Source organism: Momordica charantia (assembly GCF_013281855.1).
Source record: "Momordica charantia cultivar OHB3-1 chromosome 6 unlocalized genomic scaffold, Mcharantia_2.0 BLBB01000006.1, whole genome shotgun sequence".
NCBI classification, from domain to species: domain Eukaryota; kingdom Viridiplantae; phylum Streptophyta; class Magnoliopsida; order Cucurbitales; family Cucurbitaceae; genus Momordica; species Momordica charantia.
This window is the reverse complement of record NW_028275164.1, coordinates 14,911,385-14,983,473: the sequence shown is the minus strand read 5'-3', so window position 1 is coordinate 14,983,473 and position 72,089 is coordinate 14,911,385. Positions and strand designations below refer to the sequence as shown.

The 72,089-nt window shown below is 33.7% G+C and overlaps 2 protein-coding genes, 1 long non-coding RNA gene and 1 pseudogene across 9 annotated transcripts; 2 read left to right on the top strand and 2 right to left on the bottom strand.

Annotated features, from left to right (window-relative positions):
* Positions 1–26,865: 26,865 nt before the first annotated feature.
* LOC111019602 (U11/U12 small nuclear ribonucleoprotein) lies at positions 26,866–37,527 on the top strand. Of its 2 annotated transcripts, none has more exons than XM_088125345.1 (5): positions 26,866–28,267; positions 33,866–33,980; positions 34,432–34,539; positions 35,228–36,015; positions 37,233–37,527. In XM_088125345.1, the coding sequence occupies exons 1-4, from the start codon at positions 26,913–26,915 to the stop codon at positions 35,933–35,935; spliced, it is 2,286 nt and encodes a 761-aa protein (XP_087981471.1). In that variant the 5' UTR covers positions 26,866–26,912; the 3' UTR covers positions 35,936–36,015; positions 37,233–37,527. The 2 variants fall into 2 exon arrangements, with proteins under 2 accessions (XP_087981471.1, XP_022151686.2); XM_022295994.2 differs by having other exon boundaries at positions 36,110–37,527.
* On the bottom strand, positions 28,850–30,835 carry LOC148210758 (uncharacterized; annotated as a pseudogene). Its single transcript, XR_015791924.1, has 3 exons — positions 29,624–30,835; positions 29,406–29,524; positions 28,850–29,320 (listed from the first exon to the last, which is right to left on the bottom strand). The product of XR_015791924.1 is annotated as an uncharacterized LOC148210758 (transcript).
* A 1,254-nt stretch (positions 37,528–38,781) lies between the features above and the next one.
* On the top strand, positions 38,782–42,836 carry LOC111019611 (putative serine/threonine-protein kinase PBL25). The gene is made up of 5 exons (XM_022296004.2): positions 38,782–39,334; positions 40,606–40,799; positions 40,997–41,186; positions 41,270–41,661; positions 41,762–42,836. Exons 1-5 carry the CDS (start codon positions 39,220–39,222, stop codon positions 42,491–42,493), a joined length of 1,623 nt encoding a protein of 540 aa, XP_022151696.1. The 5' UTR covers positions 38,782–39,219; the 3' UTR covers positions 42,494–42,836.
* LOC148210757 (uncharacterized) lies at positions 40,517–42,564 on the bottom strand. 5 transcript variants are annotated; one of them, XR_015791613.1, is made up of 5 exons: positions 42,424–42,564; positions 42,167–42,299; positions 41,734–42,071; positions 41,350–41,623; positions 40,517–41,029 (listed from the first exon to the last, which is right to left on the bottom strand). It is a non-coding gene; the product is annotated as an uncharacterized LOC148210757 (long non-coding RNA). The 5 variants fall into 5 exon arrangements; XR_015791616.1 differs by having other exon boundaries at positions 41,350–41,524; XR_015791615.1 differs by having other exon boundaries at positions 41,801–42,071.
* Positions 42,837–72,089: the final 29,253 nt, after the last annotated feature.

Here is a 72,089-nt window from a genome sequence, read left to right as displayed (position 1 = left end):
TTTGATATTGAAAATGATGTCAGCGGAGATTAGAAACATAAATTTTGAAAAAAATAGAGAAAAAAAGTGGATAAAAAATAATATTACATTTGTAGAAGTGCTATTCAAACTTAAAAACCCAAAAATAAAAACGTATTAACTTGGGAGTTGCTTTTTGTGAAGTCCTGACTTCGAGAGGCATTTGTCTTCTCTCTCTCCCAGACTTCAATCATGGTTTCCTCACACGAGAGAAGAATTGGAACACCAAATTGAAGGTTTCGAGAAGAAGATAACAAATCAAAGCCATCTGAAATGAAATTATAGGAAAAGCATTTTTGTTGCTTCTGTTGAATTTCTGCTCCTCTTTTGTAATCACGACACAGATTTTCTGGACCAGGATGATTCCATTTCAAAGTTGTAATTCTAATATTCAGATTTGGATCGAGGAGTTTGGTGATTAACAAGTGCTTTTTAAGAGATCAAACGAAGACATTGAAATTTTTTAAAAAAAAATATATATTTTTTCGTTTCGTTTCTTTATTTTTTATTTTTAGGTAAGAATCTATATTCTTTTTCTTTTCTGTGGGTGATTTTGTTTATTTAAAGCTTTTCCACTCAAAAAAATGGACAAATTCACAAGAAGAAACTGGTAAAATGAGAAATGATTTCTTTTTTTTCCCTCTCTCTCTTCTGTAACTTTTTCTCTCTCTAAGTTGGATTAGAAATGCTTTAAAAGAAAAGTTGGATTACAAGGAAGAAGACAAAGTTTCCGATTTCCGATTTTAAAATCCAAAAAGTGCATTGAAGTAAATGAGAACACAAATTAAATAAGAAATAGAGTAGAAAAGAATAGTTAGATGCGTTGATTAATGAAATAAATTGTTTACAAAAGAAACTTTGAAGAACTAAAGCTGAAACTGGAAAGCAATTCAAATTCAAGCGAATATATACTAAGGTTACAAAGCAATAAAGAATGCTGAAAATAAAACAACTACAGAGAGAGCAAGTAATAGAATGAAAAACTAAGCTAAAAGTCACTAGGTTGTATTTATAGAGCATTTGGAGATGGTGGGAAGATTGAGAACTTGGAGGGACTAGTCTATTTTGAACGAAATAACTCTTTGACTGCTGAGTTAACTGGTGGTTACAAAAGAAATTGATCCAAACGCACTCGGAGCTCCCGTTTCTTCATTAAAATTTCTCGGATATAGATAGGTGCGTCAGGTGCACGGTCATGCTCGTCCAGTGCATGTTGCCCATGGCCGCTTGTCCATGACAGCCTCTTCCCTCCTACTTTTATGTCATGTATTTACTTTTGCATGTTATTTACTTTTCATTGTACTTTTGGTGGCGAGTGACTCCTCGCCACTTTGCATGTTCACACCTGCTAGAGAGGCAAAATGCTTTATAATATACCTTACGGGGTACACCTAGTCTCCTCTCTACATCGAGTTGTATTCTTGTCTTGTCGCTAATCTATTCTCTTGCATTCAAGTATACAACAAGCTTTCCAAAAATGTCTTCAAATGTTTTTCAAACCTTTTTTCTCTAACCCCGTTTTTCAAAACCGTTTTCTCGAGAACGAGGGTGGAGGTTGCGATATATAGTCGTAGTGCTGCCGGCTATCCGATTCTTGTTGGCTAACTTGCTCGTGGGTAGGAGCAAGTGCCGCACAATCACTTTGGGAGTCCTTTAAAAGATGCGATTGTGACACCAGGTACACTGCCATCCATTCAACAAAAAACATGGAAAATTCTTAAGTATTTGAGCCAATTTCCCAAGATTTGCTGATACGTGTATTTAAAATAGGTTTTCATGAATATATATACACCATTTGGACTAAAAAAAAGCTCTTTAAAGGCATACATTTTTCCTTCTAAACAAGACTTAAACTAACATGAATTAACTTCATTTGACCCTGAAAACAAGGGTAATTAGGACAAAAATTTTGTTTTTGACAACAATATTGAAAGTTGAATTAAATGAGTTTTTTTTTCTTTCATCAGCTTGGTGGAAAGTTTTATTTCCCATTTCTTATGAAATTTATTGTATCTTTAAATTTTGCATGTTAGAGTCATTCAAGTGGCGTCGGTCATATCTCTTGTGGAGTGATTCGAATAACGAGTTTAAAGGTGAGTTTTCTTTATTTTTGATATTGTTTATCAGGATAATCTATTCTAAACTTTTCCTTGGATTGGTTCCATGATCGTTTTGAGGTTTTTGAATTTGTGGTATAAAGGTAGGTTTGTCATCAAGGTTATTAGGTTCAATTCTCAAGAGTTTCTTAATATTTTGGTATTAGAGTATTAGACTCTTTGACTGGATATATGATTCATTTTGCATTTCTGTTCAATATATCTTTGATTTTTTCTTGTTCTTTTCATTTCATCAATTTTTCGTATTCTATCAAAAAAACATAAAAATTCATATTTCCATACGTCGTTCCGTCTTCTACGTTTATGTAGATTTCATTATAATCTACAACTTTGTCTTCTTTGATAGCTTATGATTCGAATTTATTGTGAGAATTCTGCATTTTGATAATTTGTCTTGGAAGATCGAGAAAACCAGAGCATTAATTTATGTGAATTTCTTGTTTATTCCTTTCCTCATTCGTTTTCTTTAATTTTGTGACTTTTTCCTTGGTTTTTATTCGATTTACTACAATCATGCTATTGTATTGGGTTTTAATGTGCTGTCTAAACCACTTGAACTGCGCAAAGCTTTTTTGCTTTGCTACTCACATACCAATACCAATTTGTTTGAAGTGTGTTTTGGAGTGTACCAAGTCTTGAGGGAGAGATTGAAATGACGTGATATATTGTTTTGAGGTGAGTATTAAACACATGTGAACTTCATTAACGAGTGTAAATACGGGAGAGAGTGCTTGTGAGGTCCATTTTTTGTTACTTTTCATTATTTTGCAACATGTTTAAAAAAAAATGTTAGAAAAAAGGGGGATTTAGATGAAAAGATAGTTGTTATACTGTGGAAAAAATTCACTGCCTTGAGAGCAATTTCGGCATGACCACAGTGCTAAATCATTTTCGCGTCGATTGCTCCTAGGTTAATACAACTTCCTACTCAAGCGTGCACTTGCCGAAAATGAATGAAATCGAAAACGGAGCTCATGATATTTTAAGTGAAAAATCATGGAGTCAAACATTTTTTTTTTCCAATCCCTTGTCGAGTAACCCATTAGAGGTATAAAATAATGGAGAAAAGAAAAAAAACATTACAATAAATTAATTTATGAAATTAATGTATAATGTTAAAATTAATTAAGAACGTTATTAATAATAAAACGTTTTCTCACGTTAAACAAAAATTAATTTCATAAATTAATTTAAAATGTATCTGAATACTTTTCCCACTATAGTTACTTTGGTTTACTTCAAACAATAAATTGCTTGAAAAATATGTTTTTCTTCTCGACATTCCAAACAAAAATGACTTCACACAAATCCATGTTGTATCATGGACGTAGACATTGTGAGAACCACCATAGTAAAGATCTATTTTCGAAGGAATTGATCAGGATTCACAAATCTAAGAATTAGTTCTCTAAATTGTGTCAAGAGATGAAATTGAGAGACGAAGTCATGAAGAGGCGTGCTGCACACCCTGTTAAAGAAGAGGACGCTTGTCCTGAGACATATCAATTCAAAATGAGATAAAGAATCCAAAGCCCGAGGAAGACACGAATGTTGAGATTGTTAGGATGCTGAAGAGGAAGATTCGAATGGGGAGATTTTTATGCATGATGAATATACACAACCGAAAAATGAGGTACATGTTGAAAAAGTGGTTGAAATAACATATATGGTACCAATTGAGGAGAGTAAGGAAAGCAAGGTTTTTTTTCAACCTAAAGCAACTTACCCATTGTAGTTCTAGTGTTTTTAATGGTTCATTACAACAATTGAAAAAGGAAAGCCTAAGCAACATGGAGGAGCAACATTCACTCATTGTTTTTAAGTACCTGGAGAGTCAAATACAATGGACTCATGGTCGTACGGATTAGCCATTTAAATCTGGGAATTCGAGATGGAGACTGCAAAGTTTTCATTTATAAGCATTTACGAGCTTATCGTACAAATTGATAATCCTATGAATGAGCTCGAGAAGATGACTACATAGTTGCTTTACAATAAGATTTTTGGATTCGAGGACAGATCCTTTCAAAGAAGGGAAGAATGATATGAATCTCCAACAATGCAAATTCAAACCAATAATTATGCCACAAAGATCCAATCATAAGACGCTAGGAGCTCAGAGCTAAAGACTTCAAGAAGCATTGAATGATAAATTCTATGCTAAAGTGTTCACACTTGGTGAAGAGTTGCATCAACTCAAACTTTGATAATGCACATTTTCATCCAAAAAGCTTAATGAATCTAAAAATCCATATTCATTCTCATCTTTAATTAATTCAAATTTGACAAACACTTCGTCTTTAGTGCCATGTAAATAGACATGATAATATTTAGAACAATCATCTACAAAAGTTACAAAATACTTGATATGACCCATCCCAAAACACCTACTAGTCCTAGAACGAGTCGCACCGACCACAAACCCCGACTAGCTACGAAGTCCATGGTCAACTTTCTTCTTAACTTTGACCTGATCTTTGACTAAAAAATTCTGAATGGATGCACAATAAATCAATAATCTCAACAGAACAATCATTCTTACATCCATTCTAAATATTCTTTTCTATCAAAAGGTACAGTTAAAATGTCATCCAACCCAATGAAATTTACATACAAAATGATATGAAACTCTTGAACTTCTTTGGGTGGCAAAAGCTTAACTACTATCTCCTTGAAACTCAGAAACTCAGGTACAGCCTGGGAGGAAAAACAAAAGATAATTAGAGTGAGCTGGAAAGCTCAGTGAGTGGTAAGTTAATAAGAAAATAATCTCGTAAAATTTCTTTCATAAACCACGGAAATTTCATCTTTTAAAACAAACTTCATAAAACTGAAGCAATAAACATTCTCATTTAAGTTTCATAAAACTTAAGCAACTAAAAACTCAACAAACTTTCTCATAGTAAACTTGTAACAACAATTTCTTTCTAGGTAAATGAAAAGGCAACGCTCTCAAGTCCATGATTCGGACCAGGATTTGGAATCCAGATTTAGTCCTAATCGCCCCCTGTGTCCTCTGCGACCTGGCTGCGCCGCCATCTAGTTTTGAGCTACTTAGAAGAGCATAGAAGTCAAACACGCTTAACTTTGGAGTTCTTACGATTGAGTTATCGAAAAGAAAGGTGCATACACCGTAAAATACTGTTCAAAATAAAAATATGCATCACGAAAGGTAAAAAATGCATTTTTGGAGGGAAAAACGGAGATTTCCGGATATTTGACCTTTCGTGACGTTTTTTAACCGTCACAAAATGGTGGTAAAAAAGTTGGTTTTTCGTGACGTTTAAAAAACGTCACGAAAGGTTGAGGCGTGTTTTTGGAGGGAAATGACGGAGTATTCCGAACTTTTTACTTTTTGTGACGTTTTTCTAACCGTCACGAAATGGTCGTCAACAAGTTGTTTTTTTGTGACGTTTAAAAAATGTCACGAAAGGTTGAGGCGCGTTTTTAGCGGGAAATGACGGAGTGTTCCAAATTTTTTACTTTTTGTGACGTTTTTCTAATTGTCACGAAATGGTGGTCAAAAAGTTGTTTTTCGTGAGGTTAAAAAAACATAGAGAAAAAATAGATAAAAAAACCTAATTTGATGGAATATACTATTCTTTTTAGGGATTGTTAGAATTTAAGTTAACAAAACCTAAAATTTATGCATTATATTGAGTTCCAGTTCTTCAATCTTGGAGTCTTTTCCTTTGACCTTGGTTCTTCGTATTTGGTATAATGCTCAGCTATTAGCTCTTTTCCTTTGAGTCTTTTTTAGATCTGGATCCTTTGCTTTTTAAGTTGTGTTTCTTAGTTTCTATCATTTAGTTAGTAATATGCAAATGCCAGAATAATGTTGTTTCAATATCTTAAAGCATGTGACTATTGATTCAAAATTCCATAATAATATTGCCTTTTGTTGGTAGTTTTTCTTCTTAATGTTCATTCTTCTCCAATCTGACTGTATTGTTTCTCGTTGAGCTCGTTATTTGTTTTTTTTTTTTTGCCTTTTTCTTATTCTAACTATCATCTTGCATCAGTCTTTGAAGTTAAAACGTTTAACTTAATGACTCATAGTTTTATATAAAGCTTATTCCAATTATGTTCTTTCTATCAGTCTTGTTGGTCCTTACTGTCTTACCCATCTCCAGTATGAATAACTCTCTGAATACAAAGTTCATGATTTTACTAGTATTTCTGGTGCTCATAAATATTTGAATCAATTGCTTCCTAAATCTCGGACTCATCATCTCCTCCTCCAACGAAGGGATTATGGCCCTTTTCTGTAATGCATCCAAAAGGTAACATAATTCCTCATTCTGGGACGAGTCAAAGGTTCTTTGACTCATCACCTCCTCCACCAAAGAAAGGATTGTGGCCTTTTTCTATAATGCATCCAAAAGGTAATATAATTTCTCCTTCTGGGCCAAGTCAAAGATTCTCAGACTCATCACCTCCTGCACCAGCGAAAGAATTGTGGTCTTTTTCTGTAATTCATCCAAAAGGTAACATAATTCCACCTTCTGGGCCAAGTCAAAGGTTCTCGGACTCGTCGCCTCCTCCAACGAAGGGATTATGACCCTTTTTTATAATGCATCCAAAAGGTAACATAATTCCTCCTTCTGGGCCGAGTCAAAGGTTCTCTGACTCATCACCTCCTCCAAGGAAATGATTGTGGCCCTTTTCTGTAATGCATCCAAAAGGTTTTCTGTAATGCATCCAAAAGGTAATATAATTCCTCCTTCTGGGCCAAGTCCAAGATTCTCATACTCATCACCTCCTGCACCAATGAAATGATTGTGGTCTTTCTGTAATGCATCCAAAAGGTAACATAATTCCACCTTCTGGGCCGAGTCAAAGGTTCTCGGACTCGTCACCTCCTCCAACGAAGGGATTATGGCCCTTTTCTGTAATGCATCCAAAAGGTAACATAATTCCTCCTTCTAGGCCAAGTCAAAGATTCTCATATTCATCACCTCCTTCACCAGCGAAAGGATTGTGGCCTTTTTCTGTAATGCATCCAAAAGGTAACATAATTTCACCTTCTGGACCGAGTCAAAGGTTCTTAGACTCATCACCTCCTCCAACGACGAAGGAACTATGGTCTTATGTTGTAATGCATCCAAAAGGTAACCTAATTCCTCTTTCTAGACCAAGTCAAAAGTTCTCTGACTCATTACCTTCCCCACCACGTGCTTCATAAACGATTTAAGAGAAAGAAACGAAGTCCAACTTTTAAATGTATCCAAATGTCATAAGCTTTCCTCCATTATGGTGCAATTGATGGGATACCAAAATAACTACTTTATCAACCGTACTTTCTATCACAAGCCTCTTAATCAAGAATCTCATTGCTAATACAAGTGTTGATAATTGAGATGTCCCCCCTACCGTAGTCACTTGGAAGAATATATATATATACCCCAAGTTTGTAATTTCTTTTTTTAAATTATGTCAAAATATAGATATCGATTATTAAAAGTTCAATGCAGCACCTTATGTTTGGTTGGTCTATTAAAATAATTATGGCAAATAACTATAATTTTATATTTTATGAAGAAATTAATAATCCTAGGTGTAATTTTATTTTTATTTCCTTGGAATAAAAAAACTAAATATATATTTTTTAATTCTTTTGTTTTTATTTTAAAGTTTTTGTAATATTCCAGGTATCGTTTATCTTTACTAATAAAAGTTTGAAAGTGTGATAGATGAAGTTGGACTATTATGTACCCACTCTAATTCAACGACTTCAAATAAATAAATTAATAAAACAGAAAAAATAAATATGAATTCGTTTCACACAAAAAAAAATTAGGAAAAAATAAATAAAACATAAATCAATTGTAATAATATATATATATATATATATATACACATATATACATACATATATATATATATATATTAACGCTGTGGGACGGAGGACCATACTTTTGTTTTAGCTAATTTTCTTAAAGCACTTTCCCCTTTTGATTGGTTTTCAAGATCATGCCACTTTTTAAGTAATGATAACATCCAATTATGTACTATCTAAGGTTTAAAACATCGATGTAATTGTCAAAACATGCATAAATCAATGGTAATTAACATATACTTCCAATCAAGAGGTTGTGCGTTTGAATCCCTCCAACATGTATTGTACTAAAAAAAATGTCGATGTATATGGATATTTTTAGAAATATTATAAAACAATCGTAAAAAATATTTAAATTAACAAATAAGTATTTCACTCTATCTAAATAAGTTTAAAACGATCAATATAATATGTATATGTTTGTAATATTTTGTTGATATTTTTCATATTTAGTTTACAATTTATATAAACTTGGATACTTACCAATGTTTTACATGTCAATATCGTTGGAAATATTGAGGTCTCAATTTTATGGAAAATATGACGAAACGTAGATGTCAATGCATATTTATGGAAATGTTATAAAAACAAAAAATTAGTAAAAATTATATAGATTTACAAATAAACACTTCACCATTTCTAAATAAGTTTAAAATGATTAATATTAATGTTATGTCTATATTGGCGATATTTTGTTGATATTTTTCATATTTTGTCGATTTTTTTTTACAATACTATGAAAATATCGATTTATCCCCTTCATATTGATGTCAAACTCATGGATATATGAAAATGTCGACATATCCGCAAATATTTAATACTTCAGTACCATCTACTATGCAATTGGGAAGAAATTGAAAGATGAAAATAGACTTGCTAGGAAGAGAAAACCAAGTTGTAGGAAAAAAAAAAAAAAGAAGGGAAGAAAAGAGATCCTTATAGACATGTAGTGAAATCAAGAACTTCCAAGACTTTTGAATTCTCGTGCCTTTGAAATTCCACTACTAATCCCAATTACATGGGAGATCATAAATTTTTAGAATTAATGTATTCTAATTCTTTTTTCAAGATTATAGCTTTTTAATATACTAGAGTATTACCACTTGCATGTAAGATTTTTTAATTTAATATCATTCTAACATCATAAAAGATTAGAAAACCACTATTTATTTAAAAAATTGCCAAAAAAAATTTCTATAAATTATATTAATTTTAACTCAAGCTTAATGGCAAAATAATGGTGAGAGAAAACTTTTAATAACACTTTTTAAATTTATCCATTAAAGCTCTACAATTAATTATAATTAAAAATGAAATAGTTTAAAAATGAAATAGAAAAACTTTCCCATTCAATCTTTTTAAATTACATATGTTAATCAACTCAACTTAACGATACATTTAAATTTTCATTTATTCAAAGTTACTTTTTTAACCATTATATTTTACTTAATAAAATCTTTATTGAATTTGTAGTCCAATTGAATTTTGAACTAATCAAATGTTTTAGAAAATAAATACTCATAACATACATTTAAAAGTTAATTGTACTTATTTATTCATATTATATTTGTCACAACGTCATCGCGATGCGGAGCGACCGACGTCATCTCCTGAAGGGTCTCTTTCGAGATAAGGGTTTGGGGTCGCCACCAATTATCTACAAGGTGTGACTGGTCACCTATTTAAAAAAACTTGGTCTACGAAAACAAAATTTTTGGTTCGGGAGTCGACTGAGCGTAGGGAAGGTTTTAGCACCATACGACACTTGTTCGAAAACGGTACCATATTTTGTCAAAAATCATCCTATTATCTTATTTGGTCCAAAAAAATGTTTTTATTTTATTTTAAATGTCCCATATTATAATAAGTATGAATGACACGAAGGCCATTAGGAAAATTAAGCACCTCGAGAATACTGGAAGGTTCCAATTGATATTAAAAACCAAACATCTTACCACCATGCCAATATCCTAAGATGTAAACATAGTATTATTTTACAAAAACAAAGCTTTTAATAATTTATTTTTTAAAACTAAAAAAAACAAATTTTGTTAAATTAAAACAAAAAAAAAAAACTTTTTATTTATTTCAAATTTAAAGAGATTCTTTAAAAGAAATAATTTTATTTCAAAATTTAACAAAATAAATCAAATTTACTTAAAACAAATTTATTTGTTGCGATTCTTTCCAACAACTATAATTAACAAACTTAATTTAAAAGATTTTACCTTTATTTATTTTCCTAAAACTTGAATTTTATAGCTTTCTTAAAAATATTTTTTTCTTTTAAACTTAGTTTTTACTAATTCAAAGAAATTTATTTTAAATCTATTTACAAAATCTTTACTCTTTTTCAAAAAGAAATTTACTTTAATAAAATGTTATTTTAAAACAAATTCCTTTTTAGAAAAAAAGACCTTTTATTTATTTTGCATTAAAAAAATTGCTTAAAACAAAATATTTCCTTTTTAAAATTAACTTTTATTTACCAAAAAGAAAAAATTATTTTTATAAAAAAAAAAAAAGAAAATCATTTATCAAAATCATTTACTATTTTTCAAAAACGTATTTAAAAAGTATTACTTTAAACCTTTTTGTTTTTTAAGAAAACTTTAACAGTATTAGATTATACTGTCTACTAGCAACGATTTGTGAATCTTGTTTTCGTCGGGTTTTGCTTGGTTGTGGAGGTCATCGAGGCTTCGCGTGGGTTGGTCGTGTTTGCTCGCCGGTTCTGCGGGATGAGTTACTGGAGTTTATTGTAGAGATAGAAATAGGGAGTGGTGAGAGGTAGAAGATGAAGAAGAGGTAGCCCTTTTTTAAGAGAGGAATAAAACTAAATTTTTCTAAGGGTCTAGTACTTTCCTTTCTCTATTGTGTGTTCTCTGTGTCTCTATGTATCGTTTAAATACACAAAAAAATAACAATAACATGCGTGAGTCAAGTAAAGCCAGAGAGAGAAAAAAAAGAAGGGAAAACGTAGGGAATGACACCTGTAGAACCTTGACCAAGAAAAAATCAAGGAGAGAAAAAAAACTGTTAACATCAAACGTTTAAAATAAAATCTTTATTTTTAAATTTGTAATTTTATTAATAAAATCAAAATCTTTAAAAGAAAACCTTTTTGTTTTAATTTAAATTAAAACTTTAGCTTATAAACAATAATAAAGTAATCTTTTTTTAATGAAGATATTTAAAAATAATAATAATAATAAATAATAAATCATTAAAATTAGCCGGACCAATAACGGTGTCTATAGCTTGCCCCCCTTTGTGTATCCTTGTAGAATTAAAAGGGTAGACAAAGGGAAAAGACAAAGTATTAGGAAGGTGAAATTTTTGTTTAGAGAAGGTATGATATAGATGGACTCAACTTGACACTAGGTGGGATCTAGCATGAAGGACCTATACTTGACATAGGCTTCGACCTCGATCTTGGATCAGATTCAATATAACCGAAGATAAGATGCAACAGACCTGGCTTTAACACGGCTTCGACCTCGACATGGGTCGGGTTCGATTTAACCGAATGATAAAATGTAACGAACCTGGCTTTAACAACAGGCTTCGACCTCGGCTTGGATCGGGTTCAATTTAACCGAAGATAAAATGCAACGGACTTGACTATAACATAGGCTTCAACCTCGACTTGGATCAGGTTCGATTTAACCGAAGATAAAATGCAACGGACCTGGCTTTAACAACAGGCTTCGACCTCGACTTTGATCAGGTTCGATTTAACCGAAATATAATGCAATGAACCTGGCTTTAACAACAGGCTTCGACCTCGACTTGGATCAGGTTCGATTTAACCGAATGAGAAAATGCAACAGACCTGGCTATAACATAGGCTTCGACCTCGACTTTGATCGGGTTCGATTTAACCGAAGATAAAATGCAACGGACCCGGCTTTAACAACAGGCTTCGACTTCGACTTTGATCGGGTTCGATTTAACCAAATGAGAAAATGCAATAGACCTGGCTATACCACTGACTTCGACCTCGACTTTGATCGGGTTCGATTTAACCTAATGCAATGGACTTGGCTTTAACAACAAGCATCGACCTCGACTTGGATCGGGTTCGATTTAACCGAATGAGAAAATGCAATGGACCTGGCTATACATAGGCTTCGACCTCGACTTTGATTGGGTTCAATTTAACCGAAGATAAAATGCAACGAACCTGGCTTTAACAACAGGCTTCGACCTCGACTTTGATCGGGTTCGATTTAACCGAAATATAATGCAATGGACCTGGCTTTAACAATAGGCTTCGACCTCGACTTTGATCAGGTTCGATTTAACCGAATGAGAAAATGCAATGGACTTGGCTTTAACAACAGGCTTCGACCTCGACTTGGATCGGGTTCGATTTAACTGAATAAGATGCAACATACCTGGCTTTAGCACAGGCTTCGACCTCGACTCGAACCGCAACCGAAGATAAATGTTTGATTACAAAAATTCCCCAAGCTTCCGAGCTTGGCTCAGATGGAAGGATGACCTTGAGGATGAGCTGAAATGTGCTGAGTAGGAGACCTGCAAGAGAAAACACTCCGACGCCCAAGTTAGGAAGAATTCGAGTTGTATTCGAGAGAAAATACAATGTTCGCGTACCTGGGATAAAAGCAAATAGTTTCTATATAGAGGCAAAGTCTCTAACAAGATCCCTGACAAGGCCTTCAACGGCTCTTTAAGGTAAGTGTGGATTACGGCGTGCTGTCGCGAAGTTTGTTGAAATATATGGCTGACACATTTAGGTCGGTTCAAAAAAAAGAATGGGAACGAGAGAAAAGGATATGCCACCTAAGTGTAGGGTTTAGAGTTTCTTTTAAAACTTGTTAAGTGCATGAGATATGCACTTGATGCATGACGATAAGACTAACAAAAACCACGTGTTCATGCAAATTTGAACTTCCAATGGCAGTATGTAGTACTTATTGTAGCGGGAATCTGACATCTGAGCGAGAGGTCAGACCAATTCAATTCATTCTGGTAACCGACATATACTACGTAGGTACCTGTGCATGTGAGGCCTCGGTCGGTCCTAGAAACGGTCGTACGGCGTGAAGAGTTAACGATTGGAATTCCTAGAGATCATAAGGGATGAGATAAGAATGGAGGTGGTACAAAGTTGTGCTGATATTAAATTGCGTCCCTTATAAACGAAAGAGCTCTTACCAAAAATAGCTAATGAAGATTGGGTATCCTGTCGCTAACAATTGAGTGTGACCTATCAACTAGCTCTAACTCTAAAGGCCGAGGAAAAGCTAAAGAGATCCGTATGAGGCTCCATGGGAAGCTGATACGTGACCTCTGACGCAACTATCTTATGATGGATGGGTGCATCTACAAATGTGTATTGCCCCAATGTCATGAATGACAAATGATGCTCCATTTTACTTTGTATTTATTTTTATCACTTGAAAAATGTGTTACAGCATATAATATGTTTTTTATTTAGCTTAACAAATGAATTTGACCCTCAATGCATGATGCAATAATGTATATGCATTCTAAAAGCTAAATGGTTGCAACATGTATACATGATACTCATTTTTATTTTTGCTCAAATACTAGACTGTGACTATGAATGCCCAATGCATGATATTTAAATTTTCATAATCTAATCATGATATGAATTTTTTTTTTTTTGAAGAATATGTATGCAAGTGATTTGAATGCATGATTTGTGAAAATATGGTTGAGTGAACAAGACGTTTTTCCATATTTTACAAAGATATTATCTACTCTCATCCTTATTATTAGCAATTATTTAGCAAAGAATCAACTGAGAAAAGGTAATGTCGACATTGGAGGAAACTTTGTCAACATTTTTTTTTTTCATTTTCTTTTGCTTTCGTTTTTTTTAAATGAATTCCTTCACTTGATAAGAGATAGATACGATACATCAAGGTAATTTCTCAACCATATTAGGTTTGATGGGGGATTCTTTTGTAGAGATAACTCATGTGGCAGTTTAGATAACTATCAAAAGTAATTCATAACATTGTACATCTCCCTTGATTAAAATGCTTTATAAACTCAGCCTTGTAATTGACAAGAAGATCGCTTACAAGAAAATAGATTTAACATTAGGAGTAATGGAGGATAGAAATCATGATTTTGTAATAAAGCTTGACGATGAATAAAAGTCAGCAAGCTTCCTTTTTAAAGAAAAGGAAACCAAGAATTCATGGATATTTTGTCAAATCTCTGGAACAATAAGAGATTGATTTTTTTTTTTTAACCTTTGGGTAAGAGATTATAATCAAATGAACAGAAGAGTAGCAGTGATCCAATTTCTTTCGACAAATAACTTTGAGAATTGATTACGTAACTCCCCAAGAGTTCATCTCATCGACCTCGTCGTTTCTTTGAGTTTTCGATGAAATCATCTTTCTAGCCACGTTTTATTCTTCATGGAAATTTTGTTGTGGTCCATTTTGAATGTAAAGCTCATTTTTTAGCCCTAACTTCGACGTGCAGTTGATGCAATCCACTTTTAATGCAAAGGACCTCTCTTTTTCTCAAAGTGTAGCTCCTTATTATGTAGAATATACTTTGTGAATGTTGAAAACTTCTTAAAATTGAAAGATTTTGTGCAATGTAACAATCTCAGTCTAACGACGGCCTTTGTCTCAAAGCTTTGTACAATGCAGTTACCATTTTGCCCCAACATAGCATTTCTCGACTTTGCCCCAGTTTGAAAATTTTTAAAGAGGACCTTGAAGCCTGAACTATAGTTGTTGATCTATATTGATTGCCTGAGTCATTGAACTAAAAGATTGTCACGACCTTTTCTTCTTTTTTTTTTCTCTTTTTTCCTTTTTTTTTTGGTCGGACATAATCTTTTTTAGAAACAAAATATGGTGCAATCACATATAAAATGTTGATCAAGCATAAGTCGCATTTTGCCCTCTTGACCGTTGTTTCAAATTATTTATTTGCCAATGCTGGTTCAGTATCATGATGAAAATTATCCCAAAAAAAACTCATCAAAAGAGACTGATATCTTGAGACTATTTGTCAGGTCGCTAACTTCCCAATTCTCAAAATCACTATCCTCGGTCTTGGAATCACTTTTTTACTCAAAAGAAAACTAGACGAAGGATTAAGCTTGAAGAACAAAGTTGAGATAGATTTGGGAAGAAAATTTTAGATATAAATAAAATAAGTCAAAATAGGGAAATACTTGTGCAATCAAAAGTACTGATTCATGAAGCAGCAAATCATAAGAGTTCAATGTTATTTCATTACCTTCAAAGTTCTCAAGGTAACACTAGGTGGATTTTTGGACGTTTACCACGTAATTAGATGTGGCAGACTTAGTAAAAAGTTTTTATGGTAAGTAGGCAAATATTGATATTCATCACAAAAATTGTATGTGACGGGCTGAGCAATTGACTTTTTGCAGTAAATGGTCAACTCTCAATGTTGACTATATTTACCATATATCGGTAGGCTAGGCTCAAGGTAGATTAGGCTTAAAGCAGGTCAAGCTCAAGGTTTTACAGGGAGTGAGTAATTTTGGTTTCTTACCTTAATAGGCATGCTTGCCCCAGTATGAAATTTGATGGTTTCCTAGTTATCACATGAGAAGCAATAGGAAGACCAAGATAAAATTGGTTTGAGTTACGGATTTAGCCCGACAACAAAGTCCAGAAAAATGGTTGAGTTTTGAAAAAGATTATATCTCATTAAGGACCTTGAAGACATTCACATTTTCATTTTTTCCCATTTTTCATTTCTTTTTTCAGAACTTTTTTTTTTCACTTCTTTTTCGTTTCCTCCAAGTGACTTACAATGGTTGGTTTATGATTCTTGCTTAGGTCTCCACTAACAAGAATTATAAGAGTAGACCATATAAAAAATTATCATTGAAAATCTCAAATCATGTAATTTTTTATTGAGAGCATTTTCAAATAAAACTATTTTTTTTCACCAATGATATGATACGAGTGATGCATAAGTGAATGTATGACTTTGATTTTTTTTTAAGAAAAATAGCTCAATTTCCACACACTCACATTCTTTTTTACAAGTACTTAGCTAAATCATGGGTGACTAAAGCTTCATTGCCGTTTTAACACTAGCAAGCAATCTCAAAGATGATTTCAAAGAAGAAATAAACTTCATTGATAATGCAAAGTAATAGCTCAACATTGATTTTGATAATCTTGTACACTCATGATTCTAGTGCTTCATGTATTCACCATCTTCCTTTGAAAACTTTAGCCATCCTACCTTCATTAGAACTTGCAATTTATGCTTTAGTGAAGTACAGTTCTCAGTTGAATGACCTACAACTCCTGCGTGGTAATCACAGTGGACTTGCGGGTCGTACCACTTTTGATAAGGTGGTTGCAATAGCTCTACGCGTACGGGAACTAATAGATTACCTTGAAATAATTGGGATAACAACTCAGTGTAGGATATTGGGATCGGATGGAAGCTCTCTCGCTTTAGTTGCCTCCGACTACTATGATTATCGGGTAATGTTGGCAACCTTAGTCGTGGGTCATACTGTAGAGCCAATGAGTTTATAGGTACTGTATATGGATTATTGTATATCGTAGGTCTTTGCTGGTGCATCCACTTGCGCTTCGAGATTACTGCCTCGACTTTATTTTTCCTTTTAACAGAGCTTCTATTCGTTTTAGAATGTGGCTCTTTATTAATTAAAGGCACTGGCAGCTGTTCTGTTTCTTTTCCCTATCTTTGAGCATATTCTTTCCCTGTAGTTTCTTCAGCATTTCTGTTGGTAACATTTTCTTTTTCTTTACTTTTTAAATTGGCCTTTGATGTTTGACCATCTTGGAATGCAAACTCAACCTGACAAATTGTAGGAGCTTGTTGGTCTTTCTTAGAAAGCTGAGCGTCATATGACGAACTATGTTGGGGGAATCCATCTGTTGATTGACAAAGAGGTGGGTCTACCCTAGGTGATGAATTATTACGAAGTTCGACTAAATTGTTAGGTTGAGAAATGTCCCCAATTATAACAATATTATTTAAGACATTGAAAATTTCCGTGATTTGCTCCTGAATTTTATCGATGTCTTGTCTCATCTGCTTTAGCTCTAAATTCTGCACCTCCATGACCTGTTCTTGAATCTCGTATCTTATTTTCTTTAGCTCGGCATTAAATTCTTCCATGAATCGCTCGTGGATTTTGTCTCTAATATTCTTTAGCTCAGCATTAAATTCTTCCATGTTATGCTGTTTTATATACCTTGTATATAAAGAATAGTAAATATGTAGTTATTGAGCTATTTTTCTAACAGTTCGTGTTAATTATGATGTAATGGAGAATGCATAGATTTTGATTTTTTAAGATAGAAATTGATATGCATGAGACGATGGGATGCGAATGTTGGATCATCAATTAGGGGAATTATGCGAAACAATGCCTGCGAAAATATTGCTTTTTTTTAATATATATATTTAGACATATGAAATGATGCATTAGAACGATAAATTTTAATTTATGATATAGACATGTAAAATGATGATACAAAAGATAGAAATATATATTTTTTGAATTTATGATATGGACATGCAGAATGATGCATGAACAGGATAAGTTTTTTTTATTTTATTTTCTTTGGAGGAGAAAAAAAAATTATCTAAATATGCTACAAACTGCCCCAAGAATGTGATAAATACTTCATGCAATCATTAATACATTCCAAATGCATGCAAATGTAATGGTAGATTCTAATTCACCCTAAGAGAGATAAACATGAATATATGCATAAAATTAAACACTAGGGTTATAGAGCCGAACTCCTGAGTTTTTGATAGAAGTGAATAAGCTTGAAAGTTTTTGGCGTGCCTACATAGAATGTTTAGAATCCCTTTGAAAGACAACACTTCTAAATTCACTTAGAAGTAGACTAAATATGTGACTCAAAAAGTAAAATAAATGTGATGCACATGCATGTTGATAACAAATAAATCATGAACAAATAGGAATAAATAAAAGCTAAATGATTTTTTATTAAAAAAAATGGTTAATTTTAAAACCTTATGGTTAAAGCTCCAAATCAACCCTAAAAACAATATGTCATGAACAACATAACAACTCACATAAAATGCAATATGAATATGGTGTGAAGTTATGTACTAATGCATCTTAGAGGACAATGGCCCCCAAATCTTCCATATGCTTTGGCAGGAACCAAAATTCTACGAAGGTCACACTACTCAGTCTCCGATCTAATATTAAAGGTAAAGCCCGGGTAGGAGGCTCGTGGATTTGTGTGTAATGCATAATGATGCAAAAATAAAAGCCAATAATTAAAAGACAATATATGCAATAAAAAAATGGACCAAAATATTTTATAACGGGTAATAAATGACAAAATAATGGCTTGACTCTCAAGGTCCCTAGCGGAGTCGCCAAGTTGTCACAACTTCATCGCAACGCGGAGCGGCCGACGTCATCCCCTGAAATATCTCTTTAGAGATAAGGGTTTGGAGTCGCCACCAATCATCTACGAGGTGTGATTGGTCACCTATTTAAAAAAAAAACTTGGTCTACGAAAACAAAATTTCTGGTTCGGGAGTCGACTGAACGTAGGAAAGGTGTTAGCATCATACGACACCCATTCGAAAACGGTACCATATTTTGTCAAAAATCATCATATTATCTTATTTGGTCCAAAAAAAATGTTTTTATTTTATTTTAAATGTCTCATATTATATTAATTCACATTTTGTAATAAGATATGAATTAATAGGTATGAGTGGCACGAAGGCCATTAGGAAAATTAAGCACCTCGAGAATATTGGCGACATGAGTATTGATACTCAACATCTCACCAATGTGCCACCACGTTGAGATATTAGCTATGTTCCTTTTTAAAATACAAATTTTGAATTTTTGAATTTTGTTAAAAAAAACTCCAAACGAAATCTTTTATTTAAAATAACTATTTAGTAAAAACAATAATAAAATGAGGCATTCAAAGACTCAAACTTGGGCCGATATATTAAAAACCAAACACCTTACTACCATGCCAATATCCTAAAATGTAAACATAGTATTCTTTTACAAAAACAAAGCTTTTAATTTATTTTTTAAAACTAAAAAAAAGACGAATTTTGTTAAATTAAAACAAAAAATAAAAACAACTTTTTATTTATTTCAAATTTAAAGAGATTCTTTAAAAGAAATATTTTTATTTCAAAATTTAACAAAATAAATCAAATTTACTTAAAACAAATTTATTTGTTGAGATTCTTTCCAACAATTATAATTAACAAACTTATTTTAAAAGATTTTACCTTTACTTATTTTCCTAAAACTTGAATTTTATAGCTTTCTTAAAAATATTTTTTTTCTTTTAAACTTAGTTTTTACTAATTCAAAGAAATTTATTTTAAATCTATTTACAAAATTCTTTACACTTTTTCAAAAAGAAATTACTTTAATAAAATGTTATTTTAAAACAAATTCCTTTTTAGAAAAAAAAAACCTTTTATTTATTTTGCATTTAAAAAAATTGCTTAAAACAAAATATTTCCTTTTCAAAATTAACTTTTATTTACCAAAAAGAAAAAAACTATTTTTATAAAAAAAAGAAAATGATTTATCAAAATCATTTACTATTTTTCAAAAACGTATTTAAAAAGTATTACTTTAAACCTTTTTGTTTTTTAAGAAAACTTTAACAGCATCAGATTATACCGTCTACCAGCAATGATCTGTGAATCTTGTTTTCGTCGGGTTTTGCTTGGTTGTGGAGGTCATCAAGGCTTCGCGTGGGTTGGTCGTGTATGCTCGCCGGTCCTACAGGATGAGTTACTGGAGTTTATTGTAGAGAGAGAAATAGGGACTGGTGAGAGGTAGAAGATGAAGAAGAAGGTGACCCTTTTTCAAGAGAGGAATAAAACTAAATTTTTCTAAGGGTCTAGTACTTGTTCTCTGTGTCTCTATGTGTCCTTTAAATACACAAAAAAATAACAATAACATGCGTGAGTCAAGTAAAACCAGAGAGAAAAAAAAAAGAAGGGAAAACGTAGGGAATGACACCTGAACCTTGACCAAGAAAAAACCAAAGGGAGAAAAAAAAACTATTAATATCAAACGTTTAAAATAAAATCTTTATTTTTAAATTTGTAATTTTATTAATAAAATCAAAATCTTTAAAAGAAAACCTTTTTTTTAATTTAAATTAAAACTTTAACTTATAAACAATAATAAAGTAATCTTTTTTTAATGAAAATAGTTAAAAATAATAATAATAATAAATAATTAAAAATTAGTTGGACCAATAACGGTGTCTACAATATTTATTTGAGTATTCAATTAATAATCATGATACATTGCTATAATTAAAAAATTATTTTTAGTCTTAAATTTATTATATTAATTTTAATGAGTTATAATTAATTTATAATCAATGACATAAATATCTTTAGAAATTAAATTAAATATATTATTAACTAATTATTAATAATATCTTAAATTAGCTTAAAAGAATTTTTTTCTATTTTAAAGAAACCAATCACTCATTTAAGGGCCAAACCGTTACAACTAGCATTTGATTCTCACATTCAAACAGTAGTAAGCTCCACTAATGGACATCAATAGGATAAAGATGGAAAAAAAACTTTATTCATTGTGCCAAATAAAGATACGAGAAGAAAAAGAAGAAACTTTGTATTAACAAAGTTAATTATTTTAAAATTGTTATTTATATTATTTTAGGCTTTTATATTTTTAACCAATGATGTGGCATTGAATTTATTAATTTCAGTTTTTTTTAAATAAACTATGTCACTTTAATTGGGGGTAGTATAGTCTTTTAGCCTCCTTTGAGATTAGTAATTTAATCTTGTGAACAGAACAATTAAGTTACAGAATGAATTTGAGTGTTTTAGCGTGATGACTAAGGATTCATCAATTTTGCAATTCTTGATCTAGGTTGCAAACTCAAAATATTCAAGCTAGGTTTGACCAACTTTCTTGTGGAGTGTTCAACCTTGAGTAGGGAATCAGTTCTCCTTACCTCTTGGTCTTCGATCATCAAGGTAATCCTTCATCTAATATTTCCTTGGGATTGTGCTTTTTGATTTGGGGTTTTAGGAATTGACAGTTAGGGGTCCTCTTTAAGTGGGAGGGTTTTTATCTACAATTTCCTAGGGTTTCATATTAGACATTATTTGAATTAGATTTATTATTAGGAATTATATTATTTGATTTATATTTTCTATTACTATGATTATGAATTTTTCGTAAATAAATAGGTGGGTAGTTATGTATCCATATTGAGGAATTCAATTCAATGAAATCATATTTTGTTATTATGTCTATTTTTTCTCCTTCCTAAAATTTACCGTATGATGTATTCGCTATGACATTTTTATTTTGTTTGAAAGAATTTAAAATGTTGAAATCATGCATGTAGTAACGTCTCTAGTTAATCTAAGTTCAAAAAGTCGAGTCTTTACATAACTGCTCCCCTCCTCATCTCTATATATCCCCTTCTCTCCCTCCCCATCTCATAGAAGTTGGATGACATTACCATAAAAAAACAAGAGAGAAAATATCTGTAAAAGAAAAATAGAGAGTGAGTGTTCTCTAGAATAAATTTTACTCATCATTATTGTTGGATTTAAGATGTGAATTGTGGGAATTCTCTCTTTGTAAATATTCTCCAATCAGCACTTTTTTTTTCGTGGACTCCTCTGTGCTACAAAATGTTAGTACTTCATTCCACGAAAAATCCAACAATGCACACTTCAAGCAAGCAAAAAGAGAAATCGAATGTGGGGAAGCATCACGTGAGCCATGCGGAGTTCTTCAAAAATTCCTACATAGAGAGCACAAGTAGTAACCAGCAGAATTTGAATGGTTTGTTTTTTAGCCCTACAACCAAGGTTTAAACGTTGATGTCGATGAATATTTCTAGAAAAATTATAAATATAAAAAAATAATAACAAATATTTAAATTAACAAATAAACATTTCACTAAATATAAAATTTCATGAAATAATTAATATATGTTTATTATGAACATTATCCAAATTAGATGCCCAACCTTAGGTGTCAAAAAGAAACATGTAACCCTAACCCCATGTGTCAAATTCTCCCATTTGCTTAGTGTCTCCAAGTGACAAGTTAACCTATAGTCATGTGCTTAATTCTCAATATCTCATGTGTCTATTTCAACCTATGATTAGTGTCCAAATGTAACACCTCATGGTTGCACAAATTACCTATAAATGTGGCAATTCATGGTTAATTTGGGAGCGAGAATTTTAGTGGATTTTGGTGGAAAATCTTTGTTGAATTTCTAACATAAATTTATGTTTTATTTTCTAATTTCTAAATTTATATTTATATTTTATCAAATCTCGTATTTTCTCGTTGTTTGTGACTCGTGGTGCCTCATTTTGCTCCGTAATTTTACAAGACGTTATCAGCACGACTCTCTGTCAACTTTCCCTCTAAAGGTAGGTCCTAAAGTTATGTTTTTTTATTTTCCTTTAATTTTTCATGCTTAGTATATATCAAATTTCTAATATACATATATTTTCTTTGTGATAGTGTTACCATGACAAACCTCACCAAATTAGAGTTTACTGCCCTTGACATCAATGACAATAATTATTTGTCATGGGTATTTGATGCTGAGATTCATCTCAATACTATGAATCTGGGAGAAACCATCAAAGAAGCAAATACTACGACAGGTCAAGATAAGGGAAAAGTCATGATTTTCCTTCGTCACCATCTACACGAGTGATTGAAGATGGAATATCTGACAATAAAAGATCCTCGTGTATTATTACAAAATTTGAAAAAGAGATATGATCATCAGAAGATTGTTATTCTTCCTCAAGCTCGATACGAATGGATGCATTTAAGGCTCCAAGATTTCAAATCAGTAAGTGATTATAATTCTTTATTATTTATAATCGGTTCGATATTGAAGTTAAGCGGAAAAAAATTACTGATGGAGATATGCTTGAGAAGACATTCTCTACCTTTCATGTCTCGAATATGCTCTTGCAACAATAATATCGAGAGAAATGCTTTAAGAAATATTATGAGCTCATATCATGTCTACTTGTTGCTGAGCAAAACAATGAGTTGTTGATGAAAAATCATAAATCTTGACCAACGGGAGCAACAATAAACCTGAAGTTCATGAATCCAGATATATTTACTATTTGGCATGACAGATTGGGTCATCTAGGGTCCATAATGATGAGAAGAGTTATTGAGAATTCACATAGATATCCATTGAAAAACCAGAAGATTCTTCAATCTAATGAATTGTTATGTGATGTTTGCTCTCAAGGTAAATTAGTCATTAGACCATCACCAACTAAAGTGGGGACAGGATCACCTACATTTTTAGAACGAATTCATGGTGATATATGTGGACCTATTAATCCATCAAGCGACCCTTTAGATATTTTTGGTATTAATAGATGTATCGAGTAGATGGTCACATGTATACTTAGTATCAAGTCGAAACCTTGCATTTGTAAGATTACTTACTCAGATAATTAAGTTACGAGCGTAATTTCCTGATTATACAATTAAGAACATTCGTCTTGATAATGATGACGAATTTACATCCCAATCATTTAATAATTATTGTATGGCAATTCGGATAGATGTTGAACATCTTGTACCTCATGTTCATACACAAAATGGTTTAGCTGAATCATTTATAAAACGACTGCAGTTAATTGCTAGACCATTACTTATGAGAGCTAAGCTTCCTACATTAATATGAGGACATGCTATTTTGCATGTAGCATCACTTAGACGTATTAAGCCAGCCTATCATAGATGTTATCCATTAAAATTAGCTTATGGCCAAGAGCCGAATATTTCCATTTGCGAATTTTTGGATGTGCAGTATACGTTCCTATTGCTCCACCACAACGTACTAAGATTGGCCCGCAAAGGCAGTTGGGAATATATGTTGATTTTGATTCCCATCAATCGTTAAATATCTTGAGCCCCTAACAGATGATGTATTTACTGCATGATTTACTGATTGTCATTTTAATTAGACAAATTTTCCAACATTAGGGGGAGGAATTAAGAAGTTGGAAAAAGAAATTACATGGAATGAATTCTTATTGTTCATTTAGATCCCCGTATAGATCAAAGTGAACTTGAAGTTCAGAAAATAATCGATTTCTAAAATATAGCAAATCAATTACCAGATGCATTTATAGATGCTAATAAAGTGACTAAATCCTATATTGCAGCTGCAAATGCTCCATCAAAAATTGATATCTCAATACAACAAGTTGTCATTAATAAGTTTGCAAACGGTAGAAGCATGGAAGACCAATAGGTTCTAAAGATAAAAATCCTCGAAAAAGAAAAGTAGTCAATAATCAAAATAATTCGATTAAGAATGTGGATATTCTAGAAGAAAACCTAAATATGACTACTCATGAAAATAACGAGGAATGTCAAGTACCTGAAGATAGTAATGAGATTTCAATACATTAAATCATGATATGGAAAAGATGGAACCGAACTAATATACTTATTGACAACATTTTTGCTTATAATGTAGCTCTTGGCATTATATCCTAAAGTGAAGATTCTGAACCAAAATCTATCAAAGAATGTCAACAAAAAAATGTGCCTTAAGTGGAAAGAAGCAATCCATGCAAAATTAAACTCACTTTCAAAACGTCAAGTCTTTGGACTAGTAGTCCAAACACCACAAGATGTTAAGCCTGTGGGATACAAATGAGTATTTGTAAGAAAAAGAAATGAAAACAACAAGGTCATAAGATATAAGGCAAGGCTGGTTGCACAAGGCTGGTTTTCACAAAGACCTGATATTGATTATAATGATACATATTCTCCGGTGGTGGATACGATTACACTGAGATATTTAATTGGTCGCTGACTGTGTTGTGTTTGAAAGTCTTGACATGCATCTTATTGATGTAGTCACAGTATATTTATATGGATCTCTTGATAATGATATATATATGAAAATCCCTGAATGATTTAAGATACCTGAAACATATAATCAAAGTTCTCGAGAACTGCATTCAATAAAGTTACAGAGATCATTATATGGATTAAAACAATTTGGGCGAATGTGGTACAATCGCCTGAGTGGATATTTGTTGAAGGAAGGATATCAAAATAATTCAATTTGTCCGTGTGTTTTTTTTATAAAGAAATCATAGTCAGGATTTGCTATTATAACTGTGTATGTTGATGATTTAAATATAATTGGAACTCTTGAAGAGCTTTCAAAGGCAATAGAGTATCTTAAGCAAGAATTTGAAATGAAGGATCACGGAAAAACAAAATTTTGCCTTGGCTTGCAAATCAAACATTTAGCCGATGAGATATTTGTGCATCAATCAACTTATACAGAAAAAGTTTTAAAAAGATTTTATATGAACAAAGCACATCCATTGAACATTCCAATGGAAGTTCTTTCAATTGATGTGAAGAAAGATATCTTTCGACCTCGAAAAGATAATGAAGAAATTCTTGGTCCGAAAGTACCATATCTTAGTGCAATTGGTGCACTTATGTATCTTGCTAATAATACAAGACCAGATATAACATTTTCAGTTAATTTATTAGCGAGATATAGTTATTCTACAAAAAAAAGACATTGGAATAGAGTCAAGCGAATATTCTGTTATCTTCGAGGAACGACTGATATGAACTTGTTTTATTCAAACAAATCAAATTTTGATCTAGTTGGTTATGCAGATGCCGGATATTTATCTGATCCACACAAAACTAGATCTCAAATAGGTTATTTATTCACATGTGGATGAATTGCTGTATCATGGCGATCAGTGAAATAGACCATAACAGCTACCTCCTCAAATCATGCTGAAATTCTTGCAATTCATGGGACTAGTCAAGAATGTGTATGGCTAAGATCAATGACTTAACACATTCATGGAACATGTGACTTGTCTCCTAATAATCTTCCAACGATATTATACGAATATAACATAGCATGTATAGTCCAAATCAAAAGAGGATATATTAAAGGGGATAGAACAGAATATATCTCACCTAAGCCCTTCTACACTCATGATCTTGAAGAAAATGACAACATTAATATTCAACAAATTTGTTTAAAGGATAACTTGGCAAATTTATTTACAAAGGCGTTACCTACTACAACCTTTGAAAGATTAGTACGCGACATTGGAATACGGTGGCTCAAAGATCTCAAGTGATGTTTCTATGAGGGGAGCCTAATTTATTGTATCATTTTGGGTTTGCTTGATTATATGAAATATGTACTCTTTTTCCTTCACTAGGTTTTTTTTAGATTGGTTTTCCCACTGGGTTTTTCTTAGTAAGGTTTTAACGAGACATATTTCATATAAACAATGGACATCTAAGGGGGAGTATTATGAACGTTATCCAAATTAGATGTCCAACCTTAGGTGTTAAAAAGAAAGATGTAACCCTAACCCCATGTGTCAAATTCTCCCATTTGCTTTATGTCTCCAAGTGACAAATTAACACATATCCATGTGCTTAATTCTCAATATCCCATATATCTATTTTCTACCAATGATTAGTGTCCAAATATAATACCTCATGATTGTACAAATTGCTTATAAATAGTTGCAATTCATGGTTAATTTGGGAGTGAGAATTTTAGTGGATTTTGGTGGAAAATCTTTGTTGAATTTTTAAAAGAAATTTATGTTTTATTTTCTAATTTCTAAATTTATATTTTAATTCTTTTTGTCAAATATCGTATTTTCTCGTGGTCCGTGATTTGTGGTACCTCATTAGTGACCAATTTAGTACCCTCCAAACCCTTGAAAATGACACTTTTGAAAATGACACTTTTGCTGATGTCAGCAAATATAGGTTTAAAAGCAAAACCGAACTGCTTCCTTCCATCAGTTAAACTTTGGAAGCTCCCTTTACACTTCGAGCCATGAACCCTGCTCTTCCATTTCCCAACCAAAGTTTCCCAAATTTTCTGCCCCAAAACCCTAACCCTAATTTATTTGTCAGCCCTGAATTCTCACATTCTGAGTCTCAAGATCTTCCACTCGACTTGTCTTCTTCGCTCTCCTCCCTCAAAAACCTCATCCATGTCGCCAATCAGACCCTTCAATCTCTCTCCTACCTCAGCCTCACCCGAAACCCATCTGATAATGGCGACGATTCCGACTTCGTTCAGTGTGCTTTTGATCGGCGCCACCGTCTGCCGCCGCATTCTCTCTTCCGCCACTCCCTCCTCTGCCCTTCCGCTCCCCAGCCTCGAATTGACCCGACCCACCTCCTCCACTCCTTGCTTTACCCCCACTCTCTTCAATCATCTCGTGATTTGATTAATGAGAAGCGTTTCCATCAAGCTCTGCCGGATTCTGATGCCGACCTTTGCTTCTCTCTCAATGATTTTGCGGATAGTAGTTCCAATTTCTTCTATGTTGATTGCCCTGGTGTGGTTACCTTGTGTGACCAGGATGAAATGTCCAAGGTTTTCACTCTTCCTCGTGTTTTGGCTGTTGAATGTGCAAATTTTGTCAGTAAGGACGGTCGAGAGATGGAGAGTGCGTGGAAGGAGACTCGAATACTTCCCTCCGAGTTGTGGGCTCTTAGAAATGAGGTTGAAATGTGGAATGACTATCCCACTATGTATTCGCACATTGTTCTCCGTTCTCTATTGGGCACAAAATTGGTCATTGACGACCATTTGATGACATGGATCATTGCGAATTCGCCTCGGTATGGTGTTGTTATTGATGTTGCTATGAGGGATCATATACTTCCGCTGTTCAGGCTGTGTTTTATGGCAATCTTAAAAGAAGCTGTGGGATTTCAGATTGCTCTGGAAAATGGAAATGAAATGGAGGATGGATCCCTAATTATCTCAGGCAGCCACAATTTTAAGTGTCCAGTTTTGATTCAAGTATTAATGTGGCTAGCATCTCAGCTTTCTGTGTTGTATGGGGAAACAAACGGGAAGTTCTTTGCCATTCACATGCTTAGACAATGTATATTAGATGCTGCATCAGGCTTGTTACTTTTACCACTGGAACAAAAGCCGGGACATGGTTCTCATAATCAGGAATCTACCTGTAGTGACACACAGAATGTGAAGTCGAAAAGATTGGTTCAGGAAGTTAGAAATTATGACAATGTTACTGGAGAAGAAACTGTTACTTGTACTGTGATTTTTGTGTCCCAAGTGGCTGCGGCTATTGCAGCATTGCATGAACGTTTCCTACTTGAAGAAAAGATCAAGGCTGTACGCTTTTCTCATCTGCAAACTAAATATCAGCTGTATGTTATGATTTCTCCACATTCTGGTTCTGTTTCTCTTTTGGTTACCTGTTTTATATTTAGTGATGATCTTGTGGTAAATAGATCAACTTGGTCTTTTCATTATTTTTGTGATATTCATTTATCCAATACGATTATGAATATATCATTTTTTGTAAGGAAAATGATTTTTAATAGACTTAAAAGGTCGGAGGGAATATGTTCAAACCCATAGTGACCCCTTAGCTAGAATATTAAAATGCTATGAGTTTCCTTGGCAACTAAATATTTTAAGGTTAGGTTGGTGTATTGTGAGCAGTGTTTTCGAGGCGCAAGGCGCACTGCAAGGCGACGAGTCCTTTGATCGCCTTGAGGCGAGAGGCGATACAAAGACGACGCCCGATTGAAGCGAGACGCACCTTGATAAATAAGTAAAAATTATATATATAGTGCATAAATTACCTTAAAAGAATCAATACCAAAATAGTAAATGTCAACAAGATGCATAAAACAACCAAATTCTATAAGTTTAGTTCCAAATAAAGACAAGCAACATTAAGAAATTGTAGAGTCTGAAATAGAACAAAAAGTAAATATAAGTAATCAAAGCTCATCATCCTCATCTAAATCTAAATTCTCTTCATCTTGGACGTCCTCACAATCTTCCTTTTCCAATTCTTCTTCTTCTTCTTCGGTGTCATCATCATCATCACTAACCACAACTTGCACTGATTTTCGAACTCTTGAAGTTGTAGGAGCGGGAGTAGCAGGCGACTTTCCTTTAGATCTTGCATGTGTTCTAGTTTGCCTTATGAGTTCTCTAACACCACTAGCCTCGGCTACATCTCCCCATGTGAGGTTGTCATCATCAAAGACCAACTCATTTTCTTCCTAACCATCTTCTTCTTCGAGTGTTCCGATCAACCATTCATTACTTCCATCAATATGATCCAAAGTAATTGGATCAAGTTGGTCTTGTAGAGTGTAGCGCTCTTTAAGTGCTTGGTTATATTTTATATAAACCAAGTCATTAAGACGCTTTTGCTCTAACCTGTTCCTCTTCTTGGAATGAATCTACAGAATTATTAACGATGTAGAGTCAAAAGTGGATTTTTCAATCTTCAACTAACAAGGGAAAAACCAAATTATTCTCACTTACGTGTTCAAAAACACTCCAATTGCACTCACAGCCAGAAGCGCTGCACGTTAGACTAAGGACTCTCATGGCTAACTTTCGTAAAATCGGAGCATTAACACCATAAAGAGACCACCATGCAGCTGTGCACATATTAAACAAATGATTTAGAATTTTAGTAGTTCAAACTTAAATATGTCTATTAAAAATTTAAAACTAAAAGTAATAAATAATGTCATTACCTGGTGTTTTAACACCCCTCGTCCTTATTGCTACATTACTCGAAAACATGCCTTTTGCTTCATTGTACAATTCTAATTCGATTGAACATTGAACTTGATCATCGATAGATGATATTAATCGTTCTATAACTTTGATCAGACCATCCATGACCTCAGGATCTTGCATTATTCTCTCTTTGTTGTCATAAAAAAGAGATGGATTCAAATAATATCCGGCTGCATGTAAAGGCCGATGAAGTTGACAATCCCACCTTTTATCAACAATCTCCCAAATCGGTCTATACTTCACCTCATTTCCATTAAAACCACTCTTAATAGCCTCTTTTGACCTATCTATAGCTTCGTAAATATAACCCATAGCTGGTTTATCACCATCTACTAGCCTCAACACACGAACTAAAGAGCCCGATGCTTTCAAAGTATACACAACTGAATTCCAAAAAGATGGCATCATAACGGTTTCAGCTGCTCTCTTCCCCTTTGGGTCCTTCACCCATTTAGAGGTGGTCCATTTCTCAGAAATAAACATCTTCCTCAAATTGGCTTTATTTCTGTGAATACTGGCTAGGGTTAAAAATGAAGTTGCGAAGCGAGTCACTGCTGGTCTTACCAATTCATGTTGGTTAGTAAATTCTCTCATCATGTTTAGCACGTACAAGTGGTTGTAAATAAAACCACTAAGTGTCACAGCCTTCCGAAGACACCTTTTCACCTGCTCAATCTTTCCAATATCCTCCAAAATTAAATCTAGACAATGAGCAGCGCATGGTGTCCAATATAGATGAGGTCGCTTGGCTTCTAAAAGTTTTCCAGCTAGGACATAGTTTGAGGCATTATCCGTCACAACTTGGACAACGTTTTCTTCTCCAATCTTCTCCACCATTCCATCTAAGAGTTGAAAAATCTTTTCTCCAGTTTTGATGCATGAAGATGCATCGATGGATTCCATAAACAACGTTCCAACAGATGAATGAACTAAAAAGTTGATCAGTGTCCTATCCCTCCTATCAGTCCACCCATCTGACATCAGCGAACAACCATTTCTCTTCCATTCTACCTCATGATCGCCCAGAAGATTTTTTGTGTACTGTACTTCTTTTTTCAAGTACGTTACTCGAGCTTCATGATAAGAAGGAGGTATCAAACCAGGGCCAAATTGCCCCACAGCTTCTAGCATCACTTCAAAACTTCTCAAGCGAAAGTATTTAGAGGAATACCTGCTTGATATATCCAACGCATGATGAATTGCACTGTAGCATCTCTCCCCTCTTTATCATATTTTTCAGTAATAGTTGATTGCTTCAACCTCTTCAATCGATTTCTATCATCAACAACTTTTCCAGGATGTTGATAAACAAATTTATCTATTTGCCCCTTTGGTCGTGGTGGTTTTGACACTGATGGACTACAAGAGTTACTACTTCCACTTCCACTCCCACTTCCTCTCCCTCTCCCACCCATACTACTCACATTATCACCTGTGTTTATTCTTGTTCGCTTGTTCATTGGGGTTGATGTTGATCCAGATCCACTACCACTACCACCAACTACTTCCATTTCATCTTCATCATCTTCTTCAATCAAAGTTAAATCTTCATACGTTGGGAGGGCATTACTCTCTTCCCTTCTTGCTTTTGTTCTTGTTTGATACTTCTTCAATTCTTCTCTCACATTAGTTGGGCATTTCAAACATGCCTTTACATTTCTATTTCTCCCAACCAAATGGTTTGTTGCTCGGCAAACTCCACCTTTGGTAATTTTTCCACAAAACACGCATTTGCACGTGTTTGTATCTTTTGGATCATCCAATATGATGTATTGCCAACCGGGATGCTTGCGTTTGTTTCCACCTTCTTCCATCCTAAAATAATTCAAATTTGGAAGATAAAAAAAAATGTAAAGGAAAGACTAAAGAGCCACCGTGAAGTGTGAAGAAAGCCAAAGATTTAGAAAACTTTTGTGTGAAATAAAAGAGAGGAAACAAAAAGGAGTAAATGAGATATAAGAAATTTAAAAAAAAAAAAAAACCTACGAATCCTTAACTAACCCTAACAGGACTGTGACGCTGATGGTCGGAGACGGGGCCGGCGGCGGTGGGGGCAGACGGCGACGATGATGGTCGGAGACGGGGCCGGTGGCGGCGGGGGCAGACGGCGACGGCCGGCGAAGACTTACGGTGGTGAAGGGCAGGCTGAAGATGAATGTCGAGAGGGACTAGGGAGGCAGAATGGGTTTCGTTGTCGAGAGGGGTTTAAAAATTTAAAAAGTAAAAAAGCTTCAAAAATTAAAAAAAGAAAAAGAAAAAGACGATCGCCTCCTTGAAGGAGGCGATCGCCTTTCCTCAGGCGACAGCGCGCCAAGGCGCCCAAAGGCGAGCGCCCGATGAAGGCGCTTGCCTGGGCACCTTGCGAGGCGCACCTGGGCGAAAACGCCCCGCCTCTCGCCTGAGGCGAGCGCCCGGGTGCGCCTCGAAATCACTGATTGTGAGATTAGTCAAGGTGCGTGCAATTGCCTCAAACACTCACGAATGTCAAAGAAATATATATAGTAGAGATGGTGAAAATAAGATGACCAAAGAGATTTTAGAGTCCAGTGTATCTTTGCAGCACAATGCAGATTAAGGTAACTACATGGGAGGAAATGGAGGGCAGCCTTTTTAAGGTTTTTTTTTTTTGTCCTTTGGAAACAAAAGTTTTGATTGAATTATTGAAATTAAGTCACCTACAAATTTTAAAATGTCAGAGAAACTGACCTGAATCTGTAGAATCTCTGTTACCTTCTTTATGCAGATATTTGTGACAACAAAGAATGAACTATCAGATGTCTAGTTTGATAGTACATCTAACTATCAAATGTCTTCTCTGTTGTCAAAGCCTTTTGGGACAAGTACATCTCAAAGTCATCATAATCTTTTTTGAGGTCTAGTTTGATGATGAAACGTTTCTAGTTTTTTGTACTCTTTCATCTACCACTACATTAGATAAAAATTTAATAGATGACTTCTATCCTTCAGTTAGGCGCTCATATTTTTAGAAGTGCTGGGGTTTAGATTGATTGACTGAACTGTATTGTTGGCCTATCACAATGATCTTCTTTTCATAAAAACCCTTAAAGATTTTAAGGACATCATTTCTAGCTATCCCAGCTGGGTTTCTTCCATAGAACTGTTAAAAACTGGAGATTTAGGTTGCCTAGCATTTCAATGGCTTCTTAATCTCAAGTTAATGGTTGAGACGTGTGTTATCAACTTTAGAAAGTGGACTTCAGTTTATGTTTACAGAAATAAGTCTTGGAATTTGAAGTTGAAAGTCCAAAAATAATCCAGCATTTGCTTGAATGGTCTGAGTTCTTTTTATGAGAAACCGCATTTTTATTAGAAAAAATGGAAGATACAAGGAAATATAAAAGAAGGAAAAAAAAAACCTCTCAATGGTCCGAATTGATATCAAAATCAAAATAACACCTTCCGTATATTGTGTGGCAAAAAAAAAAAACCCCATATAATCGGTGTGTATGTTGTGTGGCAAGGATTCTGAAACTATAGACCATCTTTTCCTCCATTGTCGGGGGGTGGCGTCCTCAGTGTGGTTTCACTTCGCTTCCATTTTGGGAGTGTCTTTTTGTCTCCTCCAAAAGATAGATGATTTTATTTCAGAAGGTTTTGGGGGAAGGGCTCTAAAGGATAAAGCTTTCATCCTTTGGAATTGTGCTGTTAGAGCTTTACTTTGGCTTTTGTGGAAAGAAAGAAATAGTAGACTTTTTGAAGATAAGAAGTCATCGGTGGATTCTCTATGTGTGAAAATACAGCAGACGGCTTCTTGGTGGGCTACCATCCACAAGGAGGTTTTTTGTAATTATAGTCTTCAAATGATTATACGGGATTTGAAAGCTGTGATTGTATAGTTCTTTGGAGAGGGTTTTCTCAATCCTTTGCCTTTAGGCTGTTTCTTCTCTTGAATGGAATTCATTTTGTCTGTTTCTTATAAAAAATAAATAAATAAATAACACCTTCCGTATATTGAGTTCTATTAATTAGGGTTTCCTTCCTCTTCTACCAGCAATCTTATGGAAAAGTTCTGACATTTGAGTTTTTCTCTCCCACTTTCATTCAACTTAGTATGCACGTTTGTACCACTTTTCTTCATGATTTTTTCGGAAAAATTTCCATAAAAAGAAAAGGGGATCTCACTTTTCAAGTAGGTAATTGTTAGAAACAAACTAATCCTTTTCTAACTCTTTTAGGGTTTCTGAGCATAAATATATCTCTCAAAGAGCTTGTGAAGAGCGTAAAAGACGTTGCAACTATAGGCCTATAATTGAGCATGATGGACTTCCAAAGCAGCAGGCTCATGATGAGGTATTTCTGACCTCTATGTTGGTCTCATTATGAATTATGCAGTTAATATATTCTGGCATGTTATTGTCAGCAATTTCCTTCCACTTGGATTTCCCTGCCTGATAATTTTCTCTATTCATTTGTTGGTGATTTAAGTCCCACTGATTTTTCCTTATTTACTTCTCTAAATGGGATGGCATTTGCAAAAGAAGATAAATGTCCTCCAATTCTTTCTCTAGTTCTTTTTACTTTTTAGAATCAAATCAAGCCAGTGCCTATTTATACTTATTTCTTGGGCGTATTTTGTAGAGGTTCTTGAGGAGCTTCAGAGATGATTGTTTTCATTTTATTTTATTGACTAAATGATCTAGAAGAAACAGCTGGCCAACTGTTTAATGTCAACTTACCCATGATGTATCTCGACTGTTTGTTCTATCTTATAGATTTTATTTTAATTAAAAACACGAAACAGGGTACAGGGAAGACCAAAACAAGGGAGGAATTGTTAGCTGAAGAAAGGGATTATAAACGTCGAAGAATGTCATACCGTGGAAAAAAGGCAAAGCGATCAACTTTACAGGTAGGCAAGCAGCTTGTATTAGATTAATCTTTTGCCTTCTCCCTTATTTTTCATTAAAATCATCTTGCAGGATGATTTTTATACTTCGTCCATTGTTTTTGTTGTCTCACTATTCTCTGTTGGCTATTGGTTTAGGTTCTAACTGGGTACGGCATGGCATTCCTTTTCTTATAACCTTAAATGTAAAAATGACAAAATTATTAGTTGCATGATATTGATACGGTCAAGAACATTTTGTGGTAAAAGATTTTGGGTATTAGTCGTCACTTTTAAGAATATTCTTTATTACTTCCGAAGTACAAAGATTATAGCAACAATGGCCGAAGAAAGTCACTTTTAAGAATAGCATTCATTGCTTTGATTTATCGCTTATGATGTACAAAGATAATGGAGTTCCGGGAGTCCGGTCAACTATATTTGAACAATAATGGAGTATTCCAAGAGTTACTCTGCCACTATTCTAGATATTGGATGTTGTGGGGGTGAGGGGGGATATGATCTCCTGTTATCTCTTTCTGTCTAAACTAATGGAATAGGTGAATCTGCAAAGCTAAATGGACCATGGAATTAATGATATCCATTACAATTTACAAGTTTCTGCAATATGTTGTCTGGTTTCAACTTTTGCCGCCAGACATGTTTATGTTAGATGATATTTCCACCTTATTAATTTTACTTTTCATGGAAGGTTACAAGAGATATTATTGAGGAATACATGGAGGAAATTATGAAAGCTGGAGGAATTGGGTGCTTTGTTAAGAGATCTGAAGAGAGAGGGGTAAAATATGAACAACCAGCTGAGCATAACATTAAAAGAGATATTATTGCTGATGAATACACAAAAGGAAGCAACGACACATATGGAGCAGCCAAACATAGCTCAAGTCATTCCAAGAAGCAGTCTTACTATGATGACAGATATTCAGCTTCCAATAAGCCACAAAAAGGTCAGTATGGGCACTATGGCTCTCTAGAAGATGAAGGGAAAAGTGTCGGTAAGGACAAATATGATCAAGGTCGCTATTATAGATCCTTAGATCGAAGCAGTAGTCCTAGCCTGTCGCACAAACGGAATAGATATCTAAGTGATCGAGATGATGAGGTGCCAACGAAAACCAGGCATCATGAAGCAAGAGAAATAACTTCTAGCAGTTCTAATTTTCATGGTTTTAGGTCACCTTCATCCTCCAGATCTGCCGGTGGTTCAAGTGCAATGAAGGATGGCCATAAATCGAGAGCTGGTGATAATTGGAAAAGGAGCACGGCTAATAATCATGGTTCAAAGTCTTCGATGCTTAATTCATTTAATGATAGGTACACCCCCACCGAATGGCATGACCAATTGGAAGATGATTACTCCACCGGCAGCAGATATGTAAATCCAGATGAACTTTAATTTGATAATTTGGAAATGACGAGAGAAGCTATCCTGCAGATTGTGCATACTTTTTTGACATAACAAATTTCTACCTTGTGGTAAGTGTCCCTTTTGTATTACGTCCCAAGTATCTTTAACTGTGAGTTCTGTTACATATGTTTTTTAACAAGTTTTATTCACACAACCTTGCAGCATGAAGTTATCTGGCTTCAGAAATTTTATCCTCACGTGTATCCTCCATAGTATCCTTGAAGTTTATCCCATTTTCTTATACATTAAATCTTGTCAGAATATATTCTTCCCTTGTTTTTCTCTTTTCTAGAGAGAATTTCAACAAACAATGCTGCACTTGCTGCATAACTTCAATTGCATCATCACCATGTAGAAAATGCCAAGTTTACATTATCTTTTTCTGTTCTGGTGTTTACTAATATTTCTGGACTAACCACAAAGACAGATTGACAAAGTTATTGTATTGGCATGGATGAAGTTGGACAAGATATTCATAAATCCCATATTATAAATGATGCAACATTGCAACTTTTAGGGATCTGGAGGGTTTCTCGGAGGAGGTTATTATATGTTTTTTTTCCTGTTCTCTCCTGTCACGGTTGGTCATTCGAAGTCTTACAAGAATTGGAGGAGGTTTGATCGCTTGTTAGGTTGAATGCTCTAGTTGGGCATCGGTCTCCAAGGAGTTTTGTACTTATCCTCTAGGTTTTATTATTATTTTCAACTGGAGCCCCTTTAGTTAGCCTTGAGTCTTCTTTTGTTGAGTTGTCTTTTTGTATTCTCTTTTGCTTGTTTCTTGTTTTCTTTCATTTTTGCGTAATAGAAGCTCGTTTCTCAAAAATAAGAAAGAAAAGAAAATGAAGCTGGTCCGAACACTCACGGATATAAAAAAAAGACATTACTAAAAAAAAGACATTACTAAAAAAAAAATTAGTAAGACAGTATTACTGAGTAGGCTTGAGTTATTTCCACTTGAAAAAATTTCTGGATCGTTCTGAAACAGTATAGATGATTAATCTACTGACACTAGTTCAATTAGACCTTAGTATTTGATTTTCTATAGTACTCTCTATCAAGAGAAATCGAAGAATTTACTAGGAGATCTAGATCAAATCAAGCATAGAGAAGTTTGGGACCTTATGAAACTTTATTCTTCTTCTTGGTATCAATGTTGCATATTTTTTGCCTATTGGGAGTCTTCTTTTGTAACTCATTGGTTTCGTGGGGATATTATGTTGTCTTAATTCTCTTGGTAATATATTGGTGTGTTACTTATTTGTACTAACTATTGCATTACCTTTAGTGTTCTGACCAACAGCTCGCCCGCTTGCTGGATCGGTGGAATATGAAGCCAGTCTGCGAAATGACCCACGGAGATTCAGATCATCGGTTGCATCCTGTAATTTGGCTGATTAGTATTAGTTTATTATAACCTGAATCAGAAATATTATGTACTTTGGTTGTTAGAAGGTAAGAATTCTGGCTCCTTGGTATGAATTTGGAGTTTTTTTATTGGGCTGCCTATGATCAGATTTTGATCACACTGCGTACATGTTTGGTATTTTACTCGATGATATATGTCATAACCAGTTGAGCTATGTTCTTACACTATGAAAAGAGTTGAAAAAAGATACATGAAGCGATTGAAGAAAATGGTTTGGAAGCTGTTATACGAAGGCTCGTTTAATTATTGAACTTTGTTTCATATAATATTTTTGAACTTTGTTTCATATAATATTTTTAGGACAGCAAGGTGATTGTTGATTATTACTTCTACATTTCTCTAGGGAATAGCAATGGGTAATTATAGCAACGAATAAGGAGAAATTTCATGAACAATGCCAAAGGAGTGGTGGGAATTAGGGTATTATTTAATAACAAGGGATGGTGTTTAATTTAGCATAATTTAGATCAAATATTGCAAGATTAGCACCTCAAAAGATAACGTAATTCTCAATTCCGTTGTTAATTTTTTAAAATTCTTAAGTGTATAAAAAAAGTTTCAATATTTCATTTCATAAATATTGTTAAATTTTGTTAAGAAAAAAGTGTTTTATATTTATTATAATATAACTAATGTGTCTATTCATCAACAAATTTTATTTCTTTTAAAAGACGTTTAAGTGACATTTATTTGTCTTGCAAAACAATAATTGAGTGGCATGTAGAATTTCTATTAACACTTTTTTTTTATGGAATGTTTTAATTGAGAACTTTTAATATATTAAGGGTAAAATAAAATAAATTTAAAATATTTAGAACCAAATTTAAAAAATTATAGATTATTTGATAAATTAGTAAGTAGGTTAAATTCAACATGATTTAGATAAAACATAACAAAAGTAATGAGATATAATAATTTAGAAAACAGAAAACCCAAAGTAAATTGGTGGTTATTGCACCATGGTCATGAATTATTTGGCTGACATGACATACTCAAGTTAGAAAATATCATTTGTCATGTGGACATTCACCTTGCAGGTACTGTACATTAGATCATGCGATCGAATAAAATACATCCCCTTATAATATAACACCGCACTGTTAATCTACACGATCTAGACATTATTGTCCATTGCATAATATAATCAGATAACTCAACAACAAAGAGATCATGAAACCTAACACATTCATATGGAAGATAGGATCGCGTGGGACTTCCGCACGAGCACTTACACAACGGCTCGTATAAAACAATCACTAGCCGTGCCGTAGTACTAGTCATAAAATTGAGACATATATGGAAAGAGAAGGATAGAAGTTGTGGAGGAGGTTGCATATTTACGAAAGGACATGGCAGGCGCAGGCAATCCACACGCGTGGGGGATCCATATTTATTTGAATTAAGAAAATGGAAAATGGAAAAAGGAAAAAGGAGAAAAAGAGTTGTTATGGAAATCGCGGGTTTTTCTCTGGTTTTGGAGGGCAAATGAATGCCTCAACATTTCCATTCAAATCTCCCCAAATTTCTCCATCCCCAAAACTCCTCTATTCTCTCTCTTTCTGTGTCGTTCCGTTCCCCCAACATTTTGCTGTATGGCGTCTTCTATTATTATTATTGTTCTAATTTTCTTCTTCCTCCCACCTCATTCCCCAATTCACTCCCTCTCCTCCACTCCTCGCCGGGTCCTTCAATAGTCTTGGAGGGCCCATCTCCATGACAACAGCAATCGCATCTCCGATCCGCGATTCATCTCCACCACCGTTGTTGTTCTGATTCCTTTTCTTTTTCCCTTCTCTCCATCTCTCGATCCGATCCAGGGAATCAAACCAAAACCTAGAAAGCAACGATGAGCTGCTTCCCGTGCTTCTCCTCGCAGAAGAGCAAGAAAGGGATCGACAAGAACCATGACAGCCCCTCCGCCTCCGCCGCCCACCGCTCCCCTCCCCCCGCCAAGCCCCCTGGTTTGTTCTTCTCTTTTCCATTTCTATTCTAATTTACAAATCTTTCTTCTATATCAACCTTTTGTTTGTAATGCCTTCATTTTCTATATTGATGATTAAAAACAACTGAGTGCTATCACATCACTATTTCCCTTTTTTTACTTCCTTAATGTTAGCGAGGGAGGTGAGATGCAGCCCATCTACTCCTTTCCACGTCCGAAGAGATTGCCTCAAATCTCTTGCTTAAAAAAAATGAGTGGTTACCTATTTTTTTTTTCTCTAAAAAGATTTGAAATATGTATTTTCTTAGAAATAATGAATTTTCAACGTCATAAATTGATGATTCTTTTAGGGGAATAATTGTTGATTAACTTAATAATGGGTGTAATTCTTTTTAGTATAATAAATTCTAGTATGTCGAGATTTGTACCTCTGATTTCAGCGAAAGTATGCCTATATTGTTTATGTTTCGCTGGTAACGAGCGTATTTGTGTTTTATGTGATACTTATTCATTAATATAATAAATCACTTGTCAACATCAATCACTTATCATTTTATTTATTTTAGTTGGTAAAATTTCATTTCTTAACTATATAATAAATGTGTAATAATACTAACAAGTTTTATTTAGTTGCCAATTGTTTATTTATTTATATTTTAATTTTGCTATACATGTGATTCTTTTCTACTCGCTATTTTTTTTTATATATTTTATATAAAGTAGACAAAATTTGTAGCAGTAGCACCACTCAATTTCATTTCCAACCCAATCAATAAAACGTGTCTTGTGTTTTATGACGATAAAGACTTAATTTGAGGGGAAAAAATTCTATAAAAGATAAATGAAACTAAAACTTTTAATAAAAAGAAAATAACCTAAAAAACCAATGTTTTAAATGTCTATGTCAATATAAACAAGATCTAACGATGAAATGTCTATATATTTTTGGAAAAGTTTCAGAAATAAAAAGTTTGTACAAACTATTTAAATCATTTTATCATTTATAAATGAGTTTAAAATAATTAAAATTAATATTATGTCTAAGATTTTATTGATATTTTTCATATTTTGTTAATTTTTTTTGTAATATTATGAAAATGTTGATTTATCTCTCATGTCGATGTAAAATCCATGTATACATGAAAATATTGATGAAAACGTCGATATGTTGATGGATATTTAATATCATGCTAAAAACAAATAAAGAAAGGGGGTAAAGGAGTAATTTAAACTTTAGTTGAATTAAACAGCCATGTTTTGTTTTTTGTTTTTTGTTTTTAAATTTTTTAGCTCCAGAAGTGAATAATAAACCAAAACCTGCTGAGGAAATCAAGGAGAAAGCACCAGAAGGTGAGAAAATAGATGCCCAGACCTTCACATTTCGAGAGTTGGCCACTGCTACAAAGAACTTCCGCCAGGAATGTCTTCTGGGTGAAGGTGGGTTTGGGAAAGTCTTTAAGGCTACCCTCCAATCAACTGGCCAGGTAACAATCCTATTGCTTTCAACCTTCAATTTCTTCGTATTTCTAACAATTCTTCGTAGAGATGCCAATCCAAGCATCGATTGAGTAATTCTCTTTCCGAGTCGTATATTCAAATTCCTTCCCCTGTATGTGTGAGGTAATATTCTCAAGAGAATGGAATCTTGATCGAGATGTTTTGTTGGGCATAAATTTTGAAGGTGGTGGCTGTGAAGCAACTTGACAGAAATGGACTGCAAGGAAACAAGGAGTTTCTTGGTGAGGTTAAGGCATTGAGCCTTCTAACCCACGAAAATCTTGTGAAGTTCAATGGGTATTGTGCAGATGGAGATCAAAGGATTTTGGTCTATGAATACATGCCAGGAGGTTCTTTGGAAGATTGTCTCTTTGGTATGAACTCACACTCACAACCCAAACTTCAATTCTCCAAAATCTCAAGCACACAAACATGTCATGATTTTAAAATTTGGCAGACACAAAAACCGAACGGAAGCCAATGGATTGGTTTGTTCGCATAAAGATAGCATCAGGAGTAGCAAAAGGATTGGAGTACCTGCATGACCAGACGGATCCTCCCATTATATTTCGTGATTTGAAGTCCTCAAACATCTTGCTGGATGAGGAATTCAATCCGAAGCTTTCTGATTTCGGGCTCGCGAAGCTCGGCCCCGGAGGCGACAAGACGCCGCTGCCGTCAAGGGTCATGGGCACCTACGGCTACTCTGCTCCTGAATACACAAGAAGTGGTCAGCTGACTTTGAAGTCGGATATATACAGCTTTGGAGTTGTGATGCTTGAACTCATCACTGGAAGAAAAGCCATTGACACTACAAAGCCAAATAATGAGCAGAATCTTGTTACTTGGGTAAGTTCTATGTTCTATGTTCTTGGTTTTCAATTTCAGTAAAGATAGCAACAGAATTAGACATTTCAGTACTCTTGAATCCATGGCTGCTGTGTAACAGGCACAGCCATTTTTCCGAGATCCGAAGAAATTTCCCGACCTGGCAGATCCACAACTGGGGCGGTTGTTCCCGGAGAAAGATTTGAATCAGGCCGTGGCCGTCGCCGCCATGTGTCTGCAAGAGGAAGCCGAAGTCCGTCCTCTGATCGGCGACGTCGTCACGGCTCTCAGCTTCCTCTCCACAACTCCTGACGAGAATCTCCGTCCCCTCCCCTATCCGGCGGAGCCAGAGGAGGACGGTTCCTCCTCGGAATCTTCCGACTCGTCGGACGACGAATCGCGCAAAATCCGGAAGGACAAAGACGGCGCATCTGCAAATTTCACAAGCGCAAGAAACCACGAAACCGACTCCTCAGACGACGAGGAAGAAGAAGAAATCGAAGAACAAGAAACCAATTCAACCTACCAACAGAAACCTAAGAACAAAAGCGGAGGCAAGGAATCTGAACCGAAGCGCGTGGTGTTCAAAGACGACGTGCAGCAAAATCACGGCAGAAAAGCGAGCTCCTCATCGAGCGACGGAGGATCTTCTCCGAGCCCTAGAAACAGCAACGCATCGGAAGACAGAAGAATCATGAGCCGTGAAAGTAGCAGAGATTCAGAAGGAGGAGATGATTCATCGTTACATCTGAAAATCAAAGCTTCGGAGGATGTAAATAATACCGTTTCCTTAGACCATAACAGCAGTAGGGGATCTCGTTCTGCCTACAGCAGCAGCGACAGCGAGAGCTAACCTGAACTGTGACAATGGCGATGGAAGAGAAGAACAAGGGCTTTTTTCGGAGAGCATCTGGCTATGGCGATGGCGATGGCGATGGCGATGGCGACGGCGATAATTTGTGGGGGCAAAACCATAAAAAGTAACAACCAGAGGGGGAATATTTCTAATTTTCTTTTCTCGAGGTGGCAAAATGCTATTTTAACTAGTAGCTTGAGCTTGGAGTGTTTTAAAAAATCTCACTCTTTATTTCATTTTTTTTATTCTTTTATCATATTAAAAGAATTTATACGTGGTAAAATCATACCCATTTCAAATCCAATTGAATAATTAAAAATGAGCTAATTTATTATATAAATTCTTTTTGTTTTTAAAATATGTTATCATATCTGTGAGGTAGGGACTCAAATCGGTTGAAATAATATATGTTTTAATTATTTTCAACTCTATTTAAGATGATATCATGTTTATGATTCTTTGTCCTGTTTAAGATTGGTTCATGAGGAGATTTAAGAACTTCCTTTATTTTTTGTAGAGTCCAAATCAAAAAAGTTAAATCGATTTTACTCGGAAAGATAATCGATGATCAAGAAGAAAAAGTGAACTATTTTTTCTATTTTCAATATTTTGAACCCAATTAATCAAAACTAAATGAAAGTTCCAAAATGTACCTTCTAAACACAAAAATGTGAATAAAGCATAAAATTTAGATTTAGTTTTCTTCCTAAAGCAAACTTTACATTCTTTTTATTGAAAAAATACAAAGGAAAGACAAACTTTGGTCAAACTACTCTGAATTCAGCCCATACTATTTCAAATACATACATGAACATTTTAAAATGCAAATACATGAATTTAAATGGTACACAATTTTGGAAAATTTAAAGATTTTCATTTAAAATTATTTCATTTATTTAACTGTTTCTTTAATTAGTAAATTGGCTTGGTCTTCCATCACTCTCTTATCATAAGGAAGTTGATTTACCAAGTTGAGCGTGAGTTTTAACAAATATAACTTGTTATATTTAGTTATCTAAAACACTATACAAGAGGGAGTTTTGTACAAAACAAAACACACAAGAAAACTCATTTCCTCGTAAAATTTTCTTTCTTTATCTTCTACGAGTGGAGTGCTAAACAACTGGAGGCACATCTTCTCTAAGGACAGCGTTCGTCAATGCACCTCCTAAATCCATATACAGACTGACTAAAACCCTTTATTTTATAATTAGTATTAACTATTCATTGGTTTGCTGGTGTGTTGTGTGTTAAATAAGAGTCATGTTTTACTGTGTTGGCCCTATTTTTCTAACAATCTTAGAGAAGACGTATTGAAAATTTGTGTTTATTGTATTGATTGTCATGACTTCATTTCATGAGTCTAAATATTCCTACAAACTTGAAAATTTTACTGGACAAAATTTTAAATGTTGGCAACAACAGATGAAGTTTTTAGCTCACAACTTTACCCTTTATCCTATCATTTTTTATTGTGAAAAAGAAAAGGTGAAAGTCTCTTAAACCTCTAAATATGTTTGTGAAACCTCCAAAGCTAGTGACTTTAAATCTAGTATAAATACTATTGACAAGGATCTTGAAGAAACAAATATTTTATGTCATGAGAATATCTTGAGTGTTGTGTCGGATAGTATTTATAAAATCTTTTGTTTCACTCAAAATTCCATAGAATCATGGGGAGCTCTAGAGAATGAATATGGTCAGAAGAATTAAGCTTTAAAAGGTATGCAATTGAAAAATGACTTGATTTCAAAATGGTTTATGGGAAATATGTCACTACAAGAAACGAAGCTTTCAGAGACACATTTTTAGCGACGTATAAGCAATAATGTCCCTAAAACATAATTTCAGCGACATTGTCATCAGACAATGTCGCTGAATAATGTTTTCAGCGACACGAAGAGTAAATGTCGCTGAAAGTAATTTTCAGCGACATCTACAGTGTCGCTGAAACCATTTTCAGCGACATCATCTTGACGATGTCGCTGAAAGTGCCTTTTCAGGGATGCCGTCAAGCAGATGTCGCTGAAAATGTACTTTCAGTGACGCCGTAAGTTGACGGCGTCGCTGAAGGTATTTTCAGCGACACATACAAGTATAAGTCGCTGAAAATCCCAGAATTTACAAACCCAATTCGCGATTTTACAAACCCTCGCCCCAAATCGCTATTTTTCTTCTCCCCTCCGTCGCCCGCCGCAAATTTCTTCTCCCCTCCCCTCCGGTCGCCGCTGTCCGTCGTCGCTGTCCATCGCTGCCTTCCGTCGCCGCCCTCCATCGCCGTCCCAATATTTCTTCTCCCCTCCATTCCGTCACCGCTGTCTGTCGCCGCCTTCTTGGGAAGACCTTTGCAGCATCAATTTGACGCCCTCGGAATTGTTTTTGAAGTTCCGCAAAGAGTTGTAGGGCTTTCGAGTTGGTATCAATTTTGAGGTAATTCTACGATTGTGCGTACTTTAGATTTCATTAGAATTATAGTGCCCCTTTAGATTATAATGTATGTTTCGATATCCAGATAATTTGAAGATATATACGTTGTGGCTGTGGTTCTGGTGGATATAAATGCTAGAATAAATGTTTGCTTGGATATTTCTTGCCTCCGTGGGCTGCCTTTTTAAGGTTTGGCTGCAGTTTGTTTTGTGACATTGTAGCTGAATAGGGTGTAAAGAAAATGCCAATTTGCCATATCATTCGTAATAATTTGTGGGTTGGATGGATTTTCTCGAATACATTTGCACTAAAGTTAATTTAGATACCTTGGATGAAATAAGGAAGTTGCATTTTTCTCTGTAAACAAAAGGAAAGAAAAAAGTCAAAAGTAAATAATAGGATAACTGGCAGTGGCCGAGACCAAGTTGAGCTTGTATTCTCTTGTGTTTTCGTAACATGCCTTCCCATCTCGTAGTTTTTTATGACAAGGTGTGAGTGTAACATTTTGTCCATTTAGGAGTTTGAGTATTGATTTTGAGTGTTAGAATATAAGTTAAAGAGTTTAGTGGTTGTGAGTATTCTTGGCACTTGATTTTGAATTGGGTCTATGAAAGAATGGATTGTAATATATAAAAGAAGGTAACCCACTCTTGATTTTCACATTCTCCATTACCTCTATATGCATGGTTTGTGAGTTATTCGGTTTATTTGATGCTTTGAATTCTTGAATTTTGTCATGGCACTTAATTTCGTGATGGACATTGAAGTGTAGTTTTTGGATATTGATTATCAAGTATATGAATTCGAAGTTTATGTTGATTATCATTGAAGTTGTGGGAGTCGTGATGAATTTTGAAGTTTTTGTTGGATATGAATTCAGAAGTTGAAGTTTATGAGTTTTTGATTATGAAGTTTATAAGTTGAAGTTGGCATAAAATTTAGTTTTGTTTGATTTGATGCTTTGACTATGTAGTTTTTGTTGTGACGATATGAAGTTTATAAGTGATTTAATTACAGTTTGATTTTGTCCATTATTATGTTACAGGATGTCGTCTTCAAATCTTGGACCAGGAAACCGACGGAGTTACACAAGCAATGTCGATAGAATAGAAAACACTCAACCGGCCGGAAAGGCTAATCAAACAGCACAGAGTATGATATTTAGATAGAAATGTTTTTTTATTCCAAGTTAAACTTAAATATATAAATATATGATATCTTTCGTGTAGGTTCTGGCACGACTAAAAGAAAAGGTAGACGCAACACTAGAGGACTGAATGTCGATAAACATGTCCAAAATCATGGTCTGATAGAAATTAATATCGAAGAAGAAGATGACAAGCCAGTTTGTAGCCATAGTTCGAAATTGGTCTCTCAAATTGGGGTATGGGTGCGGTCAATCGTTCCTCTGAATTGTGAACATTGGTCAGATGTCAACCAAGAAGATAAAAACAGTATCATAAATAGACTTAACGTAAGTTTCATTTAGTGACACTTTTTAAAATGTTGTTATATTGTGATTATCATTAACACGTCGTCTTTTTGTTGTTTATTGTTAGAACCAATTCATTCTCGATCTCAATGATCCAATTGTTTATCGTTATCTGGAGCATGGGATGAGTAATAGACATAGAGATTTCCGGTACAGGTTGCATAAGCATTACATGCAATATTCCTTAGAAGAAGCACGACATCACAAACACAAAGATGTTGCACGAGATGAAGATTGGCATCGCTTATGCGATCGTTGGGAAACAGAGAAGTTTAAGGTATGTATTGTGCTATGAATTACTTTTATTCTAAGTATTTTGCTACTAACTATTATATATATGTCAGAAAATTTCTGAAACAAACACTAGAGCTCGAGCGTTTGTACCATACGGTCATACAGCAGGAACGATCGCATTTTTACGTCACAAAGAAAACATTGTATGTATATCTTTTCTTGTTATAACTTCAAAGAGATTTCACTGCTCATAATCTTGTTTGAATTATGTAGAAAAACAAAGAGGGACGAGAGGTAGATGACATTGAACTGTTCGAAGTAACACACAAAAGGATGAACGACGAGTGGGTGAGCCCGGTGGCTAGTAAAAAACATGTACGTAAAACTACCTTTTTTATTTATGTATTATTTGACATGTACTCATATCATTTATGGACATTGTAGGAACAAATGGTTGAACTGAGAAATGCACCAGTGGAAGAAGGTGCAGAACCTCATTCAGCTCGACAAATCAGTGTTCAAGTACTAGGCAGGCAAGGTGCACTTGGATGGGGACCACCGACGGCAACGAATCAGAATGAACGAAGTTCTCAAAGAAATAGAGAGTCAAGAAATCAGATCGCTCAATTGCAATCTGTTGTACAGACGCAACAAAGCCTGCTTGAATCAGCAATGGCTCAATTGAGTCAGTTACAAGAAACTGTAAACAGGCTAAGCAATGCTGGAGAAGGATCGTCACAACGAGCTAATTCTCAACCGTCTAATGATGCATAAAAAGGTACTCATACATATTGTCCATAGTAGATGAGTATTTAAGTAGATGATACTTTATAATAGATATTGGACTTGATGTGCTTTGAAGTGTTGTGACTATCCTGCAGTTATGGTAGTCAAGACTTATGTTATATCAATATGAATTTGTTAGTATATTCACATGTTAGGAGCATTTGAGTTGTTCATGATGTTAATAGAAATGTAGCTACATATTTGATGCATGTACTTATAAAATACTGGTTTTTACGTAGCTAAGTGTTGTGGCTATCTTGCAGTTATGGTAGTCATAGCTTATATTATGTTTAATATAGATTTGTTAATAAATTCAAGTGTTAGGAGCATTTGAGTTGTTTATGATCTTGCAGTTATGGTCGTCATCACTTGTGTTATATATATAATTTTGATGTATTTTATGAAGTTATGAGCATTTTGGATTGTTTATAGTGTTGATATAACATGGCTATTTCTCTTGTAGTGTTGCAATTTTGTTTGTTTTAGAAATGATTTAATAACAAGTTGTTTGGATTATAAACTATGATTTTGGAGTTTAGTGTTGATTGGATTATCTAATAGATTACTTTTTGTTGATTGGTTTAGTGTTGTTCACTACGTTTTTCATTATTTAGTAAGTTGGTGTGGATATAATAGATATATATATGTTGGTTTAGTAGGTCAAAAAACTCTTTTGATTATATTTTCATGTTAAATAAGTTATGTTATTAATTTTTTACAGGATAAACTATGTCATCAAAAGCGGCTGTGCTGAATCATTCAGAAGAACAACTTCGTGCACAAAACATGTTTTCTTTTCTTATATGTAATTGAATTACTTATACAAATTGTTATTTGTAGCTAGAAAGTACTTTTTTGTTTGATAGGATGTTACACATTTGGAGAATCTACCTTATGTTTTTTTAATATTAAAAATATTTTTCAGCGACGTTTTATATATGTGTCGTTTTGGATCACAGAAACAAAATTAATGGCGAAATTGGAAAGAAAACAGGATTTTGCCTATTCTGGGACTGGTTTTTAGTGACAACAGCAGATGTCGCTAAAAATAAAAAAAGCAATTGTCGCTGAAAACCAGTTTTAGCGACAACAGCGGATGTCGCTAAAAAGTTATTTTCAGCGACATCTGCTTTTGTCGCTGAAACCCTCTTTTCAACGACATCTACTGTTGTCGCTGAAATTGGTTTTCAGCCACATTTCATATTAGAAGTCGCTGAAAATGGTTTTCAGCGACAACGGAAGATGTCGCTGAAAAAGGGTTTCAGCGACAACAGCTCGTGTCGCTGAAACTTTAAACGACGTTGTATCAGCGACGTCCGTAGCGACGAACCGAGTTTCGTCGCTGAAAGTTTTAGCGACGAAATTGGGTTTTCAGCGACATCTTTTAGATGTCTCTAAAACCCATTTTTCTTGTAGTGTGTATATGACCAAGTTCATGAATTTGAAATATGATATCTGATTTAAAAATGGAAGGGAATTGAGTTTGATAATGTTGTAATGGTTGCCTTTCTTATTAAAATTTTACCCCGTTCATAGGCAGATTTTTAAAAATCTTGAAATAAAAGCCTGAAAATCTGAAAGAAATATCTCATTCTGACAGTCAAGTAAAACCCTTATCGTTGATAGAGCCTATAAACCAAAGCCTAAAAGCTTCAAAAGAGATAACCCTAACAAACGCCACCAGAACAATAAATCAATGGATAATAATATTAGTCAGAAAAAATTGGGCCCTCTATGTTAGATTTGTGGCAATTAGATCAGGTCACATACACAACCGCAAGCTAATGTGATTACTACAAACTAGGTTGGCTCCTCTCTCCCATCAAACAGATATTATATCAGTAATCTCGAGTTATATTTAGTTTTTAACTCAAATGATTGGTGGGTGAATATAAATGTGTGTGGCTGTGTGATGACAAAAAATTATTCTATTTGTACGAGGAATCAAGTACTAGATCTGTGAATATGGGAAATGAGAATGAGTCCTTCACAATAAAAGAATGAGAAGTTCTATTAAAATTATCTTTAGGCAAAGATCTTTTATTAAGGAACGTTTTGGATGTTCCATCAATTTCAAAAAATTTAGCCAGTATTTTCTTGCCAGTAGAAAAAGACTTTAAAGTGGTTTTTTAATCTAATAGAGTAGTATTTAACAGACATGTTACTTTAATTGGAAAATGTTATTTGATAGATGGTTTATTTAAACTTAATGTAATGTCTTTCAACAATTTTAAATCTTCATTTTATTCGTATATTATTGCGAATGTTGAATGTTAGCATGGTCGGCTTGGGAATGAGAACTTTAGCTCAATAAACAGAATGATGAATATGTAATTAATTCCTAAATCTACTTTAAATATTAAAGATAAATGTGAAATTTACGTGCAAGCCAAACAACCTAGAAAATTGTTCAAATCAATAACAAGAAATTCTTTATTGCTAGAAATTCAACCTACCAACACGAGTCTTTCCAGCATGTTTTGTCCTCATTCACATGCTTCCTAGTAAAGCAACTAGGAGGTCACTCAATCGAAGATTGCTCCAAGTCAAGCACGTTTAACATTAGACTCTTATGATTGAGTTACCGAAAAGGAAGATGCACCTTGTTAGTATAGGTAGTGACTATCAATTCTTTTAAGCCTTTCTTGACCATTCTTCCACGATCTCATGATCCCTCTCATTCAAATGTGGTATCGGTTCATTCATGTGCCCCTCCTCTCTACTCGGGCGTTACTAAAGCATTCTTCTTCAAACATAAACAAACTAGATAAAATTGAACACCACAACTAAGTTCCAATTTCCAATATCTCTAAGTTTCTTTCATAAATTCCATAATTTCAAGTACATTTACTTACCAATTTCACTTCTTTATCTGAAAAATGATCTCAAAATATGCACACACCAAACTTAATCAACCTTCTACCGTTCATTTTTGTCTTCTGAAGAGAAGTCGAAGTAGGTTTTAGATGAAACAAAAAAGAACAACAAAAAGGAATAAGTGTTGTCAAATAAGAATATTCCATTCGTTGTGTACAGAATTCAAGCAATGGAAGAGATAGCCTGAGAAAGTGAAGGTTGGATGTGTATGTCGTACTTAAGTTGCTTTACTCGTTATTGTGGCTGAATTTCGAGGACGAAATTCTCAAAAAGAAGGTAATATTTTGTAAGGACGATTCTGTCTTCCAATAAAAAAGAAAATCAGATTTTTGGGGGCAAATTTTTGAAGAGGCACGTGTAAAACAAATGACAAAATAAAGAAAAGAAACGAAAGAAGGAAAGAAGAGAGAAGAGAAGAACATAAGAGAAAAGGAAAGAAAGGAAAAGAAAGGGAAGAGAGTTCTCGAAACGGAGGAGAAGATGAAGAATTTGAAGAAGATGAAGAGAATTGTAGAAATTGGAATTTGGTAAGTTTTTAGCATTTAAAGTAAGGAATCCCAAAATCATAGGATTTTTGGATTGTAAATTTGTGGATTTTTTACAAAATGTAGTGTCCTTCACGAGTTTGAGTTTTATGGGTATTTTTAAGATTTGAAAAACTTTGATTCTTAGTTGAGAATGAAGATAAATTTATGGGATTTGATTTTACAAAGAATATATGATCTGTTTATAACTTAAGAGTTTTACGGTAGACATTTGATGAAGAAGTTGTTGGGAATCAATGGTTGTAAATGGGAAACAAAATGAGTAAAGATGAGAGGGTTTGATGATGGAGAAGAAGGGTAGATAAAGACAGAGAAATTAAGAGTTAATTTTTGATATTTTGGATACAAATTAAGGAGAGTTATGTTGGTTCTTGAAGAAATTGCAGAAAAAGAAAGGAGAAGAAAAAAAAAGAGAATGTGAGGGAGAAAGAAGAAAGGGTTGTAGGTTGAAGAAGAAGGTGATTGAGGGTTTGTTTTTAGAAGAGAGAGAATGAAATTGTCGGTTTAAAATTAAATAAGAAAAGTAAAAGAAATTGGGTAAAAAAAAGGATGAAGAGGAGGAAGGAAGAGAGATTGATTGAGTAATTCTGGATCCCACTTTTGGGTCCCACTTGTAAGTATTATGGGAGAGAAAAGAAGTGGTTTTTAATGAAGAAAGAGAATGAGATGTTTAAGGGATAATTGGTTTTATTTTGAAAATAACCTGAATTAAGTTGAAATAAAGTTTACGTTGGAATTAAGTGAATTAATTTGGTATTGGATTGATATTTCAGGTCAAACAGAAACTGAAGCCGCGAACAACTCAGTTTGAAAGATATGTGAGTGGTTATTTTGTTAAATGTTTTCTAGTATCTATTAATATAGAATTCGAGAAATTATATATACTATGTATGTTTTAGCATTTCTACTAAGAATTAAAGAAAACGTGTTAGAAAGAATGATTTTAGAAATATTTCTTAAGAAATGCTTTATGACTCCATAGAAATGTTTGAGAAAACTATGAAATATTTTTATAAATGATTTTAGAAGTTATATGAAATGTTCTAAAAAAAGGTTTTAGAAATGATTTGAGAAATTTAGAAAAGTTTTTAGAAAGGAGAAAGAAGAATTTTAAGAACAGTTTATGAGATTGAGAATTTTATGCAGAAAGTAGTTTTCAAACCACCATGTTATTGTATCCAGGTGAACCTATATGCTATATGAACGTGTTTCTATAGTATACCTAGAAATATAAGGTTTTTGTAATCATTTTACTCCGTACGTAGAAAGAATTATTCTGCTATACGTATTGAGATTACTCTATGCTAGTAGACCAGAATTATTATGCTACATGTATTGAGTTTACTCTACGCCAATAGACCATAATGGAATACGGGTGCACGTATGGTATGAAGTTTTCTGTAGCCTATTTTATGATAGAAGAAGAATGTTTTATATGGTTTTAGAATGTGTTTTATAGCAGGTCGAGAAGTTGGTGTAACTAGGTCTTGGGGATGCAGAAGAATACCAGGACAAATAGGTGCCGAATCCGGATTCCAAATCCTAGGCCTGGGGCATTACAGTATGTTCTATAACGCCCAAGTAGAGAGAAGAGATACATGAATGAACCGATACCACATCCGAATGAGAGGGATCTTGAGATCGTGGAAGAATGGTCAATAAAGGCTTAAAAGAATTGATAGTCACTACCTAACAAGGTGCCACTACTAGAAATTCGGTCTACCGTGACGTTTTTTTGGCGTCACAAAAATCTTTCATGACGTTTTTAACGCCGTCACGTATACGTCCATCACGAAAGGTCACAAAAATTAGCACACGTAACGGTTTATTAGCGTCATGGAAGACATGGACTTCCACGACGTTCATAAACGTCATGAAAAATGATTTCGTGATAGTTATAGAATGTGACGGAAAGACCTTGAACAGAGGAGGAGAAGTCATGTGACATCCTTTCGTGACGGTGTTTACACGTCACGAAAAGTGTATTTCGTGACGGTGTTTACACGTCACGAAAAGTGTATTTCGTGACGTTTGATAATCGTCCTAAAAAATATTTTGGTGATGGTTTAAAAACGTCACTAATGATTTTCTTTTGTGACAATAAAAAGAGGGTCACTGAATATATATTTAATTTTGATTGCAGATGTCGCAGAATATAAATATCATATTGTCAAATTGTCGATCGAACACGCAAATATATTAATTTACCATAACAAAGTTAAAATATATTAAACATGAACAAGGAAGCTAATATATTAATTTAGAATGTACTAGTATTCTCAAACACAAATTACATAATTACAAAATTAAACATGTTCTTTACACACGAACCCCAACAACGATGCTCAGTCACCAATTAGTTGCATTCCTAATTGTCGACATCTTTGAGATAAGAAAGACTTAATGAAAAAACAATACCCAAGTTAGATAAATGATTAAACAAAAACCAACCTACTCATCAACATTCATAGTCTTCCTTATCAACTTACTCGATAATATAATAAAACAACCAACATAACGACCAAACAGAAGAAGCGCGATTCAAATAAACGACATGCCTACGCTTTTTCTACATCCTTAAATTACATAGCATAAAATATCAGTACAATCATCCTGTAAGGAAAGTATAAATATGATATGATAACCAACAAAATGATCAAACAAAATTCCAACATAACAGAAGAGGTTACAATAACAAAAATAACCGAACACTTCTTCTATATTCTTCAGCAGCATAGCACAAAATGAACTTAAAAAATATAACACAAACTAACTAGTATAGCAGAGGGATTGTAAACGTACATTCCACGTCTATAATCAATATTCAATATTCCTTGTAAACGTACTTAATTATATAGCTATAGTCCCAGCATATAACAAGTTCGATTCATAAATATTTAATATTCAAATGCTATAGTATGAATGATGACAAAAAGCTTAAAATAGCTTACCTTTGTTATGATGGAACTTTGAATGAAACGGCCACAACATATTTCAGCTCACCCGGACGCAGTTTGACAAGCATTTCAAACCCTTACAACTTCTTGTTCTAGTGCGAGGATTGCTCCTGTCATATAAACCAATAATAAGCAACTTAGGAAAATGAGTTTTCTCAAAAAACTTGACATAAACAATAACATCCAAACAAAGTTTTAAATAATACAGTACCGCATATCGTTGAGCTACGAAGCCAACTCTTCGGTGTTTACCTGGAACCAAGCTAAATATTTTGAAGGTGCAACCCCAAAGCCACGGTGATAACTCCTTCCCTTGCCTACTTTGCCCATCACCTAAGCTCACAATCTTTCGTTCTCCGCTTGCTAAAATTGTTCTAACATTTTTCACTTACTAAAGGTTTGTTATATTTATTTTATTGTTGCAATTGTAGCAAGTTGAAGTTGATCAAATATGACTGCAATTATCACATGACAAGATCTACCTCACAAACTTGGTTAAATGGAAAGTAGACAAATGCTTCATTGATGTGTGATGTATTAAGAAATCATGAGCTACACTGTGGTTTTTTTAAACTAAACCTATTGACTGAGTACTTAAGATAGGGACATATATATAGTAATGAAGATAACATGACAATCAATAGAAACATAACAAGTATAAGAATGGACAATGAAATGACAAAATAGAACACATTAAATTATTGATTTTAGCATGGAATTATGTTACCTTTTGGATGCATTACAAAAAAGGGCCACAATCCTTTCGTCAGTGGAGGAGGTGAGGGGTCCGAGAACCTTTGACTTGGCCCAGAAGGAGGAATTATGTTTCCTTTTGGATGCATTACAGAAAAAGGCCAGAATCCCTTCGTTGGAGGAGAAGGTGATGAGTCCGAGAACCTTTAACTCGGCCTAGAAGGTGGAATTATGTTATCTTTTGGATGCATTATAGAAAATGACCATAATCCCTTCGTTGGAGGAGTAGGTGGCGAGTCTGAGAACCTTTGACTCGGCCTAGAAGGAGGAATTATGTTACCTTTTGGATGCATTACAGAAAAGAGCCATAATCCCTTCGTTGGAGGAGTAGGTGATGAGTCCGAGAACCTTTAACTCGGCCTAGAAGGTGGAATTATGTTATCTTTTGGATGCATTATAGAAAATGACCATAATCCCTTCATTGGAGGAGTAGGTGGCGAGTCTGAGAACCTTTGACTCGGCCTAGAAGGAGGAATTATGTTACCTTTTGGATGCATTACAGAAAAGGGCCATAATCCCTTCGTTGGAGGAGTAGGTGATGAGTCCGAGAACCTTTGACTCGGCACAGAAGGATGAATTATGTTACCTTTTGGATGCATTACAAAAAATGACCATAGTCCTTTTGTCGTTGGAGGAAGTAACGAGTCTGATGTCCTCTGACTCGACCTAATTTGATGCATAATTGGTATTTGTTTTAGATACATTTCGTTGTTGACCATAGATTCCTTTTCTACAATGGAGAATTTTAAAATCCTTATCAGCGACAATAACTTTTCTACCATCTGTTTGGCAAACGAGATAAAACCCTAGGAGTAGAAGAGTACATGCTCTTAGAAACATCTTTGAACTAATTAACTCCATTATATTTCTTCTATGCGTTTTCTATCTTCTTCCATGGCTTCCTTTATATAGCTGTAGGTTCTTAATTGAAACAAAGCTAGAGTTCGGTATAAAATCTAAAAATAATATTTTGTTTTTAGAAAACACGAAATTTGTTAAAAATATACTTGGTAAGAAGCTTTCAAAATAAAAATATTATTGAATAAAAAATTTGATTTTGTTTTTTAGGCCTCTCTAAGAATGTTTTCAAAACTAATGGGTTGATTTTTTTTTTGTTTCGTTTAAACCAATGTGTTAATATGGTAATGCATATATTCAATTGTATCAATTATTTGTGAAGAATTTTATTCACTATTTTTTTTTAATTTCTCAAAATCAATGTATAGTTTTGAATCCTTGTAATCGAGACTGGTTATATGAGCTGAATAACGCTATGATCAGAGTAGGTCTTTAACTTAAGACCTCATGGTAGGTGATACCAGAAGTCCAAAGGCTCTTGCCACTACGCCTTTGAGAGGACAATTTGAATGTTTTTATTTCTCTACTTGATTTCTTGGCTATGTTCCAGGTATTTTCTAATTGAGCTTAGGTAGGGATATTACACCATTTTGAGTTATTTTGCTCAAAATTTAAGTGATTTATGGGTTCATTCCTCAACAATTTACTATTTTTGGGAAGATATATTAACTTTATAAATTATTCTAATTTTTTAGATTCACAGTTTGATAAAACTTAAAAGTTCAGAAGAAAAATTGACTCACTAAATGAGTATAAAGTGAGTATTTCTTAATTATTTTTTGAAAAATATATGTACTGATATATATATATATAACACTGAAATAATAAATAATTACAATATATACAAGTTTTATTTCTAACGTTATTCAAGTTTGAAAGTTGTATTTTAATCCTTCCAAAATTATATATATATTTTGAATTTGTATTTTTTTGGTAAGAATTTTAATTTTTATTGAGTAGATACTTGATTTGATTTGTTGTTTTATTGATTAATATTTATGTCTAATTAATTAATAGTTTAACATAATACATTACTCACATTAAAATTGAGAAAAAAATAAAGTTAAAATAAGTTCTAGTTAGAGAAGATAGAAATAAATTAAAAGTTCCAAAAATATAATATAGAAAATTTATAACTTTCAAGATTGCAAATATCATTAGTTTCTTAAAAAGAATATATATATTGCAAATATCATACAACAACATAAGAAAATAAACCATGTCATTTTTTTTTAAAGTTTCAACCGGATCATTTTTCATGCACTAGAATTTTTTTTTTCTTTTGAACTACTAAAATTTATATTTTAACCTTCAAAACGTTGGTAGATTTTTTAATCCATTTTAATTATATTGATGTAAAATCATTTAAATTTATTATTTAAATAAATAAATATAAGATTTCAAGACATCTAAAATAAAAATCACATTCACATGATTTATCACAATTGTTAATATATACTTAATTAACCACATCTAAAAAATTATTTTTCTATAATTAGAAATACAACATTATCGAGTTAATTTAGTCTCTCTACTTTCATAGTCGTATTTATTTTATCTTTTAATTTGAAATCTTTTAAAAGATCTATAAACTTCCATGGTTGTCTATTTAGTCCGATACTCTAAGCAAACTTTTAATAAGTCTAAAGTCTAAACTTCAAATTTTGAGTCTAATAAGTCTCTTTCAATAACTTCCCCCAGTTTAGTGTTTGTATTAATAACCAGTAGTTTGTTTTTAATGATCTTAAATATCCAAAATTTTAGATGTTCTAAAATTCAAATATCCGACATGTTTAGATATTATTAATGTTTGTTTGGCAAGAAAATTCATAATGATGTATGAGAATATTTGAATTGCTAGGTTTGTTTGGTAAGATTTGTTCGAAAGCAAACTTTTACCATATTCAACTAACTTTTACATTAATTTTTATGACTTTATTAATTTAATATATATAGATTTTTAACAAATTTAGCTTATATTAATTTTAAATGTTATTTTCTAGAACACATTCATTTATATTAGTTTGAAATTTTTATAAAATATTTAATGTTAACTATTAATTTCAATTTTAATGTCAACTTTACTCAAAAAGAGAATTATGTAATTGATTCACCTTTTATTGGATTATAACTTTACATTATCAAATTAGAAAAAAAAATTGAGAGGAATAAAATATTGGTTTCTATTATATGGAATCTTTTTATATGTATAATTAATATTAATTTTAAGAGAATTTATAAACCAAATAAATTGACATATTATATAATATAATTGAAATTTATTTTATAGGTAAATGTCATATATAAATATACTTAATTGCATAAAATTATTTATTTAAGTACATAAATTTATTTTTAATTATTATAAAATACAAAGTAAAGAGATTTGATGAATCAAAATATATAAAAAAGAAAATGAATGATAAAAATGTAATGAGAAGATGCCACAAAATGGGAATATTAAAAACTAGAAAGCCATGTTGTAACCGGACATAAAAAATTCTTTAGATGCCTCTGGAATGGATATCCTTAGCCTCAAATGATATAGCTATTATGATTTCATAAACATTAAAATAACATAATATAATCTATTAGAAACAAAATTAATTAGAAAAGAAAAATTATTAGTAATTTCATGATGTCATTCCTACTTTAGGAATTAATTCTTATGTGTTTCCAGCATTAAATGTTGTAGGATTAGACCACTACCTTCGTAGTCGAGGTGTGCACAATCTGGTCCGTACACTCACAGATATTAAAAAAAAATACTAGCAATTTTTCTTACATAAAAGCTCGAAATTATTAATAGTTTCTGAGACTGTGTATTTTGGTGGATCATTAGAGGTTGCACGGATTAAAAGGTGGGTGCAGGTGGAAGTAGAGGAAATTGGTCTGACTCTGGACTCGGTCTGAGGAATTCGTACGCCTTTCGGATACTTTCCAAACTTCAACCAATGCTTCCCTATATCGGTGGACGAAGAAGACGGTCGCTGACTCGGTCCAGACGGAGGGATCTGTATGCCTTTTGGATACATTCCAAAATCCAACCTCAGCTCTAATGGTGGAGGAGAAGTATGGTCCGATCGATGACTCAGTCCAGATGGAGGAATCAATACACCTTTTAGATACATTCGAAAATCTAACCACCCTTCCTTCTCTCCTTCTCCAGCGATTTTTCCCTCCCTACTGTTCGGCTGGTGGGAAAATGAAAGCTGAGGAGAATTAGAACGGAAGCTCCCCAAAACATTTATGAACCAATTGACGCCATTGTTGCTCTGTCTATTGTCTTCTCCAATCTTCTTCCATTGCCTTCTTTATAGAGCGATTTGAACTCTCAATTCAATTAGGTTTTCTGTATGATGCATGAAATCGGCTGTCCATAATTCATTATTGTTCGGCCAGCTTCGCTAATAAAGAAATCCACTGGAATCTCTGGAATTGTGAAGAATTTAGGATCTTCCCATTTATGCCTTTAGCCTACCAAATTTCTTATTGGTTTCTGAACTTGTTTTTCTTAATTTTAAAAAAAGAAAATGTTGAAACCGATGTTTAATATTTTAGTTCAACAACAACATACTGGTGGAATTCAAATTCCCAATTTTCTAGTCGAAGATATATGTTTGAGAGCTAGCACGGGAATGAGGATATGAGGTGGAGAATTTGGATGATTGAATTTCTTTATTTTACTTTTGAGGATGAGTATGAGAATTATTGATGGGTGGTTTTGAATGAGAACTTTATGAAATTGGGAATGAAGCTTCTAAATTTGTGTTTTTTCCTATTATTTTTTGACATATTTGGGTTTTTTTCCCGGTTTGGTTAAAAAACACTTTTTGGTCCCACTTTTAGTCCTTATATTATCGGTGAAGCAACAATTTAGCCTGTCAACTTTAGTTTGTAAGTTTGTAACGATTTAGTCTTTAGTCCATGAATTTTAGTGTGTAACAATTTAGGGCCCGATTGATAACTATTTCGGACTCGTTTGAAAACCATTTTAGTTTTTGGATTTTGGTTTTTCTTGTTTTAGTTTTTGGTTTTTGTTTTTCTGTTTTTAAAAAACAAAAACCATATATGTTTGATAATCATTTTTTGTTTTTTGTTTTTAAAAAACAGAAGACCAAAACATGTTAAGTAACCATTTTAGTTTTTTGTTTTAAAAAAGTTATAAAATTTATAATACATATTAGAGAGAGAAAATTTTATATAGAGTAGAGATGACAATGGTGTGGGTGCGGAGTGAGGATGCTCTCTCAATTCTCGTGCTCGTGAAAATTTTTAGTCTCCGTCTCCACCTCGTTCTTGGGTTCGAGAGATGTTCTCAAGAAAAATTATTGGTTTTATAATTGTTTTTAATTATTTTTAGAATTTAAGTATAAAAAAAGTGTAATAAATACATATTAATTATTTAAAAAATAAAATCGGGACAAGGACGGGGACAGGGTCGGGACATGCATTTCCTATTTTTGGGACCTGACCCTGCGGAATTTTTTGTAATCCCTAATATAGAGACATGAAAATACAAGTTTGGAGAGATGTAAATAAACTTTTGGAAGAAAAATTTTAGAGAGATAAATAAAATGATTTTGAAAAAAAAAAAGATAGGGAAAGAAAAGTTAAAGACAAACAGAGAAAAAAGTAAAGTCGAGAGAAAAGAGATGTTAAAGAAAAAAAATTATAAAGAAAGAAAAAAAATATAGTGGAAACAAATTTAGAGATAAAAACAAGATTCAAACTATAATTTTTAGAGAAAATAAATAAATACAAAGACAAATAAAAGTTACCGTGAAAGAAAATTGAACCAGAAAATAAAATATAATTTTTCAGAAGAAAAAATATATTACGAAGAGAGAAAAGTTATATGAAATTTTAGAGAGAGAAAAATAAGGTTGGTAAAGAGAAATTTAGAAATAAAAAAATTTTAGAGTGAGAAATAATTTTTTAGAGATAAATATGAGAAAGAAAAAAAATTAAATATTAAAAGAAAAAGTTAGATTTTGCAAAACAAAAACCTATTTTTGAAACTACTTTTTTTTTAAATTTACATGGAATTTTAAAATGGTTTTTGAAAAAGAAAAAATAGAAAATTGTATTAGTTATCAAACATTCCTGTTTTTGAAAAACTAAAAACCAAAAACCAAAAATCAAAAACAAAATGGTTTTCAAACGGAGCCTTCATGTTCCGATTTTGGTTTTTAGATTTTTGAAAAAGATAAATGTAATTCAATTTTCTATTTTTTGTTTGAAAAACGATTTGAAATTCTCAGTAAATTAAAAAAAAAAGTAGTTTCTAAAAATAGATTATTGATTTTGAAAATCTCTTTTTTTTTTTCATCTAATACTCACTTTTTTTTTCTTTACATATTTATCTTTAACAAATTTCTTCCCCTGAAATTTTTCTTTCATAAATATCCTCTGAAACTTTTCTTTTTATGCCTTTGAAATTTTTAATGTTTTAAATATTGATCATAATTTCTCTCCAAAATTTTCTATCTCTATGTATTTTATTCTTCTTTTTTTTTTTTTTATCAAATCACTCTCATCTCTCTATCTAAAAATTTTATATTTTCTCAAAAATTTTATATTTTCTCAAAAATTTTTCTCTTTAAAAGTTTCCTCTATTTTTCTTGCTATAATTTTTCTTTTTCTTTTGAACTTTTTTTTTTCTTTAATGTATTTTTTCCTCTCCATTTTACTTTTTTTTTCTAATTTTTTTTTTATCTTTTTCTCTTTTAACTTTTCTTTCACTAATTTTTTTTCTAAATCTTTGCTTTGCCTCTCTAAAATTTCTCTTTCAAAAGTTAATTTATTTTCATCCCTCTAAACTTGTATTTTCATGTCCACTCTAGGTATGACAAAATTGCTGGGTCGGATCTTACTCCAAAAATAGGAAAGGCATATTCCGACTCTATCCCTGATTCCATTTTTAAATAATTAATATATATTTTATTGACATATTTGTTAAACTGTGAATAAAATATTAAATATTTTAAAAACTAATTATTTATACTAGTAAATAATAATTCTAAAAATACCTTTTATTTTCTAAATTCTAAAAATAATAAAAATTGATTATAAAATGGGTAAGTTTTCACCAGGAATATTCCATTCCCAAATAAGGATTATTTAACTTGGATCTCGATTCCTGGACCAAAAACCAAAAAACACAATAATTACCAAACATGTTTGATTTTCTGTTCTTTTTTAACAAAATAAAAAAAAACTAAAACTAAAAACTAAAAACAAAAAATAGAAAAACCAAAAACCAAAAACAGAAATCGTTATCAAACGAGACCTTAGGTATTGGACTTTAAAATTTATAATAATTTAGTCCATACCATGAAAAATCTCATAAAAAAATTAAGTGTCGATTTTTATTATGCAATGATTTAGGTCTTTGTAGCTTAAAAAGACATTTGACCTCTCAATTTTATTGATTTACGTATACTAGGAATCTCATTAAATGATCTTAACGATGTTTTTCACAGAATAGAGAGTAAATTGTTACAAAATTTAAACTATAAAAACTAAATTTTTACCTACTAAAATTGACAGACTAAATTATTATAAATTTGGAATTACTAGGATTAAATTGTTATAAACTTATTTTACTGAAAGTATAACAACAAAATGAAGTGATTTTTAACCCTTTTTAAAATTTTAATTCTTATCGTCTAAAAAGTTTTAATTTATTTTATTATGTATTTATATTTCTCAATCATTCACTTTCTGTTATGACCGTTAAAAAATTTTGATATTATATCGTACTTGCTGAGATTTATGTGATGATTGACGCCACTTTAGAAACTAGGAATAAATTTTATCTTTTCTTTGCTTAATTATTCCTTTAAATTTTTATGCAAGAATTTGCACAACGTCAATTTAGCTCAAACTCGATCCTTGCTTCGACCCGAAACAGTAAGAGAAGACCTGCACAAGAGGGCTGTTGATGCATGGATTTTGACCCTCCGACTCTTCTTCTCGCACACACCTAACTCGATGATAAAGGAACCGATACCTGCAAAATCAAACCGATCTAAACCGGTGTGACCTTAGTCACACGGGCTCCGATTCTTAAGTTAGCGAAGGAGAGTTGAGAAAATAGTTAGCTGGGGATAAGTCACTTACCCCCTCAGGATTGGATCTCACTGCTACTTATAGCCGTGAAGATGATTCCAGAACCTCCGTAGCCAAACCCTAATTCAGCGTTGCAGGGCCCGAGGGATCGTTGATCGCAGGCGGGAGATTCACGGACTGGGCCGTGGGTCGACCAGGGGTCGGGATCGAGAAGGGGTCGGGACCGAGCAGGGGTCGGGATCGAGCCCTCTCGACCCAGTTGGTTCTCCGTCGGTCACTTTCCTCGTTCTCTACCTCAGCGCTAGGTCGTTCTTTAGGCCGGCTCGTTACGTCGCGGGCCGGTCTCCCCCAATCAATGATCTCAGGCTTCAACTCCTTGTCCCGTTCGTGTCTTTTTTGTTCCCTATAGCAATGGCCCCCACTCTCAAAACAAAGGATGAATAATTGTGTCAAGATCTTTGTTTTGAGAGTACTTGTCGCTTGTTGTTACCACGAGATCATTGTATATCAGTGACTAATAATGTCAAGGTTTCTAATGACAGAGCTTCTACCAAAAGCTTTTGATCCAATTTTGGATTTTAGTGTTTGGTTGTGCCTTGAGCTTGTTGATACTATTCATGAATTGGAAGTTTTTTCCAATTTTCGTTGACCACAATCAAGTCTTCTTAGCCTAGTTTTATTCTCATCTGAGTTTAAACCATTTACTTTTGGTCTTGGGATCTAACTTTAACAGAACTAATGTCGGTACTTTGGGTTTCTAACCTATTTGGCTTTTGCCCATGTTTTATACCTCAGGGTTTACTCTCGGGTTTCTAACCTACTTGGCTTTTGCCAATGGCTTTTATACCCTTAGTTTAGTCGGAACCCTTAGGTTTCTAACATATTTGGCTTCTGCCGGTTTTTTACCCTAAGTTAAATCAACACCCTCGGGTTTTTAACCTATTTTGGCTTTTGCCGTATGGTTTTCTACCCGTGGGTTTCATTGATTGGTTAGGCTTACCTGTTTTCTGTTTTAACCTTGCTGGGCCTGTACGCATGCCTTTTTCAGCACCTCAGGATTCTTTTCCCTGGTTTCACTGATTGGCTTTAGCTTATCGGCCTGCTTCTAGGTCCGTCCCAATTTAAAGTTTCTTGATTGGTCGTAGATATGTAGATATTCAGGTCGTAGATATGTAGATATTCATATGATGCCCCCTGCTTGAGAAATTTATTTCAGAATGAACATAAAAGCTCAAGTATCACGTCGAATGTTTAAGACTTTATTAGTAGGAAGATCGTCGTGTCGAAGATTTAGTTACAATAACCTTCGAGTTGTAGTATCGAGATATTCGATTTTTGTATTTAGCCGTTCGTAGCCGTGCTGTTTCTCGATGTTCTTCTAATAGGTCGAGGTTGAGCTGTACGGATTCGTTGTTGTCAAGTAGACTGAACTGCTCTACCCTTGGGGAGGGGAGTCCAATTTCGACTGGCACTACCGCTTTAGAGCCAAATGATAGTGAAAATGACGTTTCTCCTGTCGAAGTACAAGGTGTTGTTGTAGGCCCATAATGCGTTGGGAAGTTCCTCTGCCCACAACCCTTGGAGCTTTTCTAATCTGGTCTTCAGAGTTGTTTTGATGATTTTGTTGACTGCTTCCCATTATTATTGATAATGGTGTAGGGTATTCCAAAGCGGCAAATTATGTTCTTCCAGATGAAGTCAGTGACCTTTTTTCTTAGCAATTGTCGCTAGGGCTTTGGCTTCGGCCAATTTAGTAAAACTAGTGTATTACCACGTGCAATGCACGTATAAATTTTTTTTAATTATAAGGTAACTTAAATTTTATATAATTTCACGTAAAATATTTTAAGTATAATTATTTTTAAAAATAATTAAGATTAATTTTTATATATATTTATTATTATTGACAGCTGATTACTAATAATAAAATGTATTATTTATAATTATTTTTTAAATATACTATTTATAATTAATTGTTAATGATATATTTTGTAAATAAATAAATTAAAAGTAAAGGAAAAAATTATATATTAATAAAAAAGTAAATAGGTATTTTAATATTTTTATTTTTGAATTATTTGGTCTTTTATTTTATTTTTTTAATATTTTGTTTGTTTATTAAATATTTGTTTAGAGCTGACATTTTGTTATATATGTTGAATTTTTTAGCTAAATATAAATTATTTTATTGATTTAATTTTATATTATAATTAAAATTATTAAAGAAAAATTCTTCAAATTATTATTAGAAAATAAAATGACCAAAAGTTTTATATTCCACCTTTTACGATTCTATACAAATTATTGTTTATAATTAATTTATTAATTAAACATTTTTTTAATATATTGACTTCTATGATTTTTTTTTCAACAATAAGAACATGAGCTTGTAATTATCTATATTTTAAACAAATATTCTAAATAAAATTGCTAAAAAAAAACATTCCAAATAAAAAAAATACACTAAACAATAAAAAACATTAGTAACAAAAAAAAATCCAAATCCTAAACTAAATAAAATTGCTAAAAAAAGAAACATTCCAAATAAAAAACACACTGATTAGAAAAATAACAATAGTAACAAAAAAAATCCAAGTACTTACTATACACTCATCTTGTAGAGTAAATATGCTCAGATTGCTTGACAGATACTATTATTCAACTTTGTAAAATTGTGGAATGGTAATGTCACAAACCTAGTATTCAAGATATGTAGATTCAACATATGCCTCTCTTGCAACTTGATGAATATGTCACAAATATCTCGAGATGTTTTCAAGATTGAATCATCTTTGAGAGATGTTTCAAGGAACTAAGAATAAAAAAGTATTGAAACTTGTGAAAAACATGTAGAAAAAAGCCTATTTTTATAGTAGTAGAGGATAAAATGTTACAAAAGCTTTTCAAATTCTAAAACTCTTAAAATTCTAGTATGAATTTTAATTAAAGTAAAAATTTAATTTTATGTTGTTGGAAAACTTTTTGCATTCTAACCTTTTATATTCCATGCATTTATAGTATTGATAATTAATAATTAATAATTAATAATTAATTTAATATTTGTAATAATATATTAATGGCGTAATTTGTAAATTTGTAAATTTAGTAAAGGGCAAAAGTGTCCAAAAATGTTTTTCCTACGTCCTACCTTTTTAATATAGTATAGATAGTCGACTGCCACTACTGCAAATTTGGTCTGACCCTTTTCCAGTGGGAGAGGCTCTATAAGGTCTATTCCCCACTGAGCAAAGGGCCAATGACTCATTATGCTTGTTAGAGGCTCTGGCGGTTGTCTAGGTACTGTTGCAAACCGTTAGCATTTGTTGTATTTTTTGGTGAATTGCTTCGTGTCATTCAGCATGGTCGGCCAGTAGTACCATTGTCGAACTATTTTGTGACTTAGGGATCATGCTCCGGAATGGCTCCCACAAACACCCTCATGTATCTCTCTCATGACGTAGTCAGCTTCGTCGGGCGTTAGACATTTTAAAAGCGGCAACGGGTAGCCTCTTTTGTACATATTGTCGTCTTTAAGCACATATCTAGCTGCTCGTCGTTGTAGCTGCTAGGCCTCTATCTTTTCAGTAGGCAGGATCCCGTCTCTCAAATATTTGATCAAAAGGCTCTTCCAGTTTTCTTCTGGTTGCCCTTGCTCGTCGATATCCATTGCTTCATGAGCTTCTATACTTGTGAGCTAACGCATCGGCGTTGACGTTTTGAGTACGTGGAATTGTCGAATTTCATATTTTTAGAACTGGTCGAGCTGGTTTCTTACCTGTGAAAGGTATTTCGCCATTTGCGGTTCTCTAGCCTGGAACTCCTCTTTCACCTGACCTACCACTAGCTGTGAATCATTTAGTATCAGTATGTTCCTGACCCCAACGTACCTGACCACTTTTAGTCCTGCTAGTAGAGCTTCATATTCGGCTTCGTTGATGGAGTTGATTTTGTTGCTTTCATTTTCATAGGTTTCTAACCCTTTGGCCATAGTCACTGGTTTTATACCCGCTGTCGTTTTTACTCCATCTCATGTTTTAATTGTGCTAGGTCAATCGACCCGCTTCTGGTTTGACCGTGTTGAGATTGTTTAATTGTTCTTTCCAAATTTGTCTATTAATATAGATTCTGCTTTCAAAATCTGTCGATTAATGTAGATTTGTGCCTCATTACATCTGGTCAGCGCCGAGCAGTGGTCGGATCCAAGCAGAGATGTGCTCGGCTGGGTCGGACCTAAACCCTGCTCGGCCTGCTCGGCTCGGGCTGGTTCTACCAAGCTTGCCTCGCTGAGTCGATCATGACCTATTGCCCCTTACTCTCAAGGTACTGTATTGTCGATATCCTTTGAGAGTATATTTGTAGACGAGGCAAGGTGTTTTATCAAAGTCGCTTGTCATCCAGTTTTGGATTTAGAAAACAGAGTTGGTAGGGAACCAAGCTAATGGATATTGAAGGGAGCTGGGCATCCATGAAACTCAATCTTTTATGTTCTACAGTGGCATCAACCAGTTGATCTATTCGAGGCAAAGGAAAAGAATCCTTTGGACATGCCTTATTTAGGTCCGTGAAGTCGATGCACATTCTCCATTTGCCGTTCGGCTTCTTTACCAGCACTGCGTTGGATATCCACTGGGGATAATGTACTTACCGAATGAAGCCTGCTTTCAGTAGCTCCTCCACCTGTTCAGCTACAATCTCGTTCTTTTCTTGGTTGAACACGCGACGCTTCTGTTTCATTGGCTTACAGCCCTCGTCGCAATTGAGTCGATGTACCATGACTCCTCGCTCGATTCCCGGCACGTCCTCCGGTGACCATGGGAACACATCGGCGTTGCTTCTGAGGAAGTTTATAAGGCTTTCTCTTGCCTCATTCCCCAACCTGGTTCCGATGTTGACCCGTCGATCTTCGGCGGTCAGAAGGACAGATTCTACCTCCTCAGCTGGTTCTCCCTTGTCAAGGGTGGTCGAATTAAGTCGATGACTAGGGCTCGGCGTTACCTCATCTGAGAGGTGGGTCGTTTCATTCAGGCTCGTCACTGGTTCTCCCCTGTTAAGGGTGGTCAGATTAAGTCGATGACCAGGGCTCGGCCTTGCCTCACCCGAGAGGTCTGTCACTTTATTCAGGCTCGTCACTGGTTCCCGCCTTTCAATGGTGGTCGGATTAAGTCGATGACCAGGGCTCGGTCTTGCCTCACCCGAGAGGTCTGTTGCTTCATTCAGGTTCGACGCTGGTTCTCCCCTATCAAGGGTGATCGGATTAAGACGATGATCAGGGCTCGATCTTGCCTCACCTAAGTGATTGGCCGCTTCTTTCAAGCTCTTCTTTTCGAAGCATTGATGGCTCTCATCAGGATTCATGTCGCATTCAGATCAAGTTGATGATCAAGGTTCGGTCCTACTTCACCCAATGGTCGGCCGTTTCACTCTACACGCCTCGGATCATAATTTCGCTCGGATCGGGATTTCGCCTCGGATCTAGATTTTGCTTCAACGAAGCTTGCTTTACAGTATCATCCCCACAGATGACGCCAATTGTTAATGCATTGATTTTGACCCTCCGGCTCTTCTTCTCGCACACACGAAACTCGATGATAAGGAAACCGATACCTGCAAAATCAAACCGACCTAAACCGGTGTGACCTTAGTCACACGGGCTCCAATGCTTAAGTTAGCGAAGGAGAGTTGAGAAAATAGTTAGCTAGGGATAAGTCACTTGCCCCCTCAAGATTGGATCTCACTGCTACTTATAGCCGTGAAGATGATTCCAGAACCTCCGTAGCCAAACCCTAATTCTGTTGGGTGTGTTGCCCTAAACTCGTAGTTTGTATTTTGTAAAACAAATATCTATTTAATAAAGTTTTATTCAATAAATTTGTTGTTGAATCATAGCTTTGCATTGTCAAAAATCCAATAAACTAAATATCCAAGGTTATTTATGATGTAATCGGGACAGTATATATACTTGGTATATAATTGATATACGGGGTATATATTTGATATACCCCTGATATATGAATGGATAACGTCCCGTGAATAACCTAAAGGGTCTATAGTATATGGATAAGGTTGGGTACCTTATCCTGGCAACACTATGGATACGGCCCACTCTGTAAAGGTTACAGACGACTCGATCCAGGTTGTTTGTGTGAAGACATGTGAGTGGGGGTATCCTATACAATGAGTTTGTATAAGACCAGACCGCGAAATAGGCAATCTTTAGGTGTAACGCCGTTAACTAATAGATTGCTATTTCTTAGGATGACCAGGCAACTCATTCTCAATCCTGAGTGAGTTATGGACTCCTGCCCGTGAGGGCTTGTCCTTTGATCTGTATGGGTGAGAGTGGCACGAGTCGCCGACTCAACATTCCTACCATTTTGGGGACGAGACCGAGTGGGGAGCTGGGAACATAACTTCACAAGATGGAATTCACTCCTCCCCGACTTTAGGGGAGTAGATGAGTGTTCCCTTAAATGCTGACTCTGGGACTTGAACAAGAGGCCCCACCCTCTCATTGGCCGAGAGGGACTTCCGGTTATTGGTTGGACCATAACCGGGTTGTTCATTAGAGGATCAGTGGTGTTTAAGGAGTAAGATGTAACTCAGGGGTAAAATGGTAATTTGACCCAACTTGAGTTACGAACACTCGTGAAGGATTGACTCGTCATTAATGGTCATATATCCATGGACACGAAAACATTCTGCTGTGAGAAGAGTGCAATTGCGGGTCTTTAGAGGAATGACTCGTAGTTAACGAATCTAGATTAACTCGGTCAATGAGTTTGACCGATTAATCTTGCATCGTTGGAGCTTCGGATCTGTAGGTCCATTAGGTCCCCTTGCTAGTTCATAACGGGTAAAACGAGGATCAAGTTTTTGGAAGAATTTGAATTGTTCAAATTACTTAAGGGATTATATGTATATTGATACATTATAATATATAGTTAATTGTGAATTAAAACTATATATTATGAGAGATATTATTTGAATGAGATTCAAATAAAATTAATATGAATAAGATTCATATTAAAACTATAAGTTAAAAATAATGTGCATAAAATGTACATTAAAACTATAGCTTATACGAGAGTAATGTTTTAGAATATGATTCTAATTTTATAATAAATAATTAAGTGTTAATTATTTATGTATATATATATTTATTAATTATTAATTGGATTAATAATTAATTATATTAATTAATTTTATATATATATTAATTATTATATATATATTATATATATATTTTAATTATTATTATATATTATAAATATATATATATATTAATATTAATATTAATATTAACTCCTCTGCAAAATTGTAGGGGAGTGGGGGATTGCTACCCCACGTCACTGTTCTTCTTCTTCAATGGTTGAAGAAAACATAATAGGACAGTGAAAAAAAAACCCCAGTTCTCTCTTAAGAAGCTCAATCTCTCCCTCTCGTTCCAAAGGATTGCTCCCACCAGCACGATCCCGAGACCCAAGAGGATAGCAAGGAAGACATAGTGGTGGTGTTCGAGGGAAACTCGTTGAAGAAACGTTCTTCAAAGGTAATTTCCTCTATATTTTCCTTCTTTGAAATTCGATTTTGTATCCCGAAAAACAGCAACGAAGATCCGCTTCCGCTCCGGGATTCACATCCCTTCAAATTCAGCGTTGTAGGGCCCGAGGGATCGTTGATCGCAGGCGGAAGATTCACGGGCTAGGCCATGGGCCAACCAGGGGTCGGGACCGAGCCCTCTCGGCCTAGTTGGTTCTCCGTCGGTCACTTTCCTCATTCTCTGCCTCAGCGCTAGGTCGTTCTTTGGGCGGTCCGTTACGTTGCGGGCCGGTCTCCCCCAATCGATGATCTCAGGCTTCAACTCCTTGTCCCGTTTCGTGTCGTTTTTGTTCTCTATAACAAGGGCAAAATCTCCGACGCTCAAGTCAATAAGCAGCTCGGACTCAATATTAGGTTCGAGGAGAAATTTCTTACCTGATGGTGAAATGAAGCCATCTATTTATAGGTTTAGGTTCCGACAGGGGTTGCGATAGGTGGTTAGCTTGGTCGGACTTGAGGTCGGATGTGTCAGGCTCGAGCAGATCGAACTCGTACACTTTCCTGGAAATACCAAGTCAATCCTTAATAGGAAGTGGCAGATGCTCCATCTCGGAACCTTCCGAGATGGAGCTCCGTAAGCTTGTTCCTTTGATTCTTCTATTAGCGGTGAATCCCTGTCCTCCACGTGGCGAAAGGATATTTCATCCCCAAACAAATATTAATATTGAAAAAGCCTTTAAATATAAGGGAGCAAATCAAAACTTTTTAGATAACTAGTATTTTCACACGTGCAAGGCAGGTGATATCTCCAATTATTTGCTTATATATTAAAATTAATGGTGAACTTATCCATTTATATTGAATAGTTATAATTTTTGTAAGAATTAAATTAATGAATTTTAGTTGTACAAATATTTTTAGAACAAAAATAACAACAAAATTAATTATAAAATATATATTATTAATCATAGTCATACATAGGAGGGGGAAGACAATTTTTTTTCTTTTTGGTAGAAAAAATGTTGAAGGGAGAAGTGTTTATACTATTATAAAAGTTGTTGAATATTGCATTAATTATTAAACTTCCAAAACTTTTTAAATTCTATTATTAATTATAATTAAATATAATTATTAATTAATTTGATATAATTTAAAAATAAAAATCAATTTACATATTTCTAGTTTGAAATAAAATATCAACATTTTATCCAACTTTAAGCATTCATGGTCAAAACACTTATAACATAATTTAACTAAAAATAAAATTTAAAAGTTTAAAAGTATGCCAAAAATTTTAAGTAATAACATAAATTTAAGATTAATTATAAAATCATATTAAGAATAATAGTCCGTAAGGAAGAAGAAAATCGATGTGTACATAATCAAAAAGAAAAATTACCTGTCACGAATATTTGAGATTGCTAAACAATAGTCACTATGATCTTCAACTACATTCAATTTAGAAACATAAAAATATGTAAAATAAAATAAATTTACAAGAGAAAGAAGAGAACAGAGAAAATATATATTATAATTCAAATGGTTGTAGGAAATTAGTGAAAAAGTGTCAAAAATAAAATAGTAACAAAATACCAAAAAAAAAATATTTAAAAATTAAAGAGGGACAAAAAAGAACTTTAAAGATTTGAAAACTTTTGATATTCAAAATTTAAATATAATTCAACTTTATAATTATGGAACTAATTGATGTAAGTTGAAAAGAGAAAACTTTTCATATTATATCTTATGATTTAGATTAAATATTAAATATGAAAAGTCCATATATTTAAAAATTTGAGAAAGATGAAAGTCACACAATAGAGAATTTTCTTTTAATCTAGCCTTAATAAACCATTAATATTTAGTAAAGTGGGTGTATGAATTAGGGGTAGTGTTAAGGGTATTAAGTGGGTATTAACTATAAGGATGTTGAAAGGTTTTTTCTTCTGTCTCTTTTTTGAGTGTTACGTGTATGTCAAATTAGTGGATGAATTTTCATCCATTGTTTTTAATTAATAAAATGATAGTTTAGGTACTATACAAAAAATCAA

Excerpts from the sequence above, each read along its gene's own strand:
- LOC111019602 (XM_088125345.1), top strand. The coding sequence starts at position 26,913 with ATGAACCCTGCTCTTCCATTTCCCAACCAAAGTTTCCCAAATTTTCTG. Across the intron at positions 28,268-33,865 it reads CTGCAAACTAAATATCAGCT|GGTTTCTGAGCATAAATATA; the intron begins GTATGTTATGAT and ends TAACTCTTTTAG. Across the intron at positions 34,540-35,227 it reads CAAAGCGATCAACTTTACAG|GTTACAAGAGATATTATTGA; the intron begins GTAGGCAAGCAG and ends TTTTCATGGAAG.
- LOC111019611 (XM_022296004.2), top strand. The coding sequence starts at position 39,220 with ATGAGCTGCTTCCCGTGCTTCTCCTCGCAGAAGAGCAAGAAAGGGATC. Across the intron at positions 41,187-41,269 it reads TTTGGAAGATTGTCTCTTTG|ACACAAAAACCGAACGGAAG; the intron begins GTATGAACTCAC and ends AAAATTTGGCAG. Across the intron at positions 41,662-41,761 it reads AGCAGAATCTTGTTACTTGG|GCACAGCCATTTTTCCGAGA; the intron begins GTAAGTTCTATG and ends GCTGTGTAACAG.